The sequence below is a fragment of the Gymnoscopelus microlampas genome (genome assembly GCF_963454915.1).
Source record: "Gymnoscopelus microlampas genome assembly, chromosome: 6".
NCBI classification, from domain to species: Eukaryota; Metazoa; Chordata; class Actinopteri; order Myctophiformes; family Myctophidae; genus Gymnoscopelus; species Gymnoscopelus microlampas.
In genome coordinates this window covers 46807090-46879178 of record NC_139943.1, presented here as the reverse complement: position 1 = coordinate 46879178, position 72089 = coordinate 46807090, and the positions used below count along the sequence as shown (strand labels likewise).

The window sequence follows — 72089 nt, the reverse complement described above, 5'->3', positions numbered from 1 at the left end:
TACTGAACTCACTTATACATATCACTGAAATTATGTGTATATATATTATTGAATTTATTTATACATACTACTGAAATTACTTGTACGAATACATGTGAAAGGCTTGCACATGCATCTAAAGTTTTCATTTTAGTTTGTTATAATATACAAGAAATTCAGTTGTAAATGTACAAGTGTTCAGCAATATACATGCAGCCTTTTCATATGTGTATGTGTGAGTGTTTCAGATATAAATGTATAAATGTTTAACTTGTATGCGTGCAAGCATTTCGTATGCATGTGTATATGACACAGAAGTATATATGTATGTGTATGTGTTTCTCATATGTATGCGTAAGTGTTCAGATGAGTATGTATAACGTTTCATATATGAACGTGCATCGATTTACAAAGTATGTATGTACGTGAGAGTGTTTCAGTAGTGAGTGTGCAAGTGTTTCAATATTGAACGTATAGCATTTCAGTAGTATATGTAAGAGTGTCTCATCAGCGTGTGTGAAAGTGTCTCAAAATTGAATGTAAAAGCATTTCAGTAGTAAGTATAAGACTGTCTCGTTAGCGTGTGTGAAAGTGTTTCATTATTTATGGCCTGAACGGCCCCTCATAGGAATGCATGCATGCATGCATCCACAGACACAGGCACACATATAGTCATGTAAAGACATTGACACATAGCCACAGACACACACATATAAACACACACAGATATATTACACACCACCAGCACATCCACAGGGGACCACCCCAGCATTGGAAGGGCCTCAGGGACTCCCGCGTGGTGCTTGGAAGGAGGCAGAACTCATGTGCCTTGTTAGGGTGGTTGAGCACAGCCGCATGATAAAATGCATGTGCGATCAGGTGGAGCAGTATCCAAGATTTTGTATGCTCATTTAGCCTAGCACTATGAAGTGCCCCATATAACATACGCTGCTATGCGTGTGCGTGCACACACACACACACACACACACACACACACACACACACACACACACACACACACACACACACACACACACACACACACACACACATACTGTAGCACTCACACAACCACAGGCATACATTTTCTAGGGTAATTTTCTTGCTCTCTCCCATAATCATTCCATCTTCTACTGACTATAATCCACCGACTGTAATTACCTATAATCAAGTATCATACTGGAAGTACTATTCCGTTCTTCCTCTGTCATTCAGTATGTATATAGCGCTCCGAAGCGGCCTCTCCCGAGCACAGGTCCCATTCTTCCAATTCTCCTATTAAGGGAGGCAGAGAAAACATGACTCATTAGTGAAAGTGTTCAGGGTAATAAAAGAAGAAGAAACAAAATGTGAAGTCTCCCCAAACCTTAATGGCAGACTCCTCTGGAGATTCTGTTCATTTCTCTCCTCATGGCCTCTGAGGGATGTCACCTGTTTTGGAAAAGCAGTGAAGCAGCCACAATGAGCAAGAAGAGGAGGGAGGGGGAATGATTATGCAAATACTTCAATAATTACCTGGCAGGTACAGTGAGAGGTCCTCGGCAGGAAAGACAAATTACAGCCTGGTGTAGCTTGATTGCCTTTAGAGAGGAGAGAGTAATGAAAAATTCACTTGTTTGAGCAAACAAAAATTGCCTGTTTCGTAAAAGCCTTTAGAAATTAAGTCTGTGCAAAGAGGCACAGACCAGGGGTGCCTGGTAGTTTAGCATGTTAGTGAACAGAATTGGGTTTTAATCTGACTATCCTGTCTCACATGTCTCTCTCCTCGCACGCACACACACACACACACACACACACACACACACACACACACACACACACACACACACACACACACACACACACACACACACACACACTCTGACAGATAGACAGACAGACAGACAGACAGACAGACAGACAGACAGACAGACAGACAGACACACACACACACACACACACACACACACACACACACACACACACACACACACACACACACACACACACACACACACACACACACACACACACACACACACACACACACCTCTTGTAGATAGAGTAAGACAGGAATACTGTAGACATACACACACCTACCACCAACTCCCAATTCTTCCTAATTTTGAACATACTGTATCAAGGTTGTGGTGGCAGCGGTGGCCTAGTGGTTAGAGGGGCGGCCTTGATACCGGAAGGTCCTTAGTTCGATTCCCCAATTCATCACATCAATCATGAATCACCGCTGAATAGCCCTTGAGCAAGGCTTCCATGCAGGGTCCGGCTGGAAACAAGTTTCGTACTTAGTCCGACACCCTGGGTAAACAACAAACTTTGCTTTGCTTTGCTTTAGCCTGTCTGATTTGACACAACATTTTCAAGGAACAGGAGGATGCACTTTTGATGGGGACCCCCCGGAACCCCCTCACGGACCCCTGGGGTAACCGGACCCCACGTTAAGAACCACAGCACCAAAGCACACCTCTTAAATTCCCATAATTCTGTGCTCTCCCCACTATTGTCTCACATGCACACGCACACTAGCCCCACATAAATGACCCCATCATAAAGCATTGATCATGCCTATCAAAGTCTGAACAATATTGACAAAACATTCTCCTAGGACACGTACAAAGCTTTCGACACTTTCTTTTCTGAGCTGCAAATTTGAAAACATGACATTTTTGACTCATGCGTGTGTGTGTGTGTGTGGGTGTGTGTGTGTGTGTGTGTGCGTGTGTGTGTGCGTGTGCGTGTGCGTGTGGGTGTGCGTGTGTTGAGGAGTGTCGCTATCTAACCGCCAGGTTAGCCAGTGCTCTGAGGGAAGAGTTCAGCACCACGGCCACCGTCGTCCGTCGGCCCCTTTGGCCAGCCTATGAGGGGAGGTATGTGCCCTGTTCTTAATAAGCTTGATATGATGACACCTGCGCTCTGACGAGCAGGCTGGACACAGCTGCACATAGTTGGTTCTGATCAAGCTTTTGCTATAAAAAGTGTTCACTCTGCCTCCATACAGGCTGGTTCTCAATAGTGGAAGAATATCGGTTGTGAGTGCGTACGTGCGTGCGTGTCATAGCTATAAGCTCAAATAAATATACATATAAATTGATTTACAATTTGCATAGTAAGTTATAAGTTAACATTGGCCAACCACTCATAATGCTTCCAATTGAAACATTTTTTGAGAGGAGGCTATCCACAATGTCAAGGATCAATGCATATATAAGTACATCTTAGGCTTGGAGCAATAATCTTAATATTTTAAACCAGAAATTGTGCATATGTATATTATACATTTTTTCTTTTTATCACATCACATCAAGTGGTTGAGAAATGAAAGTGCATTCTGTATAACCAAAGGTGGAGCGTGTGTCAATTGCCACATCTTGGTTTTGAAGAGGAATTAAGAAAGCATTACCTTCCCTCTTTTCACCACTGCCCACCTTAACCATTTCAGTGTTATCAGCTACCCCTGCCATCTGGTACAACATACTTAGCCTTTATTTGCTCTGGCTGAGGGGGTGATAAAACAGGGGAGGCATGCGTTAATCCGACAGACCTTTTTTCCGACTATGTGGCATCCGCCTGCGGTTAGAAGCTAGCGTGGATTAGACAGCTGCTGTATTTTAGGGATAGTACGCCAGCTGACACAGTCTCACTGAGTTTACAGTGTTAATGTAAAAATTCCACAAGCACAGAGTAAAATAAATAAATACAGTAGCCCAAACTTAAACAACTCGCCCTACTGTCAGAAATCATGCAATTTTCCTGTGTCCACTGAGCAGGTATTTCATGTTTTGTTCGATGGTGTTAACTTCCATTTAATTTAATGTAGGCCTACCTCTGAGAGTATACAAATGTTCATACACTCTCAGAGTCAACTGAACACTTTCATTTTACAGCGTAGGCATGGCCCCCCCAGCTGTTGCAATGTGAATATAGGAGACCTGCAAAATGTACACCGTTTTCTTCAACAAAGTTGAAATGTTTACAACTTTTCAGTGGACAAGAGAGCTTAACATGTGGTGTGTTCTTGGCACTGTCGACAGCCTGTCATTTTCATTTTCAGAAATTAGAGAAGAAAATCCAACGCTGAGCAGAGAGGTCACTGCGGATACACAGCCGCAATAAATATCACTCGAAGTGACGACCAACTGTGTTGCCCGTTGACAACTGTTTGAGAGTGGAGCTAGTCAGACATCAAAATGAAATATGAACTCTGACACCTGCTCAGATCACGTCAGGAGAGAAGTCGTAGGAGATTAAGTGATGTGAGAATCATTTTGTGGGTTTCCTTCCTGTGTGCCACTCAAAATACTGTTTGTTTTGTTTTTAGAGTATTTATCTTTTGCACACACTTATTGTCACCAGAAAGGCGAATTGTGTGAAATGTCCCTTATGCACCCCCAGTAATGAGACTTATTGGTTAAACAGAGTGATGTGACGTTGGAATAAAGCATGTTTAGGGCACTAGTTCATTGCTCTTGTCTGTTCTTATGAAGAACTCTCCCCCCCGTAAGGCATGTGGGAAAACATATTATAGTAAATATGAGTTCCTCGCACAGAACTAAATGAGTGTACTTCAACCTTCGACCTGGCATCAGATGTAGCTCCTTCACTTCCACAAGTGAGGTCTTCAATGACAACCCTGACGGATGTCAACCGATGCGTTAAACAATCCCTTTCTTTTGGTCAACATGAAAGGAAGATGGCCGAAAGCGTTTGTCTGCATTTGTCCTCTTTGTAAGCTGAGCATAAAAATGTGAAGAACAAAAAGGTGAAAGAGGGCAACCACTCATGGGAAAGAAGGTCAGAGAGAGAAAAAGACTTGGAAGAGACAAGAGATTACCCCGTGCCCCAAACACACATTTCATTTCTTCTCTTTTGAAGGAGTTCAGCCAAAATCTTACTGTCGGGGTGAGGCTACACAACACAAAACAAAAATATACACTTCTATTAAAATATCTATTAAAGTCCCTTTGCCTTGTATTGAGTCTTCAAGTCAAAGTTTATTATAGCCCAATATCACAAAACATGTCCCAAAGGGCTGCGCACATAACAAAACAAAAAGTAGCATTAGCTAAATAGACAAAAATTCAATACAGGCTATAAAAACAAAGAATATATTATTTTAAATATTTAAAAAGTGAGATAAAATATGATACACAATATTCACATAAAACTCCACATAACATAGACACATTTGAAACACTACTACTGTATGCATAATACGTAACCATATAATTTGAGTAATTTAAAAGTTATTTGGTGTCGGACGGGTTTCGTAAATTAGATTGGTGCAGAAATCTCTAATTTGACAAAATAGTTCAACTATGCACAAATCCATTCCAAAAAATCTCCCCAAAAAGAAAAAGTATCAGCTTGTGCACCTTTTAGTTGTAGCCCACTATCACGCCCCTGTAACTTCATGCTATACCAAGTTTCACAACAGCGAATATACAAAATGATTCTAGTCTGAACACACAGAAGTATGTCTACTTTAATGCAGCACAGCCAGTATAACCATAGCCAAAGTATTCAACTCTGCAACTTCAATACATTGTAGTCTACAGCTGGGTGACTTTCACGTCAGGGTGACTTTTCTGAATGTCTGTTTTTCATCCGGAATTATAGGGCCCATTTATGATTTGAAGTGAAGCTTCTCTTTTGTCTGTACCAAAAGGTTAAAGAGGGCAACCACTCAGAAGGACAGCTGGAGAGAAAAATGACTTGGAACAGGCGAGGGGTCAACACCTTCCGCCAGCACCCTTCTTTTTAAACAGAGTATAAAGCTCAATGCTTGCTCACTGTCTGTTTAGGGCTTGAACAGAGAAAAAGAGAACAGAAGCCCAAATAAGATTCAATTAACCTCGAATTGAGTCCTAAAGACGTATTTTTCCTAAAAGGAAAAAGGTTATGAAAATATAACTCAGAAGAGACAAGAGGTCAGTTGTTGCTGTGCACGCTGCACATCCCAGGTGTCTGAATGAGCGTGATAGAGGGGGTACAAGAAACACACATGCTGAGCAAAACTTTTTTCAATGAGAGGGAAGGTGAAGTGCGAGTTAAAAAAGAAGAGAAAAGAAAGTGTGCTACTGTATACATTTTGACCAGAACAAGTCTTATTAATACGGTATGCAGTGGTGTAAAGTAACTAAGTACATTTACTCAAGTACTGTACTTAAGTACAACTTTGAGGTACTTATAAAACATACATTAACCACTTCAGCCCTATTTTATACATAGGCTATTTGAAAATAGACGATCTACAATCATCGCGACGCGTTGTGAGCTTGTAGATCTGCTATTTTCAAACATTTTAGTACTTTTACTTTTGGTGCTTTAAGTACATTTTGATACCAATACTTTTGTACTCTGTTACAAGTAAAAGTCCAGAATTCAAAATTTACTTGAGTAAGAGTACTTCTACATTGCAATATTGATACTTTTACTTAAGTAAAACGTTTGAGTACTTTTACCACCACTGACAGTATGTTGCTGCATCTATAAAGCTTTTTTTTAAGACTGTATTTTTGTTGAGATACAGTGAATCAGAAACAGGAGCATGGGGTCAGGATTGACATGGAACACAGGGCCTGAGGCAGGAATCAAAGCAGAAATTGACTCATATGGCAGGTAATTATTAATACATTTTGTCTCATCTTCTGTCAAAGGGGAAGAAAACAAGCCATACCTTTTTTCCCGACCATATAAAGAACAATAAGAGGTGTCTCAACTGCTGAGTGTATAGTCACTGTTATCAAAGGCATTACCTGTGACATAATCTCTCAAGAACAGATTCTGCTCTCTGCTTGAATCTGTGGGGGGAGTTCGTCATATCGCGTACGCACTGGCCTACAAGTGGGCGTGCCTTCAGATCAGGAAGCAGGCCGCGCTTTACCCGATCAAATGTAGTGGGCGGGATTTACATGTGTGCCGATCCTTCCCCACTAGAAACAAACCGAAACTCATTTAACAATAGCGTCCTCGGAGCAGACAAAACCACGGAAAGATATTCACATTTTAACTTGCTCTTTCATCATAGAAACAAGTGGGCTTATAACCAAAACGTTCCATGTTCTCTGGCAGAAGTGGTGTTAGTGTTACGTGTAGAAATATTGTTAGTGGGAATGAAAACATAGTCGCACCTCCGGAAGTGAAAGGCTAAAGGCAGACCAAAACCCCGGTTTCCTTGCGCACGGGTGCTCCATGCTCCCCCCAGAGCTAAGTGAAAGAGTAAAAAACAGCAGAGGGCGCTGTTTTTCCTTTTTTATTTGGCGATGGGTTCCCAGATTGCCAGTGACATCACAGGCTGCATACTACTCCTCCTTGTCTTTATAGTCTCTAGACTCTCTACTGTCTAATGAAGCCAAAATGGTTGAAAACTGAACTTCAGCATCATTGAATTGTCAAGCATGAGCTTTATTCAAAGAATGTTCTTTGACATCTGCTAATGGGACAACAGAACAATATCACATTTAATGAATGACACAAGACTACCGACAAGCAGTGCTGTTACAAGTAAAAGTCCAGAATTCAAAATTGACTCGAGTAAAAGTACAAAGGTATTGGTATCAAAATGTACATTAAGTACCACAAGTAAAAGTACTAAAATATTTGAAAATAGCAGATCTACAAGCTCACAACGCGTCACATCGCGACACGTTGTGAGCTTGTAGATCGGCTATTTTCAAATAGCCTAGGTATAAAATAGGGCTAAAGTGGTTCATTTATGTTTTATAATGTAATCATTTAGATCTGCAAAGTAACTAGTAACTAAAGTTTTCAAATAATTGTAGTGGAGTAAAAGTACAATATTTGCCTATGAGATGTAGTGGAGTAAATGTAAAATAGACAATTGGAAATGCTCCAATAAAGTACAAGTACCTCAAAATTGTACTTAAGTAGTACAGTACTTGAGTAAATGTTCTTACTGTAGTTACTTTACACCACTGAATATAAATGGTCTGCTTTACAGTATATTGCTTTTATACAAAGCACTTTTCATTGTGCTACATTCACCCATTCACACAGCAGCGGCGAAACCCACAAGGCACCAACCTGCTTATAAGGAGCAGCAATATCAGGGGTCTTTGCTCAACAAAAACAAGGAGTTGGCCATCAGAACAGGCAACTTGGCTCCCAGACAGCTCTCTACCTGAGCCGCTGCCACGAAAGATTAGCTGCCTACTCAGCTTATGGGGGATGCTTAAACAGTTCAATATTACATTCAGAACATGGATTCAGATGAAAATGGTAACCATCGCTATACCGAGTGCAGAGTTTAGCCAAGATTTGCGTGAAAACACGTTACAAGTGTAATATTTTTTCAATAAACTTGGTCATCTTGGGAGCAGCAGTAGCTCAGGGGTAGAGTGGCCATCTGGGAATCGTAAGGTTCCTGGTTCTATCCCTGGGTCCTCCTGGCATTGTGTCAATGTGTCTTTAACCCATTAAGACCAGGAAAGAATCTGTGTCATTTTCATACAAGCTCGCGCTATGAGCTTGTACTGTATATCTGCCTTTTTGTTTTGAAAAATTGTGAACATTTTTGCAAATCTTTGAATATATATATATTTTTAAAGCATTTTTTTTACTTAAATCTTTGCTTCTGGGGGGTCCCTGAAACAAAACATTTTAAGATGGGGGTCCACGGCCAAATGCATATCATTTTGGGTGGTCCTTGTCATGAAAAGGTTTGAGAACCACTGGTATTAAAGCGACATATGTTTTTTTTTAAACTGTTAAAACTGTTTAAAAGACATTTGTAGAATCCCCAGAAGAAAAGATTTGAGTTACAAATGATCACTTGAAAATATATATTCAAAGTTTTGCACACATTTTCACGATTAAAAAAAAAATAGCAGATCTACAAGCTCATATGTGCGGCACTCGGTGCCGCGCTATGAGCTTGTATATCTGCTATTTTTGAATAGCCAAAGAAATCGTAAAATGACACACAGATGAAGAAAATCACTGAACCTCTAACTGCTCCCGCCATCAGTGTGTGAATGTGTGAGCACAATCATACGCCCTGATTGTAATGTGCTTTGGCTAAAGGCGCTATAAAAATGCAGACCATTTACCTTAGAATAAGAAAAGGGTTACGGTAGGAACAGCTGTGCAACGCAAAGCATAGCTGGTGCTGGTAGGATGACGTGGCTGCAGGAACAATGGCAGGTTTTGAAAAGGAAAAGAGCATTCATCCTCCCTGAGGGGTCCTCATCTCCTAACCTATAGAAAGAGGCCGTCGTCTCCATCATGTGAATCAGCCAAGCAAGAGGCTTCTGCTCATTCTAATGCAACAGCGTTCCCACTACCAGAAGCCTCATCTCCTTGGTAGAAAATTACAAAAGCCCAATCAATACGAATGTGCCTCACAAAGTTAAATACCAGCTCATCTGATAATCAGCTCGCTCTCGCTCTCTCTCTTTCTCTCTCTCTCTCTCTCTCTGTGAGGGTAATAACCAATCAGGTGATACAAATTGCCTTAAAGCTGTGGTGTAGAAAGCTACTCTCTTTTGTTGTTGTTACATGTTCTCAAAATGGAACACTGTCAATACAGAGCTCTCCTCATCGATGTTTGCTTGTTTATGTGTTTTTACCTCCACCAGGTCGAAGGCCAGAGACCATAATGGCAAATTGGCTATGCATGGCAATGCACACACACCCTATATATGGATAATATGGCCCAGTTCATTCATCATCTTTTGAGTCTCTCAGAAATGTCATCCAATCGTTGAACATGAGTGTTGTGTTGAAATCGAGTGGATATTGATTGCAATCAGTGAACATGCATTGTGAACCCACCTAGGTGCATCTTAATCCCATCTGTACCAAATCTCTTTGCCCATAACAGCCGATCAACAAGCTTACAACCCATGCATCGCAATGACATGTTGTATAATGGTAAATGGTGCATTTATATAGCGCTTTTATCCAAAGCGCTTTACATAGATAGTGCATTACATTCACACACACATTCACACACCGATGGCTGAGGAAACCATGCAAGGCACCAATCTGCTCATCGGGAGCAATTAGGGTTCAGCGTCTTGCTCAAGGACACTTCGATACTAACTCTGGGGGAGCCCGGGATCGAACTGAGAACCTCACGGTTCCCATCCGGCCGCTTTGTAGATAGGCTATGTTCAGCTAATGATCCCCTCAGAATATGAATGCTGGGGTTCAAGTGGTTTACTGTATATCATGATCAACAGCATCAAAGACTACACTCGGCCTGGTGAAGATAATTAACCACTTGAACCCCATACGTTGTTGAGCGGAGTCCCTCAGGGGTACACACTAGTGTCCTTTCTGTTTTCGCTCTACATTAAATGTCTTCACTGAAAATAGCTGCTATTTTACTTACTCCTCTTCCTAGATATGCGTGTCGATTCAAAAGTACAATATTTGTCTTTGAAATATAGTGGAGTGAAAGTCATATAAAAAAACACAAATACTCAGGTCAAGTGCATGTACTCTTACATTTATTTAAGTACAGTACTCAAGTAAATGTACTTACATTACTGTCTGTCCACCACTGGACCTGTGAGGGGGCAGAGTAGGTTGAGAGAGGTTTAAGGTGCTCCAGGGGACGGCTGGTGGCAGAGTGGAAATACATCAATAAGTGCCCGGGCAGTAAAAAGTCTCCTTGCTGTGAGATTGGCTCTATTGATTTGTTCCCCTCTGAAGATAACATCCATGCTTCAGGGCTTGTTAATAACGTTTGACATCTTTTAAAACGTCACTCATTTACATGAGTCATTCTTTGCCATTCTCACCTCTACTATCGCTGTCTGGAACAAAATGTTGTTTTTCTGAGGCGTTGCATTATGTTTTTCTTTTTTTTTATAGCTAAAAGCACCTAAGAAAGGTTAAAGGTGTGGGTGGGGGAGCATATATGGATATTTCTTTTGTTTTTGTTGCATTCCTAAGCCAATAATTTGATGATCGGCAGCGGTTCCGGTAGGAGAAACAAAGAGTCTCCTTTGTGTCTCCTACCGGAACCGCTGCGTACCGGTCCGCTGGTCATCAAATCATTGGCTTAGGAATGCAACAATAACAAAACATATCCATGAATTCAAGTCTCCATGGGGTGACTAATCGATAGGGAAAAAACACTTTTTTGGGTGAACTATCCCTTTAAAATCTCATTGCACCTTGTTTCTGCGGTCGGTCTACTGTGTGTTCCCATCCTATGGTAGGTGAGGGTTAAATATACAGGGTATTGATTAAGGAGAAACCCCCTACGGGATCTGTTCTCTTATCGTCTATATCCGCCTCAATCGATTGACTGTTGCAGGCACAAGATGGTCGACTGGCCCGCTGGTCTGGTGGTCAGCTCCATGTGAGCTTAACCACCTCGGTGTAAACTCACAACACGCTTGTCAATTCTACACCCTTGAACAGAGATGTATACCAATAAGGCATAGTCTTTCTTTTAACCCATTAACTCCTGAAGCCGTCTGAAAATGTTTTGTGCAATGGGTTAAGTTAGTAACCACTGTTGACAATGTGGTTTGAGGCAGCTAGAGCTGCATGTGTGAGAGTTATGAATAAACATTGTCTCATTTTCCCCGGCATTGTCAGAGTTATTGCACTGACAACGCATCGCAAAGCAACCTGTCATCATCAGCGTGTTCTTATGGTGCCAAGCACCAGCCGGGTGCCCTCTTTCTCCCTCTTTCTCCCTCTCTCCCTTCCACAATCTGCCTGCCCGCCACAGACAACTCTAGCTTCAGAAAAGGTAATTGCACTGACAATGTGTTGTTTCGCATCGTGTCAATCAGCATGTTCAGTTTTCGGTAATGAGCATTGGCCAGGTTATTGCATGGTTGAAATAGGCTCCCTCTCAGTCTCTCTTTCTCCATCCTCCCCCCTCTCACTCTCCCTCCCTATCCCTCCAGGCAATGGGAATCGGGATATGTGTCCTGCCAGGCTGTGGCCCAGAACCAGCCAATCGCAAACACGCACGATGTGACAGCGGTGTTGCTGCATGAACACAAATGTAAACCATCATTACAGCAACTGAATAAGGGGTCTGCGTTTAGTCGTCACCTATGTTTTACATGTTGTCCTTTTTTAAATGAATATTATTATGTTATTAACAGATGCTTGTTGCAGTACATGCTGCCTCTTCCACACACAGCGACACTTTCAAGTTTTGCAACTTGATCATCCAACATCATGTATTCAAGTGGCACTTAACCTGTGTACACTGTATATCAGACAGACACTTCATCAAAGCATTATGTTTCGACTATGTTTTACAATTTCTCCTAGACAGAGAAAGACAGACAGACAACAGACATACATGGAGTTTGAGTAAGTAAGTATTATTATTAGATGAGGCATTTCACTGGAGAGTTGTGCTCTACAGAGTTCACCTTTGTAGTTAGGAAAATGTATCTCTTGGTTTCTTTGAGCATTGCCAAAATGAGTCATGGGAAATATAATTTGCAGACTGTGAAACTTCACAGTTCTAGACCATTTCACTGGAATTGTCCTAAGTTATAATTTGGCAAAAATGTCAACTCTCTTACATTATGGACACCCATGTCATTAACACTACAGGTATCAACAGTAGTGACAAACGCGACGACTGTGTCAGCCAGTCCATACAGTAAGTAAGCACTCTGGGGCATTTCTGGCATTTCTTTGGTTCTCAGTCTCTCCCACATTTACTGACAAACAAATGGATTACAGTATATGAGTGCTAATGGGGTCCAGGTGCCACTGCCATTTGTAAGAAATCCATTGGACCTTGGTAATGGTATCACTTCAATGGTATCAGCATGGGGACAAAGGTGGTCAAAATAGTAAACCAGAGAACCAAATTTATGGGCAGAGTTTCCTCTTTTGTCAACCCACAGGCCCTCAGGACCCTCTCAGGGGCCCTGATTCAACCACATTTTGACTATGCTAGCACCTCCTGGTACTCCAACACCTCAGTGTCACTGAAGACTAAGCTTCAAACCTCCCAAAACAAACTGATTCGGCTACTCCTCGGATTGGGGCCCATGACCCACCTTTCTCCCGCCCATTTTGCCAGCCTAGGCTGGCTCAGGGTGGAAGACAGGGTTAAACAACTAAAAATGGGACTGGCCTTCAAAATTGTAAACGGAAATTTGCCCGATATGCCCCCTATTGCCGCATATCTGAGTAAATACCTCCAAAAGGTTAGTGACACCCACAGTCACAATACCAGAGGGAGCGTTAACAACAATTTGGTACCACCCACCCATAAAACAAACATGGGCAAATTCTCCTTCTACAGCACTGCCACCCAGGATTGGAATGGGCTAACCCCATCCCTCAAAAAATGCAGTTCGCTGGGCTCATTTAAAAGAGCCTTAAAAAATCACCTTTCAGGAGGCCAAAAGAGGAGGTAGTACCATTTTCCCATTAGATAGCCGACCCCCCCCCCCCTGTTCTTGTACATATCTCCCCCCCCCCCCCTTTTTTATTTTTTTATTTTCTTTTGTTGTACATAGTATTATATGTATGTATATATGTATGTATATATATATATATATATGTGTATAGATATATATATAGATATATAGATATATATATATTCTTGCTGTTTTTTTTATTTTCTTTGTGTAATGATATTCGAACTGTGATGCCACTATATATGTCTATGAATTGAATACCAAGGCCCTCATTGGAAACAAGTCCGCAAGGACTTTTATGAACGGACCTGTTAGACAAAGTATTTTAAATGTAAATGTGTTGTTTTACATTTTTTGCCTAATAAAATATTCAATCAATCAATCAAAAGTAATACAAATCCTTATCGGAAGCCTGGCTCAATGTAAATCTTTCCTTCAAGCCATGATCGCTAGACTGACAAGTATTTTATTTAAACCTTGGACGAATTCACAACTGTGGAGTTACATGTGCAGTGAAATCACATACAAGTAGACTATTACTTTTCCAAACAAGCCTGAAATATTGTCCAGTGGTCCACGCAAGTACGCGAGAAAGATCGATTTCGTTATTGCATTCTGGAATTTGTCACCTGAAAATCGTCATGCATGACCTAAGTTGCAGCGAGGACTTCTATAGCAGGCAACAGCAGCATGGAGCTGTCTGTCTTCTTTGAGTTGTGCTCCATCTTTCATAATATTGAATTCTGTGTGATTATTACCATCACCATGCATAAGAGCACGCACTAAAGTATGTTCACCAGGTACACGCATTGGGCCAGGCGTCATCATTTGCATTTGTGTGCTTGTGTGGACCATGTTGCAGGCCTTAATCAGCTGTCACCATATGGCCACCAGTCACTGCATAAGAAGCACCTCACCATACTTTGATGGATATATTTGCTGTAGTTGTAAACCACTGCATTTCTCTGCAATACATAGCTCATTATTTTAGGTGAGCCTTCTATGTAACAGTATCTACCACAGCACTAAAGCGATAAGATCAGCATTCCATCTGGCACATTCAAATGTTTACCCCCTTTAATTCACTTCCCCAGCTTTATCTGAGAAGGTAGATAGGACACCCTTCTGCTGTTTTAATTGAATTTATAATGAATTAACAGACTGCCCTTAATTAGGGTGATTAACTGCAAACAAAAAAGACAATCAGGCTTGGCTGAAAGACATTGATGTAGTTAATAAATCAAGTCAGCACATTTGACTCTAGCTAGAAATAAATTTGGTTTAAAAAAGAAACTTAAGGAAGCAATAATTAGGTTGTCATTATTATTGGTATTTTCAGACAGACACTCTTGTTTTGCTTTTTAATTCGTATTTTACTGTTAATGTAAATTGTATTCTCTAAGTTTGTGTTTTTGTTCACTAACGTTGATCATGCTGTACTGCATTTTATGAATTGTATTGTGATGTTTTTTGCCTGGACCAAAGGAATAATATATAGTCTCCACTACGGTGTAGACTAATGGGGATCCTTAATAAACAATAAACAATATTCCACACATGCATGCAGACACATACACCAGTCACTGACACTTATAGAAATGCTTATCTTATAACTTATCATTTGGTCCATCAGGTGGATGCTTTTATCCAATTCTCCTTACAGTACTATGACTGGGCACATCATCACATCAGCATGGACAGACCAGTACCGATCCAACCGCTAACCCCTTAGCCATGGCATGCAGTGTTTGTGTCCTGCTCTGTCTGTCAAGCTAAACCACCATAGTTTGTTCGGGTAGAATTTCTCACAAATACTATGGCAAAACAAAGGGGGTGTGGAAAGCCTTTACACCCCATGTATTCACAGATTCCCCTGTGGGGTGTTAAGGATCATCTGACAATGCCCTTAACACTATGTGTAGGGCATCAGCACCCTCTGAATCCAAACGTGAGAGTACTTTTCATGTGCTGTTATTTCCTCAGTCCACTGAAGGTAGATGTGAACCCTATTTTCTACAATCAACGTTAGATTGCAGAACCACTGGGAGGTTACGGTTGGCAGAAGCTGTCCACTTCATTTAATCATTCCATTTGTTAAGGTTTTTATGAAAGTCGTGCACCATCTGCATGTCCAAAACACTTCTGGAATACGGTGGGAGTTTTGCCCTTTAAAATATGTTTCCTAGAGGTTTGTAGAGCACATGTATGCAGTAACATAAGATCAATGCCACAAGTTGAATGTAGGTAGGCGGGTGTTTGATGTTTGCATCCACTAGTCTTTTAGCTGCTGAAAGAGCTAGCTCAGTCAAAACATATGTGCATCACTTCATGTGCAAATGCATGCACATACATGTGTACAGAAGACACCCACAGCAAGATATACATACATGCCCCTGGTTCATGGCTCACGGGGCATACATACACATACAGTACATGCACAGACAAATAAATAACACACAGACATATGCACAGATATACATACAAATGTGTGTAATCTGAAAACATATATGTAAAGCTATGCCAAAAGCCTCTCTGAAAATGTCTTGGGACCACTGTCAGAGGAGCAGGCGGATGAATGATGACTGTGTCGTAGATGAGAAGCACTGTAAAAACATGAGCTCAGATTTGTCTCAGAGATTAATGTAAAGTTGTTAGCCTTATTAAGGGCATATGAGCTTTATTGATGCATGCAGTGAAGAGTGACAGGAAAGATGTATAGAAAGGGTACGTCATGTCACATTTTAGTAGCTCATATGTACAGTATTCACTCCATTCTGTTTGCGTGTTTGTCAAAATAGTTCAAAAATAGATGGTTAGATTTTCATGAATCTTGGTGGGAATGGTCAGTAGACTGAGTAGACTGTGATAATTATCTCTCTTTGTTGGAGCAAAGTTTTAGGTTGGAGGTCTGGATGGTGATTGCGGCTAGTATAGGCTCAAAAAGAGACTTATAGGCCTACAAGCATTTTCAATCTATTCAATAAATGTTCTACTCTTGTCTAATTAGCCGATTAGTAACTGCTGTTTTAGTGTTGCATAAGTTGTTTAAGTTTCGCTGGGGGTGTGTCCGCTCTATGTTGGTTTCCCTTTATGAACTTGGGAGGCAGGAAGTCTGTTTATTGTGTTGTTTATGTTGTTGTTCAACTACAGATCTACAAGCTCGTACATGATGCTTTTAGATTGGCAATTTTGCTGCATAACACCTAAAATGAAGCTTAGCTGTTGGCCATTGAAAACAAATATTACTGCCAATAGTGTTACATAGGTGTTATATGTATATGTCATGACAAGTTTGATTTCAACCCTGCCCAAAAAAATACGTAAATAAGATATGGTGAAAAACACTTAAAGATGGAGTGCCATGATATTTTTCAACCCTAAAACCTGATCATAAGGTATTATTATTATGTAAGGATTAAAAAAAAAAAAAAAAGTGTACAGAAATTGTTTAAAAAAATGTTTTTATGTGGACACGCCTCCAGTTCATTAAGTATGCCTGGTTCTCACCTTAGCACCTCCTCCACCACCTTAGCACCACCCACCTGTCCTAGTCCCTCCTCCTCCTCATGCCCACACCTGTTGTGTTATGATAATGAGGGGGAGGGTATGTTTTTTGGGGGCTCTGTGATGTCACTATGCCCCTGTTTTTGGATTGGCAAGGTTTGACTCTCAAGGTTTCAGCCTCCAGGAAAAAACTCCAAATAGTCAGAGAAGACATGAAACACCATAAAACCACCAGCGGGGGCCTTAATGAAGTTCTATCAACCTCATAGACACATGAAAAACAGAAAAAGTGCAAAACCATGGCACCACCTCTTTAAGTGGTCTTATTCCACAATTCAGTAAAACATGCATGTGCACACGTGCGTGTGTGTGTGTGTGTGTGTGTGTGTGTGTGTGTGTGTGTGTGTGTGTGTGTGTGTGTGTGTGTGTGTGTGTGTGTGTGTGTGTGTGTGTGTGTGTGTGTGTGTGTGTGTGTGCTGCAAACTACTAGACATTTCTCATTTTTGTGAATTAATTTTCACAGAGCAGTCATCCCTCCAGGCTATGGGATGCCTCAGGTCTATGGATCGGAACTAGTTAATTACAATATTGCTGTCCCTCAGAGAGAGAGAGAGAGTGAGAGACAGACAGACAGACAGACAGACATGAGTCGACTAGTAGCCTCCTTATCTCGTACAGGATGGTCAAACACCTTCTTGATCTCACGGATGAAGGAATGGCACACTGGCAACTGTTCCTCCCAGACAGCCTCCCAGCTGAGAGTGGGCCCCTTCAACAGGCCGAGCAGGTATCAGATGCGGGAGCGATCTGTCGTGGTTGCTGTTCAAAAACAACAGAGCATTGCATTAGAAAGGCTTGACAAGCTCCTAGGTCACCAGCATAACGCTCAGGTGCGCGTATCGATATTTCACAGCCGGGGGAGACTCAGTGGCGGTAGTAGAAGCCGAGGCAGCAGCGGCAGCGTGGGTGGTATTCGCAGCGGTGGTCTTGGTGTTGAGGTTTTCCCGTATGCTATTGACACTAATGATAATGATAATGATTATGATTTTATTTGTATAGCGCTTTTCTAAACAAAGTTCCAAAGTGCTTTACAGACATGTCAAAACAAGTAATAAAAACAACCAAGCAATAGTAACAACATAACACAACAACAATTTACAGTAATAGAAATTAAAATTGAAAGTTAAAAGCAAATAGACTTAAGAAAAACATTTAGCATACAAGTGTGTTTTTAGGAGAGATTTAAAAGAAAGCGCCGATTGTGCCAGCCTCAGCTTCTCGGGGAGGGCGTTCCAGAGCCCAGGGGCCCGGATTGAAAAAGCCCGCTCACCCCGGGTAACACAGTTTGCTGTAGGAGCGACCAACAGAGCCTTGCCTGAGGATCTTAAGTTACGCTCCGGTTTGTAGGGCTCCAACATATCACAGATATACTTGGGTCCATGCAGGGCTTTGAAAGTAATGAGTAAAATCTTAAAATCGCATCTTGCGCTAACAGGTAGCCAATGGAGAGCCGCCAATATAGGGGTGATATGGTCACGCCTCCTAGTATTAGTTAAAAGCCTAGCGGCAGAGTTTTGAACTAGTTGTAGACGGGATAAAACTTTTTTGCTCAGGCCGGAGTATAGGGAATTGCAGTAGTCTAATCTTGAAGAAATGAAGGCATAATAGTAAAGTTCTTCCAAACGAGTAATAATCCATATAATAGTCTCTTGATTAGCAACGGCTTGAGAAAATGCCTCCATGTCTGCAGCCACGGTTCAGATTGGTCAGATCGTACTGTCACAATGGAATGTTTTTTGAACCCACGTGCAAACACAGAGACACAGACAGGAATTGCAGTTCAATAGTGATTTATTCAAATTCGATCGGAGCGGAGATGTGGTGCTGCGGTGGATCAGCAGGTCACAGGTAGATGAGGCAGACGATGAGGGTTACAGGTGGTCACTGCAAACACATGAGAGAAACGGTAAGTATTCAGAATAGCACACTGATTTATGTTGCTAGCCCGGGTTGAAAATGACTGATGGGGTCAAAAGAAGACTACTATCTGGCAGAGAATGAAGAGCTGACCCAGGCTTTGTAGATGGCTTGATTGGCAGCGTCTGCCTCAGACGTTCTATTCGAAGCTATCCACACCATTGTCTTTTTCATTCATTCAACCTTTATTTACTTTCTTGGGAATACATTGAGGGGTAGACAATCATAAATTATTATTACAAGAGGCAGATAGAGCAACAACAACAAAAATAAAAAAGCAAAAATAAACTAATGTGAATCTGATATAAATGCAAGAAAATGCATAGATATATGTTTTTTTTTGTTGTTATTTTGGTGAGCTTTTTGGCCGGACCACTACGCCAGCAGTCCGGGAAAGTAACATAAGTTTAACACGTTTTAAAAGAATAGCTATATATTGCTGACCTACAGATTTTCCCCAACAGGTTATCTCCCTGAATGCTGTGTAGCATTGTGCTCAGGACCGCGACCCTTAGCGCTGTCATGACAGAGCCTGTGTCTGCCTTCAGACATGTCAGCCTTCATCATCTCACCTTCCCTCACTTTCCATTACGCTCCGCTCCCTGTTTCCCAGACACGTGCTCGGTGAGAGGCCAGGTGTGTGAGCGCTGATTTGCTCTTGGAGGTGAACTGGCTGCCCACATCGCTGCTGGGCTGCTGGGTCGCATTAATGACACAGCAGGACTTTGGATCGTAGGAGAACTGCCGCTGCCAAGCGGAAAACAGCAACATTAAAATCAGGTGTTGACAGGTGTCAAGGAGAATCAGTGTTGCACACAGAGAGAGAGAAAACAACCAACAACAACATGGTTTCCCACACAAGAAGGCAGAGAGAGACAGAGGCTAAATGTCACAATCCCTGAGTTACAGCCTCCCCTGGTACATTTGGGCTAAAATAACGTGACATTTTTGATAGCCTACAGTAAAACCCGACAAATATTTTTGACAGGGCTTTTGTTTCAAAAGTCGATTGAGTAGAGATTTGCTTGTGCTTTGGTGTGCGGTATGGTATGGGGAGGGGAGGGGGGGATAGTCAGCACGCTGGCGGCGCGGCCTAGCACTTCAAACAGCGAGAGAAAACAGCTAACCTTTTCCCCTCCGCCCGACTAACCATCAAATGATTAATCACAACAGTGATGAAAAATACAGTAGTTTGCCGTGTCTCATTAACCGCCGAATGCCCCGTCATAACGAGTAATTAACGCCAACAGCCGCTAGCACTGATTGGCTACCCTACTGGGTCTCCTCTGCCTCGTAGCTCGCTGCCAACGAGCATTTACGCCGTAATGACTCGGCTCCATCAACCATCTTGATGCGTTTGTGACAGCGGTGCCGGTGGCACGCTGAGTGTACTCTCCGCGTGCCGTTTGACATTCACTGTTTACAGTGTGCGACACGACGGCCTCTGCTTTGTTCGGTCTGATGGCTGATGTCATATGGCACCACATGGCTTGGCACTCGAGGCAAGACAATGAGGACTGTACTGGAAATAATATTAATATTTGCACTGCTTTCAGGGGGGATATGCAGCAGTAACCTACAGTTTGTCTTTTATTACAGGGGAACCCTGCTATTACAATGCCCAACATTCCCCAGTGGAACAATGGAGTCATATTATTTTGGCTTCCATTGCTCTGCATGCTCCACTTACTTTCAAAAAGCTTCTTTTGTAAATTGTTGAAGTACTTTGGTACATTTTTCTTCTAAGATTAACTGTATGAAACTAGTATCAGAAAAGCATTGGGTGAAGGAAAAAAAGCGTTGTGGTGTTTTTTTTTTTCCTTCATAAATCTTGTGTAGTCCGACTTGGAGACACACTTGGGGTCAGGCATGGGTCCAGTACGTCCCATTAACCGTGGACAGTGTATTCCACTGTAGTCCGGGAAGAACTGAGATTTCCTCTGTAATGTTACAGCTTGCATCATAGTGGGAGTGTCCCCAATAAAATAATAATAATAAAAACACATACACAAGAGATACTGCATATTAATCATGTTTAGTATGGGAGGCATGCGTTAATCCGACAGACCTTTTCTCCGACTATGTGGCATCCGCGTGCGGTTAGGGTTAGGGTGCGGGTTTGGTTCGGGTTTAGTATTGGAAACGTATGTCCTCACTTCATAAAGATGGGATTGGGATCAAAATCAGCGAAGTGGCCCTAAAAAACAACAACACTGTCCTCTCTGTAAGTCATGCAGTTTATCAGATGATCTGTTGTTGTTTAGTCTCTACAAGTCTGTTTATGTTACCCTGTGAAGAAACCTGTACTCTGAATGATTATTCAGATATATCCTGCCTCTACCTGTTCCTGTTAGTGTTACCCGCCAGTATATTATATAGGCCTACCTATCTAAATTGGATTTTCCCCATAACCGTTTGCTCTCTCTCTCTCTCCTGCGTTTGGGTCCAACTTCGCAACCTTGACAAAAATGTGCAGGAACATGACCTGGTGACAGGGTTGCAGAGCCAATGCTGACGAGCATTACAGAATGTACTGACACACAAGGTTCAGGGATAACAGGATGCTATCACTATAGTATAGTAGTAGTACTATAGTACACAAGGTTAAATACTATGGAACATAACAAATACAGCCCAACAATGAAGATACAATTCAAGAGCTCTAGTGGCACTATGAATGTATACGGACCATGTTGTACGGAGTTACACATAATTCTTAAAAGTATGCACTCCTAGCAACATAGTCTATATTATCCTCCCTAAAAAGAATCTAGCGACAAATTATTATAAGGCATTTGTAACCTACCCCAGCACCCTGTAAGTTAAGACGTGGGAAAACAAATGAGCAACAGCTAATGTAATCGGCTAATCAGAGGCAATCAACCATCCGCTTTAACAACACTCTATATACCCCCACAGCAAACACTGAGTCAATTTGCAAGTGAAGCTAATCTTTTTTCCCATTACACCTTTTTTGCTGAATACAGACGTTTGTGTGTTCCCTCGTACTCTAAGAGGATTAATTGCACATTAACTTCATTTTACACATCAATGTGATTCCACACTTTAACCTTTCCTTCTGCTGAACTGAAAAGTTTTAGTTTTCTCTGGACTTCATTTGCACATTAAAACTTATTTGCGTTACAATTCAAATAATAACAGAAAATAAACAATTGCTGTCCCATGCCGCCCCCGCCTCCCCATGCAGGGGGCTGTATGTGTGTCCCCTAGCGACCAGAGCTTGTTTATATATACTGTACAGGCAATGGATCAGAGTCACGTTGGAGAGGCAAACTGACCATTGTCTGCCCAACATCGACGGGATGACTACTGGCTCAGAACGGTGCTCTTTGCGCAAACAAACTAAACAGACAGAAGCAATGAATAAAGAAGAGGGGGCACATTTGTTCAGACGTAGGAATTAATAGGATTGCCTGCCTCTGTGTGATATGTGCTGATCTGGGAGAGTAGGGTCTTTGTTTGTGTTTGTGTTCTCATTTGCATGTAAATGTTTATTTTCTTCCCCTTCCCCCTGTTTTCCCGAACATCATCTGAGGACATCATTAAATATTGAAAGATGGTGACATAAATTAAACATGCTCATGTCATGTCGCCGCAATGTGCTAACTTTCTGAGAGAGAGTTTGTACTTTTGGTGAACTTATTTATTATTTCCCTGCAGGCCACTCTATTTTGCCACTCGAGGATTGAAGGCTGAGGGTGGGAGGAGCAGCCTATCTTTTTCCAGGGTTCCATATTGTGCTGATCAGAGCAATAGTCACTGAGTTATGGCCATTTGATGTGTTAAACACCGCTGTAACTCTGCAGTAGTGCCCCATTATGTGTGCAATTTTAAAGACTGGTATGTGACTATTCTCTACCAGTCCCCTGAACGCTGTTTGTGAGAAGTCAGGTGCGGTTGGGAGCAATGGTGCGCTTATGGCCCCTTAGGCCCCTGGTGTAGCTATTGTAATGACAGACCCCTGAACAGTGTTTGCGGCAAGTTTGGTGCGGATCGAAGCAACTGTGCGCCTCGCCAGGTCCAAGTCCAAAAAGAGATTAAATTAATACACAGGACCTCAATGGAAACAAGCCCTGGGCTTATTGGGTCCTTTTAGCATTCATTTGTATAAATCGGTGCCACTATGCCTTTTTTTGCAAACTGTTAATAAAGTATTCAATCAATCAATCAAGAAAGCGGCACTTTTTTTAATGAATAAAATGTAATAGTGTCCAATCTGTATGGTATGAGTATGTTTTGTCTATCTGACACATTTTTTGAGTGGTGCCGAAGGCAACCACTCCTATACATGACTTTGTCCGTGTGTCCGTGTGTATGTATGTCTGTCCACAAACATTGATGACAACATCAATACGGGGGTCAATACGGGGCTCATCAAAGGCACCACTCACTTCACACAGGGTGTGATTTTTTACCTGAAGGTCAAGATTTAATTTATCCCCTGAGCAAGCAGGCAGGCTCTATTAGCTCAATGGTAAAAAAAAAAAAACTATTCAGACAGACAGTAGGACAAGTGACAGTTCACATTGTTGGGAAAACAGATAGGGAGACAGAAAAGTTTATAGAGATACAGTAGCAGAGACATACAGTAAAAATGCTGAGAGGGCATAATGTAGTTAAAGACCCCATGGCATGGCCAGAAATCATCATATTTGATTCAGCATTTAACAGAAAGCTAGGGTAGCTTTCACTGATATTGATTGCCGTTTACAGTAGCCAATGGTACAAGGTTTGAAGTGACGGTGACAGCCTGTTGTGTTATCGATTTGAGGCTGTAGGAACTTGCACATTTTGAAAATAAAGATTTAAACTACCAGCTGTAGATGTAATATTAATATTGAATGTTGATTAATGTTACATCACCTATTTATCGACTAAAATGAATAGATGGTTTAGAAACAAGCGGTGGGAGTCCCACAACGCGGTCTCCATTTCTCCCCCATGCCTGTCTGCTCCCAGCGGCCACAGGCGTCTCTTGCTCTGCCAAGCTCTGTGCCTGACCACTCGCTCACACCGTCCCGAGCAGCTAAATGCAGGCAATATCGATTTTTACCATTTTAATAAATGAGCATAAACAAACTGTTTCACAAGAATAATGTTGGTGTAATTAAGAGATTTGCTAGGGAATATAGATTCTATATATAGATAAGAAAACAAAACCATGTAGAATCTATTTCCTGGTTTTAGTGTGCGAGGTGCGACGGGCAGGGAGCTTTCTCTGGTGGATCGAGTTTACAGTATAAATGTTGATGGGACATAAATATAAAAATATTTAATTGGACCCCAAATTAAGTATGCCCCCTTGGGTAAGCTGCGTCATCACATTTTTCACCAGTGGAAAAAAAAAGATTGTATGCAATGACAGCATCAAAAAAACTACTTTTTTTGTCATTTTGGGGGCAGATACTGAATATTATGTCCAGTGAAGCACAAGGAATAAGGGATAAGAAAATTAGACATTGATTTTGATGTCATATACACCTTTGGTTTGGTTAGGGTTTAGTATTGGAAACGTCGGAGCGCTGCGCTGTCGGAGGAATGCGCTGTCGGACTAACGTACTGCACCCCTGGAAAGCTACTGACCATTTTCTCCGATTTGAGGTATAGTGCGAGAATCTTGGCTACAGAAAGAGTAATTTTCAAGATACAAAGGTCATCTTGGGCTCAAATTGAAGCTTAGGGACATGGAAGGTTTTCTTTATACAAGTGAGGCTGTGATATTCACCATAAAGTGCTAGAAAATCATCATATTTGTTGTTATTTGTCAAGCGGACAGTATTTTGTTTTTGTGTTTCTGGGGATGTTGTAGGTCATATTTAAAAATACAATGGTAGCCAGCCCCAAAATCGTATTCTGCTACTTACCCCCTATGTGTCAGGATACTCCATGCCAAATTTCACACTTCCATGTATATCTATATCATTTTAGTGAATTAATATTCTGCACAACTCGTCGCGATGCGACACGTTGTGAGCTTGTAGATCTGCTATTTTCAAACATTGTAGTACTTTTACTTTTGGTACTTTAAGTACATTTTGATACCAATACTTTTGTACTTTTACTCAAGTAAATTTTGAATTCCGGACTTTCACTTGTAACAGAGTACTTCTACATTGCAGTATTGATACTTTTACTTAAAGTAAAACATTTGTGTACTTTTTCCACCACTGACTGCACCTTGATTGCTCCTCACTCCCTAGGTTTTAAAGGGAGTGTTTAACAGTGTTGCCAGATTGGGCGGTTTTCCTTCCAATTGGGCTATTTTAAAACTCATGGGGCTGGAATAAATATATAGCCTTGGGCGGGCACATCAAATTTGGGCTTGTTTTTAAGTTAAAAACAAGCCCAAATTTAATTTTAAAATCAAATTAAATTAAATTACAATTACAAATTTTAACATATTTGGCGGGTTATTATTAGCCTCACGTCACCAGACTTCACATAATTAAAGAAATAACCGAATTAAAACCGAAAAGAAAGTACCAAAAAACAAATTAGACCCGAAAATGTTCGCGCGCGCGGGACGTGCATGTGCGTGCATTTGGGCTGTTTTTTATTGAAGTGGGCTGGTTTTAAGTTGTGCTTGGGCTGGAAACTGTCATTCAGATCTGGCAACCCTGGGATTTAAACCCTCCAATTGTCGAGTCAGCCTCCCTCTCTCACAAACACTGTGAACACACACTCACTCAGCTCTGCAATGTTTCGAAGTAAAAAGAGTGAACTAAACAACTTATAATGTAACGTTACTCGACATTAATGTTGAGCAGAGTTCAGGGTAGTAAAAAAAAAAGCTGCTAAAACACACAGTGTGACCAGACTGTCTGTGGAAACGAAATGAATTATCTCCAACCGATACAAACTGAGGTGAGTTTCTACAGTAGCCCTGAAACATGACTCATACCATGACGGTCATGGAACCACTTGTTCCTGGTTTGCGATTATTTATTTTTTTACATTTATATATATATATATATATACATATATACATATATACATATATACATGTTGTGTACTCCTTTCGACATGACGGACGTGAAAACAGTACTTGCGCTGCTTCACTGGCGCAAGTAACTAGAAAAAGTGCTCCTCGGAGCACAAGTCTCCGCCAGGTCAGGTAGGTTATTATGGCCTCCTGGTGGCGCTATAATAGGCCAATGTGAAAAGGGTTCCATTTCTTCTTAGGCTTTTCACAGCAATCGGACACTGCATTCATGATTTTGTTCCAAAAATGTGGTTTGCTAAATTAGACCTGCTGGTGGCGCTATAACAGGCCAATGTGAAAAGGGGGGCATTTCTTCCTCGGCCTAGTGGGAATGTGCGTCCAAACTTCAGGGAAATCGCACACTGCGTTCATGATTTGAGGAATTTTGTTCAAAACGGACCTATCCTGCAAACTTTGTAAGCCAATGTTAGGCAAGTAGGATGGAATATGAAATATCAGACACATCCATCTTGATCACATGACTATAGAGATACTGTGTACCGATTTGCGTGTTTTTGGACAGAATCTGAAGGAGTAAGAAGAAAACATTTGTTTTACAAAAGTCAGCCTCCTGGTGGTGCTCTAAAAGGCAGATGTGAAAAATGCAGGGCAAAGGTTTTTCCATGGCCTCTAGGGAGTGTGCGTGCAAAGTTTCACGCAGATCGGTGCAGTTATAGGTAAAAACGTGAATCGGCCTGTTATAGCGCCACCATGAGGCTGATGTGAATGTTTTCAAGTGGCATTTCTTCCTGGGCTAAGTGGGAATCTATGTGGAAAGTTTCACGGAAATCGCATGCTGCGTTCATGATTTGAGGCATTTTGTTCAAAACGAACCAATCCTGCAAACTTTGGAAGCCAATCTTATCCAATGAGGATGGAATATGGAAAATCGGACAGATCCGTGTTGATCACATGACTATAGAGATACTGTGTACCGATTCGCGTGTTGTTTGGACAAAATCTGTAGAAGTAATATCCAAAAATGTGTTTCGCAAAAGTTGGCCTCATGGTGGCGCTATGACAGGCTGATCTGAAAAATGTAGGGCAGACAGAGGTTCTGCTGTGGCATCCAGGGAGTGTGTGTGCGCAGTTTCACGGCGGAGACATTTACCAGAATGTAGAATGTGGGTATTGTTGAGAATGTCAGTTAATTCACGTTTCATGTACTGTACTCTACAGGACTGGATGACGTGGTGTATAATATATTATTCAAGATTGTGTACTTGATTGTGGGCTTCACTTACATTGATCTCTGCCCCAGATGACCACAGCAGCGCCCTTGTCGGCTCACTTTATTATGATGTTCTCGTTGTTGGAGATGTCTCGCAGGGCTGTGTTCTCTTGTTTGGTGAGATTAAAGGTAGATGGACGTTTTACCATTTGAAGGAGCGACTCTACTTCACCGGACACTTTTTTAGTGAAAGCAATTAGACAGGCATTGTTGCTTATAGGGCAGAAAGTGGATTTAGGTCTGAACTCCTTTACAGGGCCGACATTAGGATCAGAGTTCTCTGAGGTGCATGAAACAGTGTTTTGAGAATCATGATGATGGTGCCAGGCTTTCAAATGTAGATTTCTGTAAAACTTAAATAAGTCTACCTTCGTTTGGAAAGCATTTACATTATTTGAAGGAGTGAAGCTAAGACCACGAGATAACAAAGAGATGGATTCTTGTGGGAGAGAGGTGCCGGTGATTACAGATTCCCGTCCTGCCTGGTGGTCCGTCTGGTGACTTGCGGGACTCGTTGGCTCTGACTGGGGTTCGTGTGTCCTCCTATTTTTCCTCCCCCGTCTCGTCTTTCTTCTGCCCGAGGTTGCTGAAGAGGCTCTAGAGTTAAGTTATTGTTGTGTTTGTGTTGTGTTTTAATACGTTTTCAGATTGATTGAAAAAATCGAGTCAAAAATTGCCCCTGGGGAAAGATTGAGTTACAAACTAAAATGAACTGTGATTTATTATCCCTGAAGTTTTGTTAAGCTACCGTTGACTCAATTATTCCGGCAAATTCATTGGAGTTTCAGTTCATTTGGACATAATGTAAACAAACATCGTTAACACAATATACGTGACCTCTAAAAAGTAAGCAAGTCATGGAAAATGTTTATGTATATGGCCAAAGATGAGTGAGTAGACACTGTCATATTTAGACCGGTATAGCCCCTTAAGGACTACATCTTGTTTTTGTTTTTTGTTTTTGTTTTTTTACTTCTTGTCTTTATCCATCTTGCACCTATAATTGACGGCCAAACTCATGGGGCTACACATGTGTGTGTGCGCGGTCTCCACGCACACACATGGCCCAACTAACTCCACATTTTACCCCAAAATTCCTCAATATTCTGCCTCTGAACCGGCTGCTTCCCATACCGTTACTCTACTTCCATGATGTACAATAAATATGAAACGCATTATGCCCCAATACTATGCAAATCTCTTCCCCAGCGCGAAATTCACTTCCGGGTGCTTATTTTGGTCTGACATCAGAGAACCCACATATTTGGGCATAACTGATATAGGCAGCTCCATATATGGAGATGTCTGACACTATCTGACATCACCATAATGACAGGGGCACAGCCATCACGGTCCCATATTTGGGCATAACTGATATAGGCAGCTCCATATATGGAGATGTCTGACACTATCTGACATCACCATAATGACAGGGGCACAGCCATCACTATAAAGGACCTGGATGCCCTGGCCAATGCCAGTGTCCTCAGCGACGCTACCAATGCCACACACGTCCACGTGTTGTTGCCTTGCAACTCTACTGCACGTAGCCCCTACCCCCTCTACTGCACGTAGCCCCTACCCCCGCAGAGCACACAGAACGACACAGAGACAACAGGAAACTTTACTACGCAGTACACAGAACGACACAGAGACAACAGGAAACTTTACTACACAGTACCCACAACTTCGCACGCAGCCATGGGACCACGCAAAAAAGCTATGCTGGGCAAACGCACACGCAATGCCACTCGCCAGCGTGTGGCTCGCGCAAATGCAGCCGCAAACGCTCTTCAATGTCACAAATACTCTCAACCACAAACTGCATACCACAACATCCCGGCTAATTCCTTTTTGCCCACACACAACTGTCTCCACTTCTCAGCTAACCGCAGTGACAGCAACCGCGCCAGCAGAAGGACAACTCGCTCCTTACAGACGCCCCCCGCCAAAAGTAAGTGCTTTGATTTACCCCATAATCCCTACAATGCATTCTATCACCCAATCTCTCACATTCCTTTTCCTTACATCTACACAGAATATTACAATTACTATGTTACGCACACATTTCACAACTGCCTAATCATGCATGCTGTCCATCTCTCTCTTCGCAGAACGCCGCTATGAGGACCATCAATACACAACACACTCTCATCCATCACAAAGGACAAAACCAAAGGATAAACACTTCAGAAGAGCGTGGACACAGCCACAACAACTCACAGAAATAGTTGCCTTTCCCACACCTGCAATGGATTGTATCTGCACTTCATGCAAGGCCGTCATGTTCCCCTGGGAAACATCAAAACTTTCAAAAGATCCTGTCCCACTCAAAACCTTCAGTGCCTGTTGCCATTACGGAACAATCCAACTACAGCCATTCAAGGACCCCCCTCCTGCACTTCAAGCTCTGTTTGACAGGACCTCTCCAGAATCCCAACAATTCATGGCCAACATCCGACAGTACAATGGCTTAGTGTCTATGGCTTCTAAGAATGTCACCGGTAAAATCATTGCATTCAAAGGACTAGGGCCACGACCGTTCAAGATGAGTGGCCAAATGTACCACCTCACTCCCTCTGCATTCTTTCCTGACACCAATAACCGACCCAAATTCTCACAAATCTTTGTATTTGATCAGGACAATGAAATTAAGAACCGCCTTCATCAGGCTAAGGGAGAGGACCTTATTAAGGAGCCCACTTTAACCCTCATTCAAAATGAGTTAAAGACAGTTAACCCTTTAGTAAAAATCTTTAAAACCGGCGCAGAATTACTCAATGCCAACCCAACTCAGGCACTGAAAATGGTGTTCAAGTCAAAAAGCTCACAGGGGGCAAACAAAAGTCACCTCAACCCTGCTGTCCCTGACGTTGTTGTTTTTGCACCAGGATGCCAGACAGAGCCCAGAGACATTGTTCTGTACAGAACTCCAGTTGATGTACCTAATCACAGCCAGACTACACACATCAATTCACTACACCCTATGTATGACCCAGCCGCTTATCCCTTGATCTTGCCACATGGGGATGCTGGCTTCAGCATCGACAACCCCATCACAAAGGTTCATGCACAGTCACCCACAGCCAAAGTCACTCTTCAGGAGTTCTTCAGATTCCATCTACAACAGAGAACCCACTCCTTCAACACCCTTCTGAAGTCGGCCCGACTTGCTCAAGAATACTTCTGTGATCAATACTCCAAAATAGAAAATTGCCGGATGAACTACTACAGGAGTAGGGAACTACAGGACAAGTACAGGGCCCACCAGTATTCTGGTCTGATTGATTCCCTGGCTACTCAGCAAACACAGCCAGGACAGACTGAGGCCACCAACATTGGTCAACAGATAATTCTTCCAGGCTCACACACTGGTAGCCCCAGATACCTCTACAAGCACTATCTAGATGCCCTTGCCATAGCAGCCAGATACAAAAAGTTTGACCTCTTCATTACCATTACGGCAAACTCACGGAGTGAAGGTGTCCTCAATAACATTTTTGAACACCAGCAGCCCACTGACAGACCAGACATTGTCAATAAAGTCTTCAAACGGAGTCTGGATGAGCTCCTCCGCGACATGAAGCTGGGAGTTTTTGGCAAAATGAAGGCTAGAATACACACTGTTGAGGGACAGATGAGAGGACTGAAACATGCCCACATACTGCTACTCCTACACGAGATTTTGACTGCAGATGACATTGATCACATCATTAGAGCAGACATACCTGACCTGGACAAGGAGCCAGAGTTGCATCAGCTGGTGTGTCAATCCATGCTCCATGGACCCTGTGGTCCAGGCTACCCCAACAGCCCCTGCATGGTCAATGGCCTCTGTTCTAAGAAATTCCCCAAAAACTTCTGTGCCACCACTCGACTGCCTCATCATGGTCATGGCTACCCGGAGTACAGGCGGCCCATTGACGGCCACACCTTCAACAAGAAAGGCTTTCTGTTTGACAGCAGGTGGGTCGTTCCTTACAACCCCTGGGTCCTTCTCAAATACAAATGCCACATCAACGTTGAATTTGTAGGCTCCTTCCAGACCATCAAGTACCTGTACAAATACGTACATAAGGGAGCTGATGTTGGCACCCTCGACATTGAAGACAGGGATGAGATCTCCAAATTCATCAATGCCAGAACCATTGATGCTCATGATGCACACTGGAGGACTATGGAGTACAAGATCCAGGACAGACTCCCTGCTGTCACCAATCTCGCCATCCACACAGACGGCCAGCAGAGCATAGTCTTCAGAGAAGGCCATGCACAGGAGGCCATAGCAGCAGCCAAACCCACTACATTGCTTGCCTTCTTCGAACTAAACAGCCAGGACCCTGAAGCAAGGCAATATCTATACATGCAGATTCCCGAACACTACACATGGAAGGCCCACATGTGGAATAAAAGAGTCCACGCACCCAAGGACAGGGAAATTCCACGTACAATAGGAAGAATGTCCAATGTATCCGTGCTCCAAGGAGAAAGATTCTACTTGAAACTGCTCCTAGCACATATCAGAGGACCACAGACCTATGAGGACCTTAAGGTACATGATGGCAACCACTATGACACTTTCAAAGACACAGCTCTAGCCATGGGCTTGCTTCAGGACGATCTAGAATGGATTACCGCCATGCATGAGGTGTCACGCTACGCATCTCCAAGGAAAGTCCGCGAAACCTTTGCCATCATCCTCCACTACTGTCACCCATCAGAGCCCAAACATCTGTATGACAGATTCTTTGCAGAGCTCAGTGAAGACTTTCTCCATGCGGAGGCCACTGCACAAAGGTGCCCCACAATTCAATTCAATTCAATCTTTATTTCAGACTCAGAGTCCATAAAACAATACATATGACAGTTGCTCATTAGACACAGACGCAGTAGACACAACAGACGCAGTAGACACAACATTCATACAAAATCAGCTACTGCTTGCAATTGATGATGAACTCTCACAAATGGGCAGCGGTCTATCCAACTACAATGACATGCCACAGCCAAGACCACTAACTGCGCAGGAAAGGCTGACACAAATCTTCAGATCTGAAAAATTCAACATAACACAGCAACAACAAATTGTACAGTCGCTTGCTCCTAAGCTCACTGCGGAACAAATGGCACTCTGCGAATCCGTCTATCAGGCAGTGCATGCCCCACAAGAAGAAACCATCACACGCCAGTTCATTCTCAACTCCCCTGCAGGATATGGCAAAACCTTTACCTTTAAGGTCATTGCTGCTACGATACGCGCAGAGCATGGCATTGTGCTGTGTGTGGGCAGCACAGGCTTGGCAGCACAGAACCTGGAGGGTGGTAGGACCGCTCATTCACGATTTAAGATCCCAATCCCCATTTTCCAAGACTCTGTCTGTGCCATCAACGCAGAGTCCAATCTGGCCAAGCTCATTAAAGACAGCAACTTAATCATCTGGGACGAGATTTTCAGTGTTGACCGCTTTAACGTCGAGTGTGTGGAAAGAACACTGAGGGATCTCATGCACTCACAGCAGCCTTGGGGTGGCAAAACTGTCCTCCTGGGTGGAGACCCAAGGCAAACCCTCCCCGTTATCAAAAGAGCAGGCAGGCCCCAGATAGTTTCAGCATGCATCCAGATGTCAACACTCTATCCTCACATGAAACACCACAAGCTAAACCTCAACATGAGAACACACGCAGCAGAGAAGGACTTCTCCCACTATCTCCTTGCATTAGGGGAAGGAACACTCCCACACGAGGAGGACACAGAATGGCAGGTCCGCATTCAACCCCACCACTTGGTTCACGATCTCCAAACTCTCATTTCATTCACCTTTCCTGACTTGCAAACTGGATGTGTCAACAAAGACAACCTTCTCAATGGCACTGTATACACTCCTCTGAATAATGACATTAGAGAAATCAACAACATATGCCTGGCAGACTTCCCTACAGAACAGAGAGTCTACTTTTCAGCCGACACAATTCTGGAGGACGACCACAAGGACTCCATGCCTGTGGAATTCCTCAATTCACTGACACCCTCTGGAATGCCTGATCATAACCTCAAGTTGAAAGTAGGAGCCCCAGTCATGCTGCTGAGAAACCTGCAAGCAGGTCCCGACCGCACTCTCAAGAATGGCACCAGAATGGTGGTACTGCAGATGATGGACAAAATCATTGAGTGTGAGATTGCAGCTGGCACAAACAGGGGTGAAAAAATCTTCCTCCCAAGGATACCTCACTATGACAGAGATGAGGAGCTTCCCTTCACCTTCATCAGACGACAGTTCCCTATCCGCTTAGCTTTCTCTGTTACCATCAATAAGGGGCAGGGGCAAGAGAACGAACGAGTTGGCATCTACTTGCCTCAACCTGTGTTCGCTCATGGCCAACTCTACACAGCCTTCTCCAGGGGAAAGAGAGCCAGCGCCGTCAAAGTTTTCATTGTGAACAATGATGAGGGAATTACTGACAACGTTGTTTATCCCGAACTCTTTTATTAATCCAAACATGCTCATTCAAACACTTTGCATGTGCTGCTACTCCCATTCTTCAACATAATTGCCATTGCCTTTGTTTGTATTCTCCCCCCAATGCAACATACTGTACACCTGCTCCTGATTAATGCTTCACTGTTAATGTTATTCTGGATGTCATTTCATTTCACTGCTATTTTGCCTTTCTCACATTTACATGTTGCCACCAACACTGTCCGACATCACACCATGCCAATAAACCATGCTATCTAACAAACAATGCAATCTCATTTCAATCAACAACAACCCGCCTACATTCATACCCAATACTTCTCTTGCCTCAATCACATTACTCAACACTACTACTTCCTTGCACACTACATGTACACACCTACACAGTGCGACGTCGCGCGGACGCTAGATGTGAGGGCCGCGCAGCGGCCCGAACTTCTAGTCTGTATAATTTGCAGAAGAGAGCTTAAGCTTCATCTCCACTGGGGAGACAAGTGTACTATTAACTTAACATGGAACCAAATGCAGTATTCAATGTTCTATATTGGCATAATGACTGATGTATCTTTAAGTTGGTGAGTTTAAAAAAAAAAGAACATCTTCAGTATGACTCTCATTTAAGATTTCCCAGTACCCACTATGGTACGCTGGGCCACTGAACTGCTATTCAATGTATAATGAAGTACACATCCCTGCTGAAAGATGATGAGAAGATCTCATCCAACAGGCAGCACTCACTCATCACTTACTGCCATAATGGTACACAAGACATTTCAAGACATTTGACATTTGAATTTTTTATCCCACGATTTTGTAACCCATTTTTCACAAGCTTGTAATCCTGGGCGCTACGCTCCCTCTGCCAGCCTGGGGAGAGCCCCGAACTGAGCTCATGTTTCCTTAAATGCATGAAGAGTGAGCAGGCCGCTTCTTATCACCTGACAGGGGTGAATTTCCACAGTAGGACGTAACACGTGAAGGAACACGTTATTCCAACCAGTTCCTTTCGCCTCCATCAGGCGCCCTGGCTGACCAGGGGGAGGCAGTATAGAGACCAGGATGTTACAGCATGTTTTTTGTGAGGGTACCTACCCGCTAGGGGACACGAGGAGAGCATGCAAACTCCGCACAGAAAGGCCCTTTCACCAACCCCACCTATATGGGCACTGATGACGTGAAGGAGAGAACACGCCCCCAGCGCTCACAGCGTCCCCGGCGGGAATCGAGCCCAGGACCTTCTAGCTGTGAGGCGACTGCGTTACCGACTGTGCCCCCTTATTATCAAACTTTTAAATACAATTTCAATTTTAAAAACAACCTTAAGTCAACTGCAATATATATTTTACCATACCACCTCAAAAAGACATTTGAATTTTTAACAGATTTGGTATCTATAGCTGCTGTACTGTCCAGTCTGTCCTGCTATACCAAATCCCACTGGTGGTCTGGCATTACTGAAATAACAGTGCACTGAGCGGTGATGTCACCGCTCATTAGACGTTTGGGTTCAGATTCTCGGGGGCTGAACAGGGCATGTATTATCTACCATGGAGGCATTTTCATCCCATTCTGTCCTTCATTTAGACTGCTTTGAAGTTAAATGTTGAAGAGTCTTTTGTGGAGGATGGTGGAGGGAAAGAACTCGTCTTTCATGTGTTAATTTCAAAGGGAGTTTTCTTTTCTTTTTCCTTTTTTCTTTTTTTAATAAAGGGCCAGGGGTTATTGTGTTAGCTTAGCAACTCCTGCGGAGAAGAAGAGGAAAGGGAGTGAGGCTCTCTACATGCTGGAGTCAATGTTAATTTCTCCACAAGTTCCTTTGAGGATGTACCTATCTTGGATGGGGAAGGGAAATGAGGAATAGCCTCTAATCCACACAGCTGCGTATTAACATGAAGAATGCCCTTGGAAGGTAAAATTTTGAAAAATACTTTTTTTTTGTGTATGGCTCATTTGACTACAAATCAAAGGAAGGGGGTATTGACTGATGTATCGTTTGGCTGCCTCACTTTTGTTTCTTTATTCCAAATGGCGCCATCCATCCGTAGCAACAGCGTAGCCAAAACTTCATGGAACTGAATACAGCTGCAGTCAGACGTAATAGCAATAGACATTTCAATCAAAGCACTGTATATTGCCTTCATATAACAAAGCACAACCAAGGAATTGTTTCAGTTTGTCAGCAAAAACATGACTGCAGAGCTTTCAATGAGAACAGTAGATACATTACATATTTAAACTACTTTCAAAACATTTCTCTCTCCTTTATGTATTTGATTCTACAAAAAGGGGGAAGTTCTCTCAAGGCTTATAAACTTCTCCTTTACGATATGGTTTCCCTCTGTTTTTCCTCTTTATGTGCTAATAAATAAACACAAACTCCCAAATGGCGTATAGTCTACGAATACGAGACTATAGAGTACCGAAGTCCTGACGTCACTCGTTCATCCCCTGGGTTGCGGAAGTAATTTCTCTATGGAGAATAACATTGGGTCATCTAAGAGTCGTCTCATATAAGAATTGTGTCCCAAAAATAAACTCATATATGATACAGTCCGTTTCTGGCGAAAATGGAACTAATTCGGCGGAAGTAACATTAGCGTTTTCTGCTGAAATCAAACTTTATGTACAGTAGGGGCCGGGGCTAACACAGTGAACTGCCGCTATAACCTATGCCCGCTGCTTTGAGGACCAGTTCTGCCGTGGCAATATGAAGGACCGCCCTAAAGTCTTTGCATTGATGCTACAGTGCAGTTATTTTTTTTTTAAATCTCTGAATTGTTTCCACCCAGTTTTAGCAACTGCATTGAATCTCTGAGCAACTACATTGAATCCCTGAGAGGTATGGTATATGATCGTTTGGCTATGCTAGACTAAATGTCAACAAAGAAGAATAAGTTGAAGGAAATTATGATGGTGGTGGTGATGTACATGGCATGTCAGTCAGACTGTTGAACACTGTGTGTCGCCAGGCTGGCCTGAAACAATTGCTTTTCCTTAAATTGGATTACCTTCCTTCACGTGGATTTGCCATGTGGATTTTACTTGTGGATTTGGCTTTATGCAGACTACCTTCTTATGTTGATTTTTCTTTTCTTTTTTACCTCATTGATATGTCACCAGCACGTAAGACTATGTCAATACCGCTCTAGTGCTGTACCTCATGTAATGCACCTACTGCTATCTAATTATTTAACCTGCACCTTATATGTCTGACCTCATGTGCATACTGTACCTGCAACTTCTTGCACCTTATGTCTAACTTCTTGTACATACCTGCTACTTTTTATGCTATATGTTTTTTCCGTGCTCTCCCTCTCTCTGTCCAACCCCCTTTTTTCGAAAACGCAATGATCAGTGATAAATCAGTAATCAGTCACAAATTTGTTTTTTTTAATTTTTCTTTACAACTGTAAAACTGTGATGTGATAATTGATTCAAGTTTATTCTGATTCTGAGATGAAGACAGAGAATGTTGTGCTGCCCATGAAGTCCGTCAACTCTGAAACCTACTGTACAGTGCTTTTCCGGGTAGCTGAAATGCAACCAGCCATCCAGAAACTACTTAAGTCAGTGAAATGTCAAACAGGTTGAATGTCAGAGTGAAATTAGAGGAAGAAGGAAAGGGGGGAGAGAGGAGGATGAGATGGAGGAGATGAGGAAGAAGAGAGGAAGTTAAACTAGTCTTTTGGAGCCCTACCCCTGCCCTTCTTTTTCCAGGCAGAAAGGAAACCCTTCGCTCCTGAACTATTTTCCTCTCCAAAATGTCACATAGGTTTGAGCAGCAGCATCAGACGATAGAAGAAGAAGAAGAAGAAGAAGAAGAAGGTAAGCAGTCATACAGTTTAGGCATTTAGCGGACGCTCTTAATCCAGAGCGACTTCAAGTCAAATGTGAACAATAACTGCTACAGCTAACGGTATTTTGTTCAGTGAGCAAAATGGAAGAGACCCTGCAATAAACATTCTATTCTCCAAAATGTCAGACGGGTTGAACAAGAAGCAGAGGAAATAGAAGTTAAACAGAGAGAAAGTTAAAAGTGTAAGACACAGCAAATACAGTATGACACTGACTTCGACAACTCACCGCAATCCATCCCACTAACTCTCCTTTTCCATTAGCGGCATGTCTCCCAGAGTTACCCCATCCTCTGGCTGCATGAGGACTTGACAGGCCTTAGCGCAAGGAGCTCAAATTAATCACCCACCACTTAATTTGGATAGGGTGTCATCTCTCACAAACCTGCTTTTTTTTTTTTTTTTTTTTGCCCTAACCTCTGACTGCCACATCTTCTGATGGCTGCTCCACTCCAGCAGATAGCCATTCTCTGAGCCTGGGAGGGCCGGGGCACATTAATGAGACAGAGGACCCGTGTTAGCCACAGCTTTTTAATTAGCTGAAGGGGACACTTTAGTTGCCGTTTCACCCATCTCCATGCTGTGGCATTATTTACGGATGCTTCTCCACCCTTATACTAACGGCTGACCACTGTACCGTGCGGATGGCGTAAATGATGGGGAGTGGTAATTGGTGCTTCAGAATGGGCATGAAGGTCTGGCATAATGGTGGGTTGGTTCATTTGCCATATTTGGCTGCCTCATACTTTATTTGAGAGAATAATTGGGTCATGGGTGGTAAATCAATAGTATTTTGTTTTCGAGTATGATTGGTTGGTTGGTTGGATTGATTGATTGATTGATTGATTAATACAAATAACAAGTTCAAACACAATATAACTTATACCAAGGATAACACAAACAGTATAATGAAATGCTTATTTCCATTGTGTTCCAGTGCAACCATACTAGGTGGCAAAGCAATATGTTCAGCTGTAATAGGTAGATTCTCCCTGTGGGGCTCCATACATTGTTCATTTAATCTGTCTTTGTCATCTTTCATGCCTGTGTTTTTTACCACTCCTATTGTGAACATGTATTTTGCCTTGCATGACATTTCACTGCTTGTACCTGTATGAGTGAGTGTCAAATAAACCCCTCTTAATTCTTGAATAGTGAATCATGTCTTGCAGAAGAAAACAACTGAAATGTTGTTTCAGTGCTTCTGGGTGCCACAGGGGGTAAAGTTTGGCTGTGTTTGCAGGTGGGAAGCAGGTTGTAGAGGGTGATCTTTGTCTCTGCACTAGCGACCCCTACAGGTTGGTCATGGTATCTGTTCAGCAAGGAGCGAAACTGGGAAGGATACCGTGTTCCTCACCCCCCGGTGAAACTCCTCACTGTCAGATCCAACGAAGCGGCAGCATGACAACTTCACATGTATCGGAGGAGACACGTGGTTATCTACATCCTCCTCAACTTGGGGATAGCAGTGGGGGAAGGGGGATGAAGATAGAGGGGGGGGGGGGGGGGGGGGAATAAAATAAATGCCGAAAGGCATGACTTCCCTACACATTCCGGCACCGGCACGACAGCGCCTTGGGACTGGTCCACTTCCGCACCTCAGCACCACATCTACTTTTTTTGTTGGATGGAGAGTCACGTTCCCTGTGTACAAAACATCTGTGTATAGAGACCAATTACACCCAGAAGTGAAAACTTCCTCTGACAGTTCTTCAGCAATGCACTGCAAGAAGGCAAAGAATACACACACAAAAACCCTACCATCCATCATCAATGGGTACAACAGCGAACTTTGAAAATGCATTAGCTCACAGTGTTTGGATAGAAAGCACACTGACAACCACAGAAAGAAAGTTGAACTCAGATTCACTAGCTGCATATATGCTGTATGTATGTATCCTCAAGCTGAAATACACTCCCTTCCTCACAAAGTGAGACCCTACCCATGGGACTGCGGCTGCTTTGAACATTTATACATAATGGAGCTCATATTAATTTTTGTTTTGAACTGGGGGGAAGAGTTTGAATAAGAAGAGCTAATATTTTAATCCCACGTTCCCATGACAGAGACAGATACGCGACTGAACATGAAAACACAAACAATCAAGATTGGCTTCCTTTCAGAAAAAAAGGAGGAAAGAAAGGATGAAGCAGCAGTGACATGAAGCCCAGTTTACTCTGACCGCATCGTTCCCTGAAAACATTTTTTTTCTAGCAAGTGAATGGGTCATACAAGTATAAATCAGACAGCAGTTTGGAGCAGTCTTTTCTTTGCCTTAAGTCGCATGCAATAATATGGCGAGTAAATATTTTCAGAGCTGTGAAGATGAAAGTTTGGAAGATAAACTACTTTTCTCTCCCAGTGGGAATGGAAGGCAGAACTGTGCAGTGTTTGGGTATTAGCGAGTAATTCGTTTGTATTTTATCTGTGATGTATTCTTCAGCTCTCTGAGCCTCAAAAGTTCATTCTTTTCTCTGACACATGCCAATACTTGGCCAGACAATTAATCAATGACTCCAGTCCTAGACAAGTTTGTAAAAAAAAAAACTACATCACTTTGCACCTTCAATAACATGTCAATTCACTATTGTCAACAATAGGGAGTTTCTGAACAAAGATGGATAATGGATTTTTGCATGAAGAGTGAATTATTTCTCCCACTTCTCTTTACTGTCCTCCAATGTGACATGAAATTACATTGCTTTTTAACCTCAGTTTCATACAGGGAGCAAAAGCCCTTCATTGCACTGCTGCTGACACCTATTCTAGCGGTTCGCAGAGCCGTGCATTCTTTCAGATTAACCTGTCATGTCGGATGTAATTGACGAGATTAAAAAAGAAGATATCTAGGTACATTATTGATTCACATGTGAAAAAAAGGTCACATGTCCCTTCAGGTTATCAGCTCTGTGAGAGACAGCCTGAGAATGGCTATGTTTTTATAAGAGCCTCTGGAGATAAGAGGGAAGGAATAACAGGTTGCGTGTAGTCAATCATCTGGGATATTGAAGGCTTGTACTAAACATGCAGTCTGACGCACTATTACCAACCGTATATTGCAAAGCAAACACTGCAGATACATATCTTGGCTAAATAATACCAGTATTATAGCATTACTGAGAAATGTGGCACTGGTTTAAATGTCGGTAAATCAGATTTAACCTTCAACAACTACAATCAAGGTACACCTGAGTAGGATAGGCCCACCTACACTACAGTAGACTGTGGCTATTATCCCTCTATTGCTCCACTGTTAGTTCTCAGTGACCACCAGAAGCAGATACAGTAAAAGTAAATGGAATGCATTTATACAGCGCTTTTCTCCAAAGTGCTTTACAATGTATTTCACATTCACCCATTCGCACACCGACGGCAGAGGAAACCATGCAAGGCACCAACCTCCTCATCGGGAGCAGTTAGGGGTTCAGTGTCTTGCTCAAGGACACTTCGACACATAGCCAGGAGGAGCCGGGAATTTAACCTGGAACCTTGGAAGCAGGGTCTTATTCTAAAAGAACATGCTATGTGCTCAGTTTCCCTGGATAAATCAAGCACATAAACCCTATATACTTTGTTGACCGGGGTCCCCCAGCGGTCTGTACTTGGCCCCTCCTTTTTGTGCCTCTACACCAAATCTCTTCGCCGGAAATCGCTGATCTACAAGCTCACAGCGCGTCACATTGCGACACGCTGTGAGCTTGTGATTCGGCTATTTCCGGCAAATGTTCTCCTATCTTCACAGAATGTTCACCTAATGTAACATTCGGTACATGGTTAACGCAAAAAAACATAAATAAATGTCATACACATTTCTAAGGGAAAGAATATTTCCTTCAAGTTAAGTTTATTATAGCATATGCGCTCAGCAAGAATGACTGCATGCGACAATAAGCCTCTGTGCCTAATAATCCTCAATCACCCATATTTTAAGCAGCCAACTACTAAGGAGTGCAAGGGTCAGGTCAGAGCCTATCACTCTCAAAATATTCATCCTGGAATATCGATAATGTATGCAAAACGTTCATGTGGGGTTCTTGGTTGAATTCAAATAGCCCACAGGTTTAAAGGTGAACTTGGTGCAAATAGCCATGTTGTAAAGCAGAGGAGGGAAATCAATAGTGATATGCTACCACTGGAATAATCTATAAAATAGCAGAAATGAAAGACAGCATGAAAGACTTCTATGATTCTTATCACCACACGTTAAATGCAGTCAATGCACTTATCATACAATGGGAGAAGCATGAAGTCATACAGGGACATTAAAGGGAAAGTGTATGGTTTGCTACTGTGCTCATTTGTTTTTATGTAAAATGAAAAAGTACTGTAGTAGTGTTTGTTTTGTTTTTCTTTTCTCTTCTCTTTTCAATCCATTGTCAAGATCAGTGAACTATAGCTACTGGGAGTCAACTGGACACATCAAATCAGAATCAACTTTATTGTCAGATCATTATTTTACAGGTGTAGGTAAGTCTTCTTCTTCTTCTTCTTTCATGTATCATCATCAGATGTCCAGCTTAGTGTCATGCTGCCACGCCCTCGTCTCAGGTCCCACATCAAAGAGGCCAGCCTCCGAAGGTGGTCTATACAGGGGACAGGTGGTGATTATGTGGTAGACAGTCTGCTCACGCTCCCCGCACTTCATTTCAAACCTTTATTTATTCTCGAAAGACATTGAGGTTGCCCTCATTTGCAGATTGTGTCGCCGAGATACATCACAGTACAATTTCATTTTCCTATTCACATCAATATTCATATCAAAAGCAAGACAAAACAGAAGCAAAATAAAAACAACCTTTCCCCTATCTTGTGATACAACACAAATTTAAAAGCAGTTGCAGACACTTGTGGGTAGGTCTGCAATCAAGGATTTAAATTGGCCGTTTGTTATGGGACAACAGACTTTACATTTAAGCTGTAGGTCATTCCAAGTGGTTGGGGCACTAAAACAAAAGGCTGTTTTCCCCAGATCGGTCTTTACTTTGGGGACCTTTAGCGTGAGCCAGTCACTGGCAGACATGTGCAGACAGATCCCCTACTCATAAATACATTCGTAAATACACTCTGAGAGCACTGGAGCGCAACAGGGGTGCTCTCTGGTCATTCGGAAATTCAGAGTGTTCAGTGGGTTGCTGTTTTTCAGAGAAGAACAGCCTGAAAGTATGTAACTTTGGAGAAATCAGCACAAGCTAGATTTTGAAAGTAAAATACTTTTGGTATTTTTGCTAATATACAAGCATGTAACCACACTCCATTTTAATCACATACAATACAATTAATGTTGCAAAATAACATCTAGAATACTAAAAGCAATTTAACAGCTTGTTACCTGTCCAAATAATATAGAGCATCAAGCGTCTGCCTTCAAATCTTTACAATCCCTCAGCTCGTACCATTTAAGTTCACTCGGCTCTTTATGTTTTGTTTTGTTCTGTTTTTGTTTTGTTTTTTTAAATCATGATACATGGCTTTTGGCCATTCACAGCATGGCCCAACATCTGCACCGTGATGGATGAAGTCATCGTGTGTTCGGAAATACGCTCTGAAAATCTGCTCCGATTTCAGAGTGCTCTTGTTTTTATGTCATAGAGTGTTATGATATCAGTTCATCTTTAGTTTTTTAGAGTAGCCAATTATTTTCTATCCCGTTTTTCTCCCCAATTTAGTGCCAATTGATTCCTCCCCACACACATTTCTGTGTTGTCCCTGCATGCTGTTGTGTCCTACTGACTCACCTGCCAGTGAGGAGCCCCCACTGGGAGGACGTAGGGTCTACTCCTCCCGTCCAACACTCCCTGCTGACAGGTGCCTCCCCCAGCCCGCAGGAGTACGTGCAATGACCAACATCAACCTCCCCACCCGAGTTCCCTCCCCCAAACACGGATCAATTGTGTTCGCATAGATGACCGACAAAGCCGGAATACAAGTGTTTGATGACTTTGATCAGAAATATCTGCTGAAATCAGTTTATAGGAAGACATCAAAAAGAATATCCTTATCATTCCATCACTAACTTTTTGTGTCATTCACTGACAACACAGACAGATAAGTTGGTACCCAATTTACCCAATTGCAACTATCATGCTGTGATTGTAACTAAGCTGAGCTCCAACTGTGTTTTTCGCAAAGGGTCACACTTACAATTCTTTTGAACATCATGGAGGTCTCTGAAAGTAAGTGATACTCTCTCTCTCTCTCTCTCTCTCTCTCTCTCTCTCTCTCTCTCTCTCTCTCTCTCTCTCTCTCTCCTCGCTCTGCCTCGCTCTGCCTCAGTGAATTACACCATGGGATGTTCAGGCTTTGACACATGTGACAGCTCTACTTGGCATTTTAAAACTGAAGCGAGAACTCATTCATCACACACACACACACACACACAGAGAAAATTTGGCCTCCTTCAAAATCAATAGCATTGTCCCCGTGTTCTCATCAAAAGAAATCACACTATCCTGACAGCAGGCCTCTTGGTATCGAAGCACTGGTCTTGAAGTGAGACAGCATTGATCGCCACTGTGCTCACTGCATAATTCTCTGCGTCATTCTGCAATGGAGAGATTAGCCTCAGGGGGTAAAAACAGGAGAGGGTGAAAGTTACAAATCATTGCAGTTTTTCTGCAGTTTCCCACGTGAAGTCATCATCAGCAGGTTCAGGCCTCTATCTCCAGCCTCTGCAGAATATCAATATGGATTTAGGAGTCTCCCTGAAGCAGCAAGGTCCTCAGCTAATTAAATCTGTAATCACTTTGTACTGTAACAACGCAAGCATGGGGTGGGAGGGTGTATTTTGGGGGTTGTAGGGGGAGGAGCAGGGGCAGACTTTTATCGAACAAAGTTCGCCAATGGGGTCAGAGTGTCCCCATAAAATACAGATATACTGTTGTCCAATCAAATGAAGGTCAATGAATGAAGGCAGGTTATCATGAAGGCAAAGTGGAGAAAGGGCTGATACGGTGAAGGGTGGGAGCTTATAGAGACGGGAGAAGCATAATACTGGTGCATTATACAAATGGCACAATAATATACAGGTATTTTATTTCATTAGAGTTTGATGCTAGTCAGTGGGAGGTACATGATGGGGTTCAGGAGACCCTCAGACTGAAAGTGAATTCTTATGTACCATGGAAAATATACAGTAAAAGCATGAGTGTTAATTTAGCCATTTGTAACAAATGTTGCAGTTGTACACTCTCAGAGTTCAATTAATATTGAGGATTTTATTGTGTACAGAGCTATACAAGTGTCACCTGCTTCCATCTTTCATCTTAAGAGAAGGTATTGTTCTGCCCTCTTGTGGGAATAATATAAATTACACTTATTTCATTGATATACAGTGAAGACAGCCAACAGTTCTCAACTTCGGTGTTAGTGATCCAGACTATAGTTAATTTTCTCTTCCATAAAACCAGGAGTACTCGGGGTCAGGACAGGACAGGAATTAAGAAATATTCTTCATAGAAAATTACACTCACTTCTGCTCTGGGATACCCTCATAAACTAGCTTATCTGATTAGCCTTATTCAGGATGCTGAAGAAAGTGGATATCAATCTGGGGTATCTAAAAGTGAGTCATGAGATATTCTGCCTGGGCGCGGACCTCTGTAATAATGCAAAATCCAGTTCCAAGTGCTAAACTCTTTTAAGAGCAAACAGCTATTACATAACACTTGCTTTTGGTTTGATGGAAACTTGGGGATTGATTGTAGTGGTGATGAAAATAAACGGTTTCAACCGCTGCTTTAATCTTGATTGATTGATTGATACCATTTGCTATCTTCCTAATTTGTATTTTCCCCTTGTTGATTACTGGGTGGAACACATGATTCTTTAACTTAACCTTGGCCTTTGACGGATTCAACCCCAAACTTGACAGATGTGATTGAGGTGATAATGAGTGGACTCATTGAGAGTTGAAGACTTTGCAGGTCATTAATAGACCCTTTATACGAAGTAAATTTGACTGGAGTTGGACCACTCTTTTTTGCCTCTACACCTTTGCCGGAAAATAGCTGATGTATACAACAAGCTCTCAACGTGTCACATTGTGACGTGTTGTGAGCTTGTAGATCTGCCATTTTCGGCAAATGTTGCCCAACTTGCCCCCCAGAATATAGGGATTCAGGGTGCAAGTGGTTAAAGATCATGTAATAGGCTCATGTCACCAGGATGTATAGATATTTTCAGCACAAACACCGTCCTGCCTGCATTTAGAGAGCTTAATTTCCCAAATGAGGTATAGACCCTTTTGGGGTGGAAAGTAGGCCTACTTCCTCTTACAAAAAGATTGGTAGCACAACATTAAAAATGATTTCTTAGTTTAAAAAATGCTCAGCTCAGCTAGTGATAGGGAAAATGTCACATGCGGTGGTGGATATTTTATTTTACACTACCCTGTTTGGCAACACATTGTCATGTCATTTGTAATCTAACCTGTAACTTTGGCAGCTTTGGTACCATTTGTACCATGGTACCAATGGAGGAGGAAGCTGGATGCTATCCTGGAGAACCTCTCCCATCCCTTCTATAAGGGGATGGGGAACATGTATAACCACATACTCATCCCCCTTGCGACTTTGCTTTGTTCTAGTAGCCATCAGGCTCCACACAGGGGTCTGTTTTGTTCTTTTGGGATAACTGACTCCTGCTGTGTATCTGGCACTGTCTGTTCTTTTGGATTACTGACTCCGGCTTTGACTCTGGCACATTTAGTTCTTTTGGATTACTTCTTGACTCCAGCGCCAACTATAGCACTCTTGACTACTAGGATGTAGTGATGAGTTGTGAGCTTGGAGATCGGCTATTTTCAAATAGCCTAGGTATAAAATAGGGCTAAAGTGGTTAATGTATATTTTATAATGTAATCATTTATATCTGCAAAGTAACTAGTAACTAAAGTTGTCAAATAATTGTAGTGTAGTAAAAGTACAATAAATGCCTCCGAGATTTAGTGGAGTAGAGGTAAAAGTATAGAAAATTGGAAATACTCCAGTAAAGTAAAAGTACCTCAAAATTGTACTTAAGTACGGTACTTGAGTAAATGTACTTAGTTACTTTACACCACTGGGTCATCCACATCGCCCTCTGTAGCACTCTGCTCTGCGGTCAAGAGCGGTGCAGTTCTCATACCAGGCGGCGATCATGCAGCTTGTCAGGATGCTTTTGATGGTGCTGATGTGCTAACTTCCTGGGGATTCCCCAGGGGCTCATGCTGAATCTTTTCAGCCATCTGAGGCAGTACAAGCTTTGTTGTGCTGTGTGTGGCCCAAGTGAGGTCAATGTCAAACACATTTGGCAATGTGTATGCCAAAGAATTTGCAGTCACCGCCTCTCCTCACCAATGCTATCAGTGTAGATGGGGATGTGCTCTCTTCTCTGCTTCCTGTAGTCGACGTTGCCCCTTGGTCTTGTTGACGTTGAGTGTGTGAGGTTTATGTTTATGTTTATTAAAGGATCCCCCATTAGAGACACATGAATGAGCCTCTAGTCTTCCTGGGGTCCTAGTCCTGGTGTAGCATAGCCATACAGGTCAGGGATCTCTGTCTACCGATTCATATCTGGTGACATCTAAATTCAATGTTGCTTAAACTGGGTGGAAACAATTCAGAGACCTACAAAATAACTGCATTACAGAACTAATGCAAAGACTTTAGGGCAGTCCTTCATATTGGGATGGTCATATGATTTGTTTTCAAAGCAGTAAGCAGAGGTTTTCTAGCGGCTCCTCTCGCCACTGTTCTACAAACTACAATGAATTTAGATGTCACCAGATGTATGACATTATCATGTGTCTTCTGCAGACTGGTCTGGCCCCAAGCGCTGGGTCGGCGTTCTGCAGAAACCAAAAAGTGGAAGAGACAATCAGAGTCTGTCAATCACATGGGCCCTGAGTGCAGACGGCAATTGGCTCTTCCACTTTTTGGTCACGTTAATTCATGCGACCGGGATGGTTTGGTTTACCAGGCTAATGTAGTGTACTGTAGGTCAAAGATCTCAGACCGCCTGGCTATGCGAGACTAAGTGCGAGGTCAAAACACACTCCTCCTCCCATTCAACACCCCCCCCCAGCTGCAACTGACAGGCACCGTCCCTGCCCATAGTAGGCCATAGGAGTTATTGGTGCAGCGACAAAAATGTTTTTTTCTTTGAACAGTTAACAGTTTTCTGGGAGCAACATGTGCACTTCACTTACTGTCTGGAACAGAACATTCACCAGCATTTGCGATAATAATTTACTATCATGCCCTTGTATTGCTCACTGATAGCCTAATAACAAGTTTCTCTAGATAGAAATTGTAGTTCAGATATTGGTGTAAAATAACGATGACAATTTTTTATGGTTCACATGCTAAAGGATGTTTTAATGATTGACCTACTGTAATAACTAGACGTAAAACCAAAACCAAATGTAGCCTAGTATATCCACTATGTCTCTTATCATTAAAAAGTTGATCAAATTCTTTCCTGCACTGCAGATGAGTTACAGAGTGTCAATCAAATGGAGGAGGAGGAAGTCACTTTTAATCCCCAATAATACTTCTCATTGGGTAATATGGACTAAAGTAAACGCCTGAAAAACATAATGTACGATATTATTGGCCGAGAAGGACATGGCAACAAATGACGTGTCCAGTGCATATTGAGGGTTTTCTACCCCCACAAGGCTGTGGTGCAGCGTTGCCATATCCGCTTATTATAAGCGACGTTGGGGTCGGGCTCGTTTTTCTGTTGCTTGTAAATATTTGTAGTTGCGGGTTGCTGTTTCTCCTTGGGCTTGTTTCTAAAGTGTACTTGTTTAATTAGGCTTGCTTCAAATTTTTAATATTATTATTTAAACCAGTGGTTCTCAAATATTTTCATGAAAATGTTTTTGTACCCAGGGAGAATTTGTGTGGTTAAAATGTTTAAAAAGTATTCCAAATATTATTGCAAGAGTTTTTGAAAATATCCAATTTAAAGCGCTCATGTAGCCTAGTCAATTCATTTTCAATTCAATTCAATTCAAAGGGCTTTTGGCATGTGAAAACATACGTTAACATTTTGCCAAAGCAAAAGTGGAACAATTTACAATCAAAACAAAATAATGTATGACTGTACAATTGAAAGGGAATAGAAATGATGTGTACACAGAGCTGTTACAGAGCTGCAACTGAGGCGAATCCAACTTACAAAACTATATTGTGCATTTGCTGACAGGAATATTTGGCCTATACATCCACATAGGAAAGGTTAGTTTTGGATAAACTTTTGCAAGGTTGTGCACAAATAGCAGTTTTTTTTTCTCAAAAGTGTTTAAAGGTATATTGCTATGTTTGTATGTACAGTGTTTGTTTCTACATGCTTATTTCTCGCACAAAATCTGGCAACGCTGGTAGTCCAGCTCTGCACTGTGTGCTAGCTAGTAGCTACTAGTATTAGCTAACGGGTAGGAAGGGGGCTGGTTGTTGGCAATGGTTCGTCATTTCGCTGCAGAGATACACGGGTCTCTTGGAAATACCACACACAAACGGCTCGTTTTTCTTCTCCATTCCTTTTATTTCTTCTTTGGTGGCCCCCACGACATTACAAAACTGACGTTGCTTTCGTAAAGGTAAAGGCATAATATGTATATTTCCCTCCTGTCGGTAACCTCACCGTTTTCCCCCCTCTTCCAAAATGGCTACTAGCAGCTAGCCACTAGCTAGCTACTAGCAGCTAGCATTCTGTACATCGGGACATAGAGGCTATCATTAGCCCGGGTAGCTTAGCTCAGCCTGCCTGCATGCAGCTCAAATTGGTTTGCAAGAATAGAGTAGAAAATGGCGTCGTTACTTTTTTTTTGACTAGCTGATATTATCATGTCCAGTGGTGGAAAAAGTACTCACATTTTTTTACTTAAGCAAAAGTACCAATACTGCAATATAAACATACTCTGTTACAAGTAGAAGTCCAGAATAAAAAAAATGAGTAAAAGTACAGAAGTATTGGCATCAAAATGTACTTAGTCCTGGTTACAAGTGCATTTCGGACTGTCAAAAAAAACAACACTTTATTCAGTTTGACATTTTCCTGTCGAGCTTATTAAATGGTGTTTTGGCAAAATAGCAACGCTGGTGCTGTCTGTGATCAACGATGAATGCTAACCATGCATGCTCTAGTCCAGTGGTTCTCAAACGTTTTCATGTCGAGGACCCCCAAATTGACACACATTAGCCCAGGGACCCCCATGTGAAAAGTTATGCCAGGGACCCCCAATAAGAGACGATTTATACGGCTGTAGCAGTGATTCTCAACCATTTCAATTTCAAGGATCGCCAGTTTGACATGCATTAGGGCTACAGACCCCCATTTAATTTAGCTGGGGACCCCCTGGAACTCCCTGAAGGACCCCTGGGGTCCCCGGACCCCACTTTGAGAACCAATGCTCTAGTCTGGCCATGGTTAACAAAGCCTGAATTATACTTCGTTACGCGGCGTGTCGCGCCGCATCGAACATACCGAAATAGCCGATCTCCAAGCTCACGATGCGTCGCAGCGCGACGTGTTGCGAGCTTGTAGATCTGCCATTTAAGGTCGGCAACACCGGGGCGCTGACCTTAAAAACGTAACAAGTAAAGTACAGATTACATTTGACGACACTTTTGGGGCGCAATTTATGCGATTTATACTTGATTAAAGACATCATGGATGTATTTTTTTTTTACCGATTTTGACATTTGCATCGACAGAGATACGTAAGTAAAAGTCAGATTCGATTAAATACGTCTATGATAGTCCTGAGCCAAGGCTAGATGGTTTGTGGAACGTGATAAACAGCTTGTTGTTGACTGACTGCCTTGACGTTAGCCAACAGACAGACGTTAGCTTTTTTAGCCAAGCGACCACTTGTGCTTTGTTGCAGACTGACAAAGACAAATCACAGACACCCTCCCATATGACATTATCTGGCTGTGCTTTGTATTGGCTTTACATTATATCAGCTAGTAAGGGGCATTTGATGGTAGCTTTAGCCATGTCTTTGTTATGTTATGGAGTTGCTCACAAGCTAACCTTATAAATTGCAACCACGTAATCCTCAGTGATGTTACAGCAGCATATTTAATTTATAGAAGCCTGCTCCTATGACGTGTGACTTTAATCTTATGTGTTTTGTTTTTCTCCCCAGCACCGTTTTCCCCACCCCTCCCTATTCTTCTTATTCTTTTAAAGATTCTTCATTGTCAAGCCGCCAAAGTGGAGAGTGTGATTGCAGAAGGGGGTGCTTCTCGTTTCAGGTGATTACCAAATGTTTTGGAATTGTGAAGTTAGTGTCACGCAAGCACACGTGGGGGATTGTTTTGCCCTTGTTAGAATTTGTGAAGCAGGGACTTGCAGCCTTCAAAACAAAGCAGGATGTGGGAAAGCTCAAAATGGCTGTCACTCAGTCAGATCTTCTTTGTGTAGCCTTCACAACGGTGGAAAGGAATAATAAAGAGCCTTGCAAAGCTTCAAACACCAGTTTCTTGTTAGGAGATGTAATATCAGCACACAAACTGAGCCTTAAATTAATTGTATCACTGTTGTCTGTCTTCATTACATCAAGCATATCAGATGACCCTGGCAGGACCTCCCCCCCATACATAACCATAGTTCCATAGTTCCTGAATATTTATGAGCATGTCAGTAGATTAGGAAGGCCCTCTAATCAAATAGAACAGTATCCACCTAGCAGCCTTGAATTACACCCCATGGCTCTTCGTCCATATTTGAACTTGGTGCTGCCAAGATGAAACTGCTGCCCTGCCCTGTCCTCTCTACCTTTTAATATGGCATGCACCAGGACATTTGTCTCTCCACACAACCCTAACCCACCCCTCGTAAGATGACATCTATTCCAACATCTAATTCTATGTACATTATATCACTCGATACTGGTGTCATGCAAGGCCTTCTTGGGGTGATGTGGGCGACTGTGTAGCCAAACACCACGTTGACTCTGATCTTCATGCATTGGCCATATTATATGTCTTAACCTCGGGGTGGCTGTAGAATGTTTGCAGCGTTGTTTTTTTACATAATGGAGTGTGTATGATGACACCCATGCATGCAAGATGGTGCATGGGTGTCCCTGCCACCACATCCATCACTACACCACCACCAGGCACTATTGATTTCACAAGTATTTGTTCCATTAGCCAGCTGCTAACAGCACTGTGTGCATTGAGCATCTCTTCTAAATGTGCACATTGTAATACTACTGGCAGCTGCAGCTCTGGCCCTCGCAACAATTGGCAATGAAAATCACTTTGACCGCAAAAAGCAATGTTTATTCATGAAGTCTCTGGGGGCAAACAATAAAGCCGTAACTCCACACGCTTGGCAAGTTATGAGTTTTTTATATCGTCACATTGAGCTTTATCGTGTTTTCAGGTGAACATTGAATTTATTTCACCGTGTTCCTCATACAGCTTGAATATAAGCCTAAATCGTTTCACCTGATATTAATAGGTATTACAACTTTAATGAATATATCAACCCTTTGCTTATCCCTGGGGCATAACTTGTTATGCTTGTAATACGACCCCCATGACTTGTTGATGGTAATGTCCATGCCAATATACTTGCTTTTCAAATGAGATTTGGAACTGTGGATGTATGCAACAGTATGAATGGCTTATCTAGTTAAAAAACAAGACTTAAGTTAGTTTGTCTGCCTAGTGGCTAATACGATTAATTCAAACTTGTGTGCTTTGCAGTTGCGGGGTTAGCCCTGTTAAGGCCAATTTATACTCCGTTCAGAACGGATCCGTATAAATATGTGTTCAGAATCGGAACACAAGTGGCATTGCTCACATACTCGCTCCGTACCACTTTGTCTAAATGGAATTTCAACCATTTGATCTGCTGTAGAGCAGTATAAGGCAACAGTTTCTACTGACAATCCCCCACAATGCTGCGTATGTCTCTTTTTTTGCACACAAACATGGTGACCGTAGGAGAGTGATGTGGATGTATCTTCTGAGAAAGACGCAAAAAGAGTGTCATCTGCCAATGCAGGTGGTATGTTAGATCAGGGGTCTTCAATGTTTTCAGGCCAAGGACCCCCTAGCTGAGAGAGAGATGAAGCAGAGACCCCCTACTCTATATTGTATAAAATTGTGTTTCAGATTAAAGTTTTTTTTAAAGTTTTTTTACTTAGTCTGCTCTTTTTCCCCTCTACACCTATAGCCTCTTTGCCAAAAATAGCCGATCTACAAGCTCTCAACGCCTTGCGCTGCGAGCCGTTGAGAGCTTGTAGATCGGCTATTTTTGCTTAAAGTTCTCCTCAGAAAAGGGATGCTAAGGTTCAAGTGGTTAAGGTAAAAATAAATATATTACACAAAGATTTGGCAGACCCCCTGTAGTAACTCTGAGGACCCCCTGAGGGTCCCGGACCCCCTGTTGAAGACCCCTGTGTTAGACCATTAAATATAATGCTTTAATCTCCCTTCCACCTTATTTCTTCTTTGCTGTGTACTGTTTGACCACTACTGCCTGAGCCCTGATGGTTTCCTGTGATATTACGCCTGTATATTTCGCATCCGTTAGCTTTCAGACAACGTGCAGAAAGACAGTGTTAACACAAGAGTACGGATGGAGAGGTAATCCGAGTAATTGGCCTTGAGGCTGTCAACTTGAATGCAGAGTCAAGCCATTGAGATGTCTCGAAGGCAGTACACAGATTCTGTGTTGGAGCATAGGGGAGCCACTACTTGGCATATTATCAATGAGGTGAAGGTGCCGGGCTCTTTGGGGGGTTTAATGTAGCAGAAACGATATGTTGTTGCACAATGTTCCATGTGCTAAGTGTTCGTCTCCACTGTGTTCTTGTTTGTGCCCACAGTGCTTCTTCGGGGGGAGGAGGTGGTCGGGGTGCACCTCATCACTATCCCAAGACTGTCGGAAACAGGTATGTGTAGTAATAAGACATTTACCAAGAAGAGCATACATTCCTATCCAGGGCATTACTTTAAGCAATTGTGAGTCTGTCCACTTCACAGTTTATGCTGCCATTAAAGTGTGCAGCCAACACATGATGAGCAGTAATACTATATGACATAATACCACTGACAGTGGGTCCAATCTTGAGTACACTTCATGTTGACATGATATTACTGGCATAGATACTGTATACTGGCACCTATTTCAAATTAAAAGCTGCATGAGTAAGCAACGATGTAATTATGTCAGTTATTCTTTTCCTATTATTAAATCTGCATTGCAGTTACAACACTAGAGATGCAAACTCCTCACCTTTTAGGTACAATTTGCCGTTTTGAGATCAAAACGGGTAACCTCCTAATCCTATCCCATGGAGGTGTTTTTTATTTTTAGTTAAGTTTCCTTGAGTACAGCCATAGAATGAGATAGGGATATCATTGAGCTCAGTTAACATGATCTGACTAGTTATTTACTGTGTGACATGTTTCTAAAAAAAAAACGCACAGACTATGCGGTCTTGTCATAGAGCATTGGTCGAATAATCCTTTGCCTTTGAGCAAGCAGTCATATTCAGTTGCCCCTCAAAATGCACAAATATGAAGCACAACTGCCGCATCAAGCGCACAGTGGCTCCTTGTGTTTATTACAGATCGAGCATCATAGATGTTGCTGGGCTTTACAGGTTGTTGGTTGTGTATTCATTTACACACCAGATGTCATGATCAGTTTGTAAATGATGTGGTCGTAACTCAAGTCTCCTTCCTGTGTTGTTTTGGATAGCGAGTTCCTGGGGAAAACCCCAGGGCAAAGCGCTCAGAAATGGGTTCCTTCACGAAGCACTAGACGAGATGTCAACTCCAGCAGCTCCAGCAACTCAACCAACGAAAAAGAGCGACACGATGCCATCTTCAGGAAAGTGAGGGGGTAAGGTCACTCACTTTTAGGTCCTCAACACTTAAGCGAACAAGTACACTACTCAGTATTGGTGCAATAACTTTAAAAATGTCCATGGTAATAGACTAGTAGGGCTGTGTCGGTTATTTCATAATCATTGACCGTCAATGGCACGCATACAAAAAGTCCTTCATAATTGCCTTTTATTAATGTTTGTATTTGTTCATTCACCACTTGTTTTGGTGTCCTGCATATGTTTTACAACAAATGCATGACTTTGACTTAAGTTATAACTTGACAATAAGGGAGGTGCTCCGACAGCGAGGTCGCTAGGCGAACAAGTGTCCGTGCAAGTCACCGTTGCTAATCTCAATTTAATGTTGCTCACCAGTTAGCAGGCTAGGGGCGTGGCTAATCCCGCCCTGGATAGGCATCTGATGTTCAGGATATAGGTATATCCTAAGCCCGGAAATCATTTGCGTCCCAAATGGTAATTTGCTTTTGGAGGAGCAGAGACCCGAGAGAGTGTGAGCTCTCCAAACCGCTTGGTGCGAATAACAGCAAGTGTACATAAAGTGTTAACTTCAGCCTGTTTCATGTCAACTCGCCAGAAGTGTTGACTGCTTATCTGTTTTGTTATTGGACGGACCGTCTCCTCGGGCTACGACTACGCTGTCTGGGAGACGGAGTGTAAAAGCTGTGCAATGTCAGACTTCAAAGGGATGTTTTAGAATCGACAAAACGTTTGATCTGCTCATATCCTAATAATTTAAACATAACAGTGCGTGTGCGCTTTTATGAATAGTCTGAGATTGAAAGTGTCCCACTTGATTAAACTGTCTGGAAGAGATAACTGAAGCGCATTTATGTGTGTGTATAATATATAAATATATATTTAGATAGATAGATAGATATAGCAGTGATCAAAGTTGCCAGTGCTGAAGGAAAAAAAATGATAATGGTTTGATCTTTATTTACACAATCATGCTGTTTGTTGTGCATAGTGTGGGAGAGGGCATGTCAGAGTTGTCGGCAGATTGAGTTCTAAGGTGGAATATAGCCATGAGAATACTAAACAGAACATCATATCTATCCAGGAGGGGGATTACAGGGATTAAAGCAACAAATTAAATCTCATGACTGAACATTTTTGTCAGGCCAAGTCCCGTATCTGCGATTTGTAAAATGGCACGAAAGGAGCCCGTTAGTGTTGTGTTTCTTAAACGGGGATGAAAGTGGGTCTAAGAGATGGTTGGGGGAACACCACCGAGTTGAGCTATATAGTTGCTCAATATTCTTTTCATATTTGTACTCACTGACTTGTCAATATATAAGAGACGGTACACTAAGAATCATCCCCCACTGTGAGTGAGAACAACAGCCTAATATTATCACCATTACACCTAATATTACCAGCATTTGGGTTGATACATGGGTGTATTCTTATGGATCCAATACAAAGTTTTTTGTCACGTACAAGAGACTCCCTAACTTATCCTAACATGCTGGTGCACCCTCACAATTCCATAGATCAGGGGTCTTCAACAGGGGGTCCGGGACCCCTAGGGGGTCCTCAGAGCTACTACAGGGTGGCCGCCAAATCTTTGTGTGATATGATTTTTTTTTTTTGGCCCGAAAACGTTGAAGACCCCTGCCATAGATCGGTCTCTCTCTGGGACCATGTGGCCATTGCCAACAATCATGAAAATTCTTTTACTCTGCAAACAACCCCAAGCTTTCAACAATGACACTGACCTCCCATTCACTGTTTCTCCAGCACACTCAACAAGCTCACGCCTGAGAAGTTTGACAAGCTATGCCTTGAGCTCCTGAATTCGGGCGTAGATTCAAAACTCGTCCTTAAAGGAATCATCTTGCTGGTGAGCCTTATCTTGGTTTTTCCTTTTCATACATTATTCTGTAAAGTACATTATTTTCATACTGAATACATTATTCTAAATGTATCCTTTAGTTACTGGAAATGCCCTCGAGTGACTCATACTTAGTCATGCTCCAATGGCTTCTTTAATCCTGCGTGTATCTCCCTAACCCCCTCTCATTCTCTCCAGATTGTAGACAAAGCCCTAGAAGAGCCGAAGTATAGCTCGCTCTATGCTCAGCTATGTCTGCGTTTGGCAGAGGACGCACCAAACTTTGATGGCCCGCCAGGAGAGTTTCAAACAACCCAAAAGCAGAGCACAGTAAGTCTGGTTGAAAATGTATGTTTGCCATTAACCATTAAAAACACTGTCCGATTCATGTTACATTTAGATCGATCCAGGGGTCTCTTAATGTAAAAATCGATTACTGATTCATAACGGTTAGTCTTTACACCCCATAACATAATCTTTCTATTTGCAGACCTTCAGAAGACTTCTGATTTCCAAACTTCAAGATGAATTTGAAAACCGTACCAGAAATGTTGAAAGTGAGTAATCCAGTTTATTATTTATACTTCTTTAATGTAGTGTTTCCCAACAATGGGTTGTAAGCCTGTAGATTGGCTATTTTCACTCTTAAATAGGGCTTAAGTAGTTCATTAATAATGTAATTTTGTTAGTGTGGGTCTCAGGGAGACACCAAATGTATCTTTTGGATCTTCAGCTAAAAAGTTAGGGAATCACTATTCTAATGGATGTTCCCCTTCTGTCTCTTATTGTGACTCTCTGCCTCTCACTCTGTCTCCTCTCCAGTCTATGACAAACATGACAACCCTCTTACTTCTGAGGAGGTGGAGCAGCGTGCCATTGCCAAGGCCAAGATGCTTGGCAACATCAAATTCATCGGGGAACTTGGCAAGCTCGACCTCATCCATGAATCTATCCTTCATAAGTGCATCAAAACAGTACGTGCTACCTGTATTTATTCATTGTGTATCACTTTAAAATGTACTATCTAGGGTTGCATAATAAAATGCACAATGTTTGAAATGGTAATATTTACTGCTGAAATTTAGAATGTGCAAGAATATACAGTATTTATAAGGGAACAATCTGATGGGAGGGTCCAGATGTATTGTACCATATATAAGTGTGTCGGAGTCATATTATTAAACCAGTCATAAAATAACATTTTGTTTCTGCTTCAGACTCAAGTCGCCGTCCCAGTTTAACAATGCTAAAATGTCAACGTGTCTTAGGATTTATGGTTTTGTATTTCCAATATTGCAAACCAGGTTGTACCACTAATGCCTCTTCCCCTTTTCTCCTCTGAAGCTTCTGGAAAAGAAGAAGAGAGTCCAGCTCACTGATATGGGGGAAGATCTGGAATGCCTCTGTCAGATAATGAGAACAGTGGGGCCGAGACTCGACCATGAGAAAGCCAGGGTAAGGTGTTCTGTAGCCTCACACAGATTAAGGTGATCAGATGATAACTAATCAGTAACAATGTTACTGAAGAGTTGGCTTAAAAGCAACCTTTTCCTTCCTTGCATTAAAGGCTACAGTATAAGGGCTGTTCAATTTCTACACATTTCACATCATTAATCGACCATGATGACATTGGGGCAGGAATTTCAAGGCGGCAACAACGTTGCCCCTTAGTTTGGCCGTATGCCACTTTAAAATGTAGATGTCCTGCGACCACAGTGGTCATGGTGGCCCGCACACACTGCCCCAGCTGATATAGCGGGTTTCTCCTCTACACAATGTTCTTGTCAATACAGCTTTTACACAGCTGTGGTTGAGATTCTAAATCGTTATTGGACATGAAGTGAAACACTGCGCACACAAACAGTGGTAGTTTTGATTTCAAGCCTGTTATGAACTGCACGGCAGCTTAAAATGTTGTGCGGAAGGCAAGTGACACTGTTTGAAAGTCAGAGAGAGCGAGGATAGAGGCGATGGATAGAGATGGCCACTGTCTTAATGTTACCAGCTCAGTGAAATGAAACGCATGGTAATGTGTGGTTGTCACGATATACAGGTAAAAATAGGCACAACCCTATCTGTTAAGTGTGCAGAATCCCATAATTAAAGTAGATAATAATAACTTAGTGGCTTGTTGCACCTTCTGGTCAGTGCCACTTTGGATGACTGCCAACCCTAATGTAAACCCCTATCTTCATACTTATGTGCAGGTAGTGTGAACCTCTCATCCCTCATTTAGCCATTTTTTATATCCTCTGTCACCTCTCTCCCCAGTCTTTAATGGATCAGTACTTTGGCCGTATGCATTCCTTACTGAACAACAAGGAGTTGCCCGCCAGGATCCGCTTCCTGCTGCAGGACACCGTGGAGCTGCGAGAGAACAACTGGATCCCCCGCAAGGCCTTCATCGACAACGGTCCAAAGACGATCATCCAGGTCCGTCAGGATGCCGCAAAAGTGAGTCGCGATGTTTTAACCCTCAAACCATGAAATGCGCACAGAGCAACTCGGTTGCTGTTTCACCCCCAGCAGTTATAAGGTTGGTGAAGCTAAGCTGCCACTGAAGGTCGCCAAAAGCAAAACCGCTAAGCATGGTGGGAACCCTTCAAAATTCACTGAACATTGTGGTGTTTCTGTACACTGCAGCTCATAGGAAGTTAAAATAAATGTAGCCATGGGCCAATGCTGACTAAGCCATTAAAAGCAATCATCAATAAAACCATGACATCTATTCTAAATATACTAGTCAACTGCTGTACAGAAGCCCAATTAAGTGTAATACAGTCAATGAGTGTGCAAGTAAACTGTTCTTTTGTCTGTGTGTGTGTGTGTGTAGGATTTGGGTGTTTTCATCCCAGCAACCATGTCTCAGGGGATGAGAATGGACTTCTTCCTTGAAGGCCCCTTCATGCACAACCGGATCAAACTGGACAGGGAGACTCTCGGGGGATTGGCTGATATGTTTGGACAGATGCCAGGTAAAGCCTCTTCCCCCGGTTTCTGCTTTCATCTTGTTGGCTTACAGTGTTTACCATTAATTAACAAAACGGCGTGCAAAAGTTTCACAATACATAAAATATAACGTTGCGCAAATGTTATCCTGCAGTCTGAGCCCACCTTTAGTATGTTTGAAACTCTTAATCTGTTAACCTGCCCTCTCCAGGTAGTGGCATTGGGACAGGCCCGGGGGTCATTCAGGACAGATACTCGCCCACCATGGGACGCCATCGCACCAACCCGCTCTTCAACGGCCATGGTGGCCACACGACCCCTCCACCGCCGACCCAGTTTGATATGGGGGCCAAGCCTTTTGTCAAGACCAACCAGGTAATAATCCTTTTAGGTTGGATTTAGTATTTGATCTTTGTGTTGGTGCTATTTATGTCTATTTGTTGCGTGATTAGCCACTCAAAATAATAATTGTCTGTAATAAGGATATCCAATTAATTAGAATATTATTAAATTCTATCCCTGGCTTTTTAAAATCGATTGTTTTCAAACGATTTCATTAACTTGTTTTTTTCCTTATAATAACCAAAATCTTAATCTGTCATTGTGCTCCTCCTCAGGTTCAGAACCAGCATTTCACCATCAACCAGAATCAGAACCACATAAGTCAGCAGCAGGTCCAGTCCAAGGACATGGCTCCGCGCTTCATCAAGAAAGGGCAGATGAATGCAGATGAGGTAAGAGATAACTGCACTTTGTTCCTTGCTCTGGTTGCCTAGCTAGTGCTGAGCAATATGACTTGAAGTGATCTCACACTATTATGACCACATGCCTATTGGATTTTCTTTTTCTTTTCCTAAACTTCTTAAACGTTAACAACACAATTCAACAATTTATCAACAATTATATGGAGAGCAACTAGAATATAAATAGTTTCTGATCTAATCCACTTTGGAATATAAATCAAAATATTATATATTATTATATTCTCTATGTTGTAAAACTTTAAATTTGATGCAAATGATCTATTGCCCAGCACTACATGGCAGCCATCTACTTGCACAGACTCCATGCCCAGTGATTATAAAAAGACGCGTTATTCTGAGGAGTACAACCAGCTGCCAGTCTTTTACCTCCCCTGTCCCTCCATCTTTGGTCTCCTCGCCTCCTTCTCCACCTACACTTCTCTGTTTTTCAAAACTGGCATCTGGTCCACTGACTGCGATTATGAGAGATGAGGGCATGGGCACTGACCTACGTTAGAAGGAAATGATGACAAATGCTGTCTTCTCTCGACACAAGTAAACATATTAATCATTTCGGCAGCACGCCTCCAGTTAAGACTTGTCGTAGAGAGAAGTTCATTTTTCATAATTTTGCTTCTAGTTTTGTAATTGTTTTATCATTTTGGTTTTAACTGACACTGCCTATATACGTGTGACTGTGCGCGATATCTGTGTGGAAGTGTTAATGATACACATTTGTTGTCGTTGGCCATGATACTCTGCCATGGTGGTATAGATCAGCCTGAGGCCCGCCCAGTTCCTCCTCAACAAGAACCAGGCACCCAAGCTCCAGCCCCAGATCCCCACCATGATCCCTCCCAGTGCCCAGCCACCTCGCACCCAGACCCCTCCCCTGGGACAGGTAAGTCCACAAACCGTAGCATAGTGTGCCACTGCATTTGATAGCCTGTTGTGGTTGTATTTATATTGTCTTTATGTATTTATTTAAACAAAATGCCGGACAATTTCAGGATACTGATTAAATTGGTTTGATATTTCTAATTTAATGTATCTAATTGATGACATGCCCTCTGACCCCTTCAGTCTCCACAGCTTGGACTGAAGACCAACCCACCACCCATCCAGGAGAAACCTCAGAAGATCAACAAGAAACCACCGCCTGCCAGGGAGGAACTGCTGAAGACAACTGTAAGTAAACTTTATTTTAACCACCATTGATGTCACATGGTTTAAAATAGTGGGTTTCACTGCAGAGCAGAATTGACCAGATTCAATTTTAGATTATCGTTTTGTCCAGATGTCCATTCCATTGTTTTCCCACCTCGGTTGTAGTCTTAGTGGTAAAGCAGGAAGCTCCACCATGCAGAGTAGGGTAGTGCTTTGCATCTAGATTGGCAATATGTAAAGAGCTGCCTCAGCCTGTGAGCTCATGATCCGTCCTGCCAAGCATTAGGCAGTTTTAACCCATTAAGACCTGAGGCGACTCTTAAAAATGTTTTCTAAATCCTGAAAAAGAAAATGAAAAGAATCTTTAAAAAAAAACATTTTTCAAGATTTTTCCAAAATAGCAGATCTACAAGCTCATAGCGCGGCACTTGGTGCCGTGCTATGAGCTTGTATATCTGCTATTTTTTAATGGCCAAATAAATCTAAAGTGACGAAGATGCGTTCCAGGTCTTAACGGGTTAATTTCAGTGTTGGATATCTCCATAGCGGGATTGGTTCCTTTAGTGGCATGACATGGAAATAAAAAAATGTGTTTCTTCTGTTTGTCCATACACTTGTCAAGCTAATCCTAAATGCACCAATACAGTGTGCATTTGCAAGGCAAGTGAGGTATTAACCAAAACAATATTTTTGGGGTAGTTGATGGCAATAATTTCCACCCAAGCGAGATTACTGTTTGCAAGTATGAAGACATTTTACAAGTACTCTGCTACTGCTAGCACTGCGATTAGCTCACTCCCCTGCTCCATTTTTCTCTCAGGAGACCATTATGACGGAGTATCTGAACAGTAAGAACCTGATGGAGGCAGTGAACGGCATCAGAGACATGAAGGCCCCCAAGCATTTCCTGCCGGAGATGCTGAGCAAGATCATGGTGTGTTCCCTCGACCGACCCGACGAGGACAAGGAGCACGCCAGCACCCTCATCCACACACTCCGCACCGAGGCGCTCATCACTGCAGAGAACTTCATGCAGGTATGGATGGCACTACTGATCACTGCTGTTCATTTACAGAAGGGGACCCATTTAGACCTGGAACGCATCTGTGTCACTTTAGATTTCTTTGGTTATTCAAAAATAGCAGATCTACAAGCTCATAGCTTGTAGATCTGCTAGAAAACATTTTTAGAATCGGCTTCAGGTCTTAACACTATTGCCGCCAAGCCCGTAGTCCTACGGGCCGTTAAATCCAACCATTAACCCAGCCTGATCGCCAGAGAATTAGTATACATTGCACGGATTTGTGCACGTCATTCCGTGCATAGTCGCCTAGAAACCCCCAAATTCCGTGCATATGTACGGGGAGTCCCACGGTGGGCGTAACCAGTCGCAACCCGGAAAAACCAGGGAGTAGAGCAGTCCCCACAACAAAATTTACGATTCTGTGCCTATCGGTACGTAACTCAAACGGCGCTGAGTAGGCTCAAGGGAATGTCACAATGTTCAGGACGGCAACTCGCTCGCTTTAGCTCGCTCGGTGGTCCTTCACACGGCGACAATTCCCTTGAGACTGCGCGCCTCCGAAATGGTTTAGTCACAATGGGGGAGATGCGAGGCGGCTATGCACGGAATTTGTGGTTTTCCAGTAGTCTATGCACGGATTTTGAGAAACGTTGAAAAACGTTCAATGAGAACGTTTCCTCTGGCGCTCGGGTTGGTTAACCGCCAATCCCGTAGTCCTACGGGGCGGGTGTTTTCCCATGTTAAATCGTGCAGGTGCAGATTCCGGATTTTTTTTGCACTTCCGGTTTCGAAGGGGGCGGACCGGAAACGAAATAATACTGTTTCCGTTTTTTGTCCCGCCTCCGTTTCCTGTCTAGCGATCAACTTTGGAAGCCATTATCTCGGTTTGTTGTTGTGCTCTCCGCATCCCCCATTGTAACGTTTTGCTCTCGTTCTCCAAAATGGCTGGTCGGATCGCGTCGCCGTCTTCGGCGTTTTGTAATGTCGGATCCCGTGTTTGTGTCGAACCAAATGAACGCGGATTTTAAACGGATTTAGCGGGGCCTATGACGGAATCAAAAAAACAAAAAAGGTAGGAAAAAGCTTGGCACTACGATGGACGTTCTGAGATTAGCCGTTGGCGGGGGATGTGTTAATGGGTTAAATGGATATATCTCCAGAAGCTGTCCGTTGTATTGCATAACATAATGTATCTTTCCATGTTGGTGGCTATTTTATGATGTTGTCCTTAGTGGCGGTCTCTCTCGCACAAACATGAAGGTTGCCTTTGCTTCAGCAATGAGGGACATGGGAATGAACTACGCACCCTGAGTCACTAATGAGCTTTCCACTGAGCATATTGTCAAGTCATTCCTCTGATATGGACCCCTTGTGTACCCCCCACCATAGGCTTTCCTCAATGTGCTGGACCAGTGTCCCAAGATCGAGGTGGATGTGCCGCTGGTGAAGTCCTACCTGGCCCAGTTTGCGGCACGGGCCGTCATAGCAGAGCTGGTGAGCATCGCAGAGCTCGCCCACCCACTGGAGAACGGCACGCACTTCCCCCTGTTCCTGCTCTGCCTGCAGCAGACTGCCAAGCTCAAGGACCGTGAGTGGCTCACTGACCTCTTCCAGCAGAGCACGGTCAACATGCAGAAGATGCTTCCAGGTATGTCGATATCACATCCAACTTATCTGTATTTATTTGGACAATTTGCGACACACCTTGAGTTCATTCAAAATACTTACAAGGATATGTACAAACTAGAATGGTACTCAGAGAGATGTATATACCTGCATATGAGCAGGCAAATCACTTGATACTTGACAAAAACTGCAAGTGCTGCTACCCCCCCCCCCCCCCCCCCCCCCCCCAACACACACACACACACACACACACACACAAGTGATGTGTCGGTCATGATCGATTCGTTCAAAATAACTAGTTCTTTGCCGAGAACATGAGCGAGCTCGTTCACTTTCTCAAACTGTTACGTTCACGCTAACGCTCATGCCCCCATCCCCTCCCCGTACACGTTTTCACTAGAAAATAGCGCTACTGAACGAGAACAAATCATTTTTAACCGATCATTGCGGTGAACGAAATTGTTCGGTCACTGAAACGAACTGTTTTTCCCACCACTAACACACACACACACACAGCTGACACGCCCCGTCCCTTGTAGGGGCGTCATATTGCCAGCTGGAGGGGCGGGTAATCACATCATGTTGTTCTGCTTGGAAAGTCTTCCTGATAGCATGCACTTGGGTTTACTACATCCTACATCCTCAGTGGTAATCCTATCTCCTTCGAGCAGGCATAAGAGACTTGACACGGGTAGCAAAATGGCCGACCGACTTCAACTTCCTTTATGAGTTAGGATGTAGGCAATCTGGGAACCCATTCGGTAAATGTTTTTAGTCTGGGGGCACCACCTACTTTTTTGTGTAGAAACAGGAACTCGGTTTGGCTCCTCCCCTTTCTTAGTCCACTTCCTCCCGGGTGCCTCTGTGTTTATTCTTACTAACAACAACACTACATGAATATAGAAGGCCTTGGAGCAACTCTGATGATTTGAGCCTTTTTATATGAATAGCCGGTTGCAAAGCACAGAAAAAAACAACACTACATGTTTAGAGCAGTGGTCCTGACAGATTCTGCTGTGAGAGATTAGGATGTAGGAGATCAGAATAAGAACCTGAGACGCACCCCAGGAAAGGGGCAGTGCGCTATTGACAAAATAACTTGTTGATGGAAGTATGATGGACACTGCAACAGGGTTTCTCTGTCTGTTTCTGTCTCTCGCCCTCTCTCACTCTTGCGCGCACAGATTGTGCCATTGCAGAGCCTATCGTTTGAAGCCTACTGAACGGAACACCTTGTACCAAATGGTTCAATACCACACAAACACACATGTATAATTTGTGTGTCTGTGTGTATGTAAACCTTCTTTCTATTAGAAATTGACCAAAACAAGGACCGTATGCTGGAGATCCTGGAGGGGAAGGGCTTGAGTTTCCTGTTTCCCCTGCTCAAGTTGGAGAAGGAGTTATTGAAGCAGATCAAGGCAGACCCGTCTCCCCAGTCCATCTACAAGTGGATCAAAGACAACATCTCCCCCAAGCTTCACACCGACAAGGGATTTGTCAACATCCTCATGACCAGGTACTTTTTCTAATTAGTCACAAATTTTCCCAAAATCTTTTCTGTGTGACCTCAAAATATAATTGGGAGCATTTGTGCGAGTGCAAATAATGATTCTGGTGCGGCCAAAACGGGGCGTTGTGTGAACAAAAACATGTGCCCAACTGGCTCAGTGTTAAAGTACCTGCCCACCACCGCAGAGTCTAGGGGGTTCGCATTCAACCGCGGCGCATCCGGCTTTGCCGAGCATCTAGAAACAAACACAATTGGCCGGTGTTAGGAGGAGGGAAGCCGGGTGGGGTGGGTGATATTTGTCACTGCATCGCCGCACGGCTGGAGCAGGACCTGTCAGCAGGGAGTGTTGGGCGGGAGGCGTTTGACGGAGGGCGGCCACTCTTATCCCCTCCGCTGAATTCTCTCGCTCTGTTTCTTTCCCTCCAGTTTCCTCCAGTACATATCCCTGGAGCTGTGTTTGACTGAGAGCGATGACCAGCTGTCAGCACCCTCCAAGGAGCAGCTGGAGCAGGAGAAGCAGCTGCTGCTGTCTTTCAAGCCGGTCATGCAGAAGTTCCTGCACGACCACACCCAGCTGCAGGTCAGCGCACTCTATGCGCTGCAGGTGCACTGCAATGCCAGCAGCTTCCCCAAAGGTAATGTACAGCACCACACCACACATCTGTGAGTTACTTGTTTCCTCTGAAGATGGTGTAGAACTCGAGTCTGTGATATTTGGATTTGTATCTTAGAGCAGGTTATGGCCCAAAACTATGCGTGTTAATGGATCAAACAAACTACACCATTTCTAAATATTGTCCCTTTAGCTACATTGAGAGACATGGAGCAATGGCTCTCAAACATTTACATTTCAAGGTCTCCCCTTAACTCTTGACTGTTTACAAAAGGAACCAAATGGACCTGTTAGGGTCCATTTGTTCCATTTTTGTTCCATTTGTATACTGTCAGTTACAGACTTGTCGGGGTCAATTTAGACCCCCCTAAAAGAACCCAGAGAGTCCCTGGAATCCACTTTGAGAACCACTGACATAGAGCTACATACTGTATGTTGAGATTTTCTGCATCAGTGTTTGTAGCATTCCTGCTGTGGTGGTACCAATACTGAATGGATACCTTCATTTTGGGTGACCTACTTTTTTTGGGGGGGGAATGGCAAAATTGTGTCTTTGATATCCTTGAAATGGTGTCTTGACGTCTTCTGTTCAGGTATGCTCCTGCGCTTCTATGTCCACTTCTACGACATGGAGATCATTGAAGAAGAAGCCTTCCTCTTATGGAAAGAAGACATAACCCAAGAATTCCCTGGAAAAGGAAAAGCTTTGTTCCAGGTAACGTCCTTAGTTTTCTTATTGTAAAAGGATTTGAAGAACAGACTGTTATTATCTGGCCAATGTTATTGGATGAGGTAGTGAAACTGATTGGCCACAGATAAAATGTACAATGTATCAAACAATATAATATATGTTTTTTGCTAGATGGTGAAATTGGAATTTAGGTACAAACATTTAGGTACAATCAGGTACGTTTAAAAAAAGCTTAGATTCCTGCCCCAGTTAAAGGACCAAACCAGTCCCATTATGTTTCATTGTACATTTCCAACATCAGCCACATATTTCATAATTGTAGACTATTTTCCCTAAATCACTGTCATTCATGTTGTGTGGAGGACTTGAAAGTTCCTAGGCATTGGTATTTCACCCTTGTGAAAACTACATTGTTGTTTGCCTCCACAAAACCGTGATGGTTGCACGGCATTGCTTTTTCACCCTTGTGAAAACTACATTGCTGGCACAAAGGAATGATTGCTTTAAGTACCAAAGAAAGGCACATTATCAGCCTTCAACGACTGGAGGGGTGTTATACTTAAATCTGGATTGGACACATGTTCAGAATGGAAACATCCCAAAGGTGCGTTACACAGGGCTCCAGAGGGTGAATGAAAGGGAGGGAGGCCCACAATGACATGGTGCAGGGCCATTGAGTGATAGCTACAACACCACCAACAAAGCTGGGGAACCATGGATGATAAGACCAGATATGGACAGAAATGGAGGGACTTAAAGGGAATTATTCTGGCATGCACTAAAATTACTGCATTACTCTACTACAAGCCAAGAAATCAACATTCTTCAGTTGTGCATGTTTCCGAGTTCCCTTGATATTAATTGGTCTAAGTGGAGCTGTCCGCTAACATGCTCTCAGATACACTGGGCTCGGTAAGAAGTGAACCCTCAAGCACTCGGGTGGCGTAGTGGTAAAGTACCATGCCCACCGCCGAAGCAGTGGGAGGAATTACTTGGCATAACGACTCAATTGGGGAGAAGAGGAGTAAATTATTAATTAATTCATTGGCTACTCTGGAGTAAAATTAATTGGCTACTCTAAATTTAAAAAAGAGAAAAAGGTGTTGCCTCTGTTTCTACTTTCCAGGTCTGACTGCCAAGGCACACAAACTAGCCACAGCGTTTCTCGTTTAAAAGTGTAACTCGTCCTGAGGTGTAACTTAAAATTCCAAGCTGAAAATGTACATAAAGCATGACCAAGCCTTGTTTTGTTATTCAGGCATTGAAATAAGCTTGTGCCCAGATGTAAAAAAAAAACATATTATATGATATATTATGTTTTCTTGTCCATTAGGTGAACCAATGGCTAACGTGGCTAGAAACAGCCGAGGAGGAGGAGTCTGAAGACGACGCGGACTGAAGAATCAAGCAGGCAGAAACGGGCATCATAGTGTAGAATAATCCACCTCTTTACATGTGACTACCTAACTATTCCACATGCCCTTTCCCTCATATTAAAACGTAGGCATAAGTTAACCACTAGCACATCACACTTAGCTGCTTGTGTGCGTCTTGTATACATAAAACCACGTACGCTTAAGGCCTTAGTGTGTTTGTTTTGATCATCCATACATAAAGCCTCCTATATGATAAGCTTAGAAGCAGCATTTACTCTATTTGCTTAAATGATTTAACTGAGTCTCTGTCCTGATTGGCTCAATGATTCCAAGAGTGGACTGGCTCAAACATATTGGATTTTTTTTGTTTGACTTTTGCTCTGACTTTGTTTGTTTTTGTAACCATTTTTTTTTTCATTGTATGGCTTTTCTCGCCTTTAATTCAATAAGGATTTGGCCCTTGCTAATAGGAAGCGTTTTTTTCTAAGACTAATTATAATGCTATTAAATGCCTGACAATGCTGTTCACCATTTGTCATCAACGATGTGCTTAGTTTTGGATGCTTGGAAAGTTTTTCATCAGATTTACCATATGTGGATTACCTTCAGTACAAGTGCTGCTTCAACACAGCAGAAGCTAAATGAAACCACTGCCAGTGAAATACTTCACAGGGGTTGTAGAAAGTAGGGTTTTGTACTTAAGACAAATTTGATGGCAATATATTTTGGGGAATATTCTTCCACAACATCCAAATAATCCTTTGATATGTTACAAACGTGATAGTTCCACTCAACTGAGAAGTATAAAAAGACATTTCACAAGGAGTTCAGGTGCGTTTGAAAGGTCAACTTATGCTTTGTTAAAATTTATATTGTAAAGGATAGTTTAAAGTGCTATTCATAGTATCTGTCGCCAATGATGAGCATCTTCCATGTTTGTGGGACCCTCCTAAAAAAAATACCCAAGCTGTAGATTTAACCTCCCTTTCTAATGCTGAATGGTTACAAATATTACAATTGGTGTGCTGCCGTAACGTTTCAAAGTTGCCTGTGTTTCTACCTCTTAGTTAGATGGGCTTGTTTTTGTTTTCTTATGTTGGGATGTTATGAAATCTGTTGAGATCCTAGAGCCCAAGCAAATACAGAAGTATTGATTTAATCCTAGCCTGATTACCCAATAAATCTATGAAAGCTGTTTTCCAGACGAAGCTTCATATGGTTTACGTGTTAATACTTAAAGAACTAGAATGGCATGTTTTAATTGGACTGCTCTGTATCCTGTTTGTGTAATGTAACTGTTTGGGTGGGCTAATATTTGTGTGCTATGTCTTGCTCACAAATATTGAGTTGCAGTAAGAATGTGGCCTGTTTCCAGTTAAAAAAATGAAACTTAATTTTAGTCTGAAAATTGGCAAATAGAAATAAAGTAATAATTGAAAATGAACTTTGTCCAACAATTAATTTAGCGTGTGCTCACAAGTAAAAGGCAATGGATTTAGAACATGTAAGGTATTCATGAATATTGTACACAGCTATTGCTTTAATGTCAATAAAGTCCAGTACATGAACACCAAAACGATGGTTGTCGTTTTTGAGCAGTTATACTACACATTTTGAAAACGATCCAATTTACAAGAAGTCATTTCTCTTTAAAGTTGAATTGGAATTGGTGATTCATAACTATAGTAGCATTTCTCGGAACATCGCCATGTAGGACACCCATGACTGTCACTTACAGTGATACGAGTTTTGGAGAAGAACAATGCTTAAATTCATTACATTTACGGGGGAGTGGGGGGGGGGTAAAATGTCCTAACCTTAACCCATATTCTATAAATGGCAACAAAGGTTTGATTCCACCATGTGCCCTATGTATGTATGCAGACAGTATCTTACTCGTATCAGGAATATCAGTATTATAATTTATCTGACATGCTTATATGCTGGTGCATTCCCAAACAAGAATATTTTGGAAAGTTAGCCAACAGTAAGCAAAGTTCTTTGTTATGATACTCAATTTGTAATGTCAAAGCTAAACTGATGAATTGAATACATACACTTTTTGTGTTATCCTTTTAGCCTGACTTATTTTATTTCTGACTTTAGTCAGACTTGGTCTGACTGTACCTCATGCTGTTTACATTTCTTACTAATAAAGTATTCAATCAATCCAAAAACTGCTGGCATGTTCGGAGTGTGCAACCAGCTATTTTTTAAACTAGGCTTTGGCACCCTCTAGCTTTTTATGAAATGATGCCAATGAATGTACTGATTCTGAGCAATCACACACACATTTGGGGATACCAGTTAAAGGGAAACTTCACAGATTTTCAACCTATCTTCATATCATTGGTCCTCACTAATACTCATGACAAAATGGTACCATTTTTTTCTACTTGGCCTGTGTCTCATAGGAGGGTTGTGGACAGTCCAAAAACCTGTCACCAGTGTCTCTGAATTAATATATCCACAGTATATCAACAACAATGAAATATGAATTAATATGTCTCAAAAAATGTGTAAAGAGTTTATGCAAATAAATGACATGGGATTAGTGCTTTGTTTCCCCTTGGCCACCAGGGGTCAATGGCACAGTGCACTGTATTTTCTGTATTGACTAATCTAGTCTTCTTCAACCTCTTATCCTGAATCTGGTCACAGTGCAACAGTTCCTGCAGAGAGCTCCAGACTTCCTTTTCCTGGGCAACATTAGCCACTTCATACCGGGGGATTCCGAGGCATTCCAAAGCCAGCATGGAGATATATTCCCCCCAACTCGTCCTTGGTCTGCCCCGGGGCCTCCTCCCAGTGGGACGTGCCCAGAGTGCCTCCCTAGGGAGATGCTCAGGAAGCATCCATACTAATTTAGATGCCCGAACCACCTTAACTGGCTCCCTTCCACGTGAAGCAGCAGTTCTCTTCCCAAGAGACTGAACTTCTCACCCTATATCTAAGGGAAATGCCAGCCATCCATCTGAGAAAACTCATTTCTTATTATTTTGGTCATGACCCACACTTCATGACAGTAGGTGGGAGTACAAGCGAAGACTGACCGGTCATTTTGAGAGCTTTGCCTTCTGGCTCAGCTCTCTTTACATCACAACAGTGTGGTACAGTACACACACACAAAAATATATAATCTATATAGAGATGCTTCTTAAAAATATTGTGGAAAAGTTCATTTTCTTCCGTAATATAATTAAAAAAGTGAAACTATATATCATAGATTCATTCTGCATAAAGTGAAATATTTCAAACCTTTTTTGTTTTCTTGATGGGGAAATATTAGAATATTACATAAGACCACTCAAAAAAATGATTTAGAATACAGAAATGTTGACCATCTGAAAAGCATGTTGATTTATGCTCTTAATACTTGGTCTGGGCTACTTTTGAACAAGTTACTTTATACCCAGGGGGCAAAACCCCCTTTTTTTGGAAAGCTGCATTTGCTCTGCTATAAAAGGTTGGCCACCAGAAATAATATCTATGACCCTGTAGGATCACAACCTATATGGACAACCCGGTCAATTTTTTGCTGGAAATCCAATATGGCCGCCTCAATATTGGCCCCTATCAGTACCCAGGGGCAAAGGGGGGTATGCTGCATTTGCCCTGCCATAAAAGGTTGGCCACCAGAAATAATATCTATGACCCAGTAGGATTACAACCTATATGGACAACCCGGTCAACTTGCTGCTGGAAATCCAATATGGCCGCCTCAATATTGGCCCCTATCAGAAAATAGCTTTGGCAATAACTTTTGAACCAGATGGGCTAGAAATAAAAACTTGGTGTCTATTTCATGGTTTCAGATCATGAGAAACTCAATGGAATACTTATCTTTATGATTGGGTGTGTCTGGACCTTTAATTTGCATATTTCCAAGATGGACGCCACGCGAAAATTAGTTTTACTATGACTTTTACAGTGACAGCTGACTGTTATGGCAACAGAGATGGCAGTCCAGAGATGGCAGTCCTAAGAGAGCAGCTGCTGCTTTTTCAGGAATCATTGAATGGGCAACCAACTGCAGTCCTCTGGGAAACCTTCCTGGAGATGTCAGATATTCTCCAAAGGTTTATCTACTACGATCGGGAAGGTGACTGGACAGGACATCTCTGTGAATCAGCAAGAATGCTACCCTACCTCACTGCAGCAGGCCACTACAAGTACGGGCAGCAATCTTTACCTCTGTATTTGGCTGAGATGAAGAAACTACCAGAAACAGCTTCAGAGGTACATGAAGCACTGATGGCAGGTGTATTTGTTGGCAGACGAGCAGATG

At 42.4% G+C, this 72089-nt stretch overlaps 1 protein-coding gene across 1 annotated transcript; it reads left to right on the top strand.

Annotated features, from left to right (window-relative positions):
* Positions 1–28562: 28562 nt before the first annotated feature.
* eif4g2b (eukaryotic translation initiation factor 4, gamma 2b) lies at positions 28563–69377 on the top strand. Its single transcript, XM_084059602.1, has 26 exons — positions 28563–29024; positions 29185–31830; positions 32282–33072; positions 37003–37112; positions 37319–37371; positions 47196–47261; positions 50540–50648; positions 53237–53302; positions 54115–54258; positions 56006–56108; positions 56298–56429; positions 56590–56656; positions 56922–57073; positions 57444–57554; positions 58371–58553; positions 58933–59074; positions 59260–59423; positions 59666–59782; positions 60567–60692; positions 60875–60979; positions 61779–61994; positions 63372–63630; positions 64923–65127; positions 65548–65756; positions 66328–66449; positions 67759–69377. Exons 1-26 carry the CDS (start codon positions 28772–28774, stop codon positions 67822–67824), a joined length of 6717 nt encoding a protein of 2238 aa, XP_083915728.1. The 5' UTR covers positions 28563–28771; the 3' UTR covers positions 67825–69377.
* The last annotated feature ends 2712 nt before the right edge of the window (positions 69378–72089 follow it).

What these genes read in the sequence shown, in the direction of transcription:
- eif4g2b (XM_084059602.1), top strand. Translation starts at nt 28,772, where the DNA reads ATGGGACCACGCAAAAAAGCTATGCTGGGCAAACGCACACGCAATGCC. An exon ending in ACAGACGCCCCCCGCCAAAA is followed by an intron (nt 29,025 to 29,184) that starts GTAAGTGCTTTG and finishes CTCTCTTCGCAG; the next exon opens with AACGCCGCTATGAGGACCAT. An exon ending in CCGTACCAGAAATGTTGAAA is followed by an intron (nt 56,657 to 56,921) that starts GTGAGTAATCCA and finishes TCTCCTCTCCAG; the next exon opens with TCTATGACAAACATGACAAC.